The sequence below is a fragment of the Scaptodrosophila lebanonensis genome, unplaced genomic scaffold, assembly GCF_003285725.1.
Source record: "Scaptodrosophila lebanonensis strain 11010-0011.00,11010-0021.00 unplaced genomic scaffold, SlebRS2 tig00000053-arrow-pilon, whole genome shotgun sequence".
In the NCBI taxonomy this organism is placed as follows: Eukaryota; Metazoa; Arthropoda; class Insecta; order Diptera; family Drosophilidae; genus Scaptodrosophila; species Scaptodrosophila lebanonensis.
Genome location: NW_022060548.1, coordinates 7,322,506 through 7,394,594, shown reverse-complemented (window position 1 = coordinate 7,394,594; position 72,089 = coordinate 7,322,506). Strand labels below are relative to the sequence as shown.

Here is a 72,089-nt window from a genome sequence, read left to right as displayed (position 1 = left end):
AATTGAAAGGCAACCTCGACAACACAATGCTCTTATTATCGCTCGCCATTGCCGTTGTCAAGGTTGTTGGATGAGCATGCATTGCTGGAAGCGAAAGCAAAAGCAGAGCATAGAAATGCTCTTTCATTATGACTGCCAAGTGCTTTTGTAGTGCCACACGAAGTGTTCTTGTCTGACTGGAGTGCACTCTGCTCGTCATGCGCCGCGTTGTCGCCGGAGCCATCTCTCTGGCTGACGCCATTGCCTGCAGGCAAAGTCACCGTCAGCCATTTTTCGAAATGCTAGCCCGAAGACGATCCGGCGACACTGACGGTGACATCGGTGTTCTCCTCTTTACAAACAAAGCGCAATTAAAATGCCATTTTTATGCAAATTTCGTGCATAAGTGAACTTTTAATTAATTCAACGCGAAAATTAATGAGAGCTTTGCAACTCATAACTCTGAAGTTTGCTTCTTAAAAACCTTAAACTTGTACCTTTGACTTCCCATCATGTTTTTAGTCAAAGCAAGCAACATTACATTTTACTACATTTTTAATGTTTGTAGTTTGTTCGCATCTTAGTTGACACCTTTTACTTAGGTGACTCAATTGTGCAAATAGTTGCATATATTAAATGAAGAAATTATAAGATGAGAATATTTTCTTGCACGAATTATGAGTTGCTAACAGAATTTGATCTACAGGAAGTGTTCAGCTAATGCCTTTATGATAAAGACTAAAAAATAGACCAGATATGGGGCTTGGTTGTAGAAAAGGGACATTTGTAAGCAATAAATAGAATACCTAAAAACCATACTTTTGCCTTCAAAATTTGATGTGAGACATTTTTGCTGGCTAAGTGCCACGAAAAACTCTTAAAAACTTCAATCCTGAAGAAAAGTTTAGTTAAGTTTAATGCTAGTTAATTCTAAAATATAAGGCAACTTATTTTGGGTTTTCTGGCGACAGCCTTTCCTTGCTGTCGCCAATTGTTAGTATATGGAAATAAGAAACGTATAGTTATTAACTATTAATGCCAAGAGCTACGATGCAGGAGGTTCAACCAGGACTCAACCATCTAGCCTATCTAGAAGATGTAACCGATATAATGGTAGTTTAAACATCAACATGCTTACAATCAAGTAAAATCTTCTATAAAAAATCATTACATTACTATTTTGTGGTTACGATAAATATTTTTTTATGTTTCTTATCTACACAATATTTACAATTTTAAAATCTGTAAAGTCTTTGCTTTAACGTGTACACAAAATATCCTTGAACTTTAATTATAAAAGCAATTTTTTTTGCACCCAACACCCCATCCATATGTAAAAAGAACATTAACTGCGCATTTTATACAATAACTTCCGAATAGTAAATATAAGCCACAAAAGTGCTAACATGTTTTGGGCCTGAGACCCATACGGGTATGAATTCGCAGCCACAACACAATTGTGTAAGCAGCTCTTGAGAATAGTGTGCGAAATCTAAACGAAGGCTCATTCAGGGCAATTCTATGGCACTTCTTTCCATTTGATTCAATTCAATTGAGAACTGCCTGTGAACTGTGAAATGAGCCAAGCAAGCAGCCAGCTAGTCAGCCAGCCAGCCAGTCAGCAACCAACCAGTGAGTGCCCTTTTGAGCTGGCATATTGTGTCAAGGGTTGGGTCTGGGGCTCCTGCTGAATACGGTCATGAATTGCGGGCATAATAAGCTCTATTTCCGCTTTTCTACACTAAATTGCCGACACACTCGTACACACAAACACTTAGACAGTAAAATGCCGCAGGTGCAAATAAAACGTTGAACGTTGGGCCTTGTGTGTGTGTGTGTGCGTGTGTTCGTTGGCGGGTGTGCAAATTTTCTTAAAAGAAATTGAAAAACATTTACCACAAAAATACGTGCGAATGTAAAATTCTAAATGCGAGAAATTGAGTGAATGGCGCAAAACGAAAAACGCCAGCGAAAAGTGCAAACGAAAAAGGCGAGCGACATGAGCTGAGTTGCGGAAAAAAACTAACGCACAAAAAGCATCAGTCGAGCAGCCACAAAAGGTGGAAAAACGCTGCTGGCTAAGCACCTAAGTGGCAAGCATATGTCTTGCAACAAAATAGACAGACATGCTTCTGCACAAACACACAAACACACACACACACACACACACATCCAGTCAGCCAACAATAACGCTTAGATTTTTTCGTTGCTTGGCTGCCATGCGAGCTGCGATCTGCGACCTGCGACGTGCGATGTGCTCCCTGCGGTCCTACCGCTAATGTGTTGCAATAGAAGACGCCGACTATGTTGACGCCAAACGCTCCACCCACGGCAGTTTTCATTTTAGTTTTGTTTCCTTTCCAAATTTACTTTTTAGCTAAATTTAAGCGCAAAAACGTTCGTTTCCGGTGCAAGAACGGCACAATATGGACATCAGCAGTTCCCCTTCTCCTCCTTTTCTTGTCCTGGCCATTTGCAGCTGTCAGCGTTCTATGCACCCTACAGCAGCTGCTCCAGTTGTTCTGAGCACTTACCTGTCGCCAAATAGCGGAATGGAAGCAAGTTTCGGCCAACATGGCGTATGCGCAATGTTAAAACGTATGCTCAATATTACCCATACGTCACGGTGCCCAAAATATTTTCTGAGGTCTGTCTAGCTAGAGAAGAATTTAAATATTTAAATGTTCACCTTCAATGCGTTTACTTTAATAATTAGTGATAAAACGGTCGGTTTATACATTTGGATTTTATACTTATTAATTTGTAAGATTTGTTAATGAAATCTATATAGTTTTTAAATTTGCATAAAATTACATTAACATTTTCTTTTAGGTTTGTTTATTTTTTACCTATATTGTTATAATTGAGAAGATGATCAATTAAAAAAATGAACAACAAAATATAATTTATGCCATGGGCAGGTCTTAAAGTGTATAGTTTTTCAACATTAATTAATATACTTTAATAACTGCTATTAAATGCAGCCTTTCAAAGCAATACATTCTTTTATTCCATTTACATTTTACGTACTCTAAAAAAATTTGTCTTTTTACTGATATTTGATTTAAATCTTTTGCTGTAAGTCAATCATAAAATGGTTTGCTTATACAATGTTTAGTGATTTATTTTAAATTTACTAAAAGTTTGCTTGCTTGGCAGTATTGAAACAAAATGCAATACCAATCATTCTAATATATTATATTATTTTACAAATGAGTTAGAAAAAGTTTAACCTTTCGCCACCCATTATACATCATAAGAATGTGAAACTATGGTGTCTTCTGAACGCAGGTATCTAATATAGAGTGCATGAGGTGATCATAAAAACTGAATCGCTGCACATTATTCTTTGCACCATCAATGATGTTTTCCGTGCAACGCCATCCACCACCCACCGACGTTGAATGCCGCCGTTAGTGGCTCAAAACCCATTTATTACCTCGTCCCGTCTACGACTAAGTAAGTCATCATCATCGTTGTATTTACAGTTGTTCTTGCACCGCCAGCGCTTGCCACTCTTACCGTTTTTTATTACGTGCCATGCTGCTGCTGCCACTGCCATTGCCACTGCTGCTGTCGCTGTCGCTTCGATGTTGGGGGCACGTAGTGCAGTGAAAATCTGCTGCACGTTGTGCGCAAAAAATTGAAAATAAGCTCAGGTCCGAAAAGGTTGCGCAACCTGAAGCGCTGATTCCTGTCGGATTCTTTTAGTGAGCGCCAACAAAATAAACAATGAGTTGGTAGGCAAGGAGAGTCTCGGACGCAGGACGAGGCTGTGTTGAGTTGTTGAGCTCCTGAGTTGTTTACAAGCGGACTCAAAACTTTTGAAGTTAATTGTTTTAAGAGCGCAACACGTACAGAAACAAAACGCAATAAAGTCGGCGGCAGCTGATGGACGTTGTAATTAAAGAAATTCTCCAACATTGGCCTCATATGTGCGTTGTGTATGTGAGTGTGTGTGTGTGTGTGTGTAAATGTGTAGATTTATTCAATTAGTGCTGTTGACATTTAGCGCCTTAAATTATGCAAAGCAAATAACTTATTAAAGTAATCTCATGTTGCCAGCATGCCGATGTCGAGCCTTCTAGCAGCAACAAGAAAACGGCAGTCAGACAAACAAGCATGTGGGCGAGAAGCCCTCTACACACAAACAGAGACACACACACACAAACACGTATATATATATAACCGTATATAGCACTAGACTGCGACATACGTGGCGCATAGACAATCACATAAACACGCATTTGGCTCATGAGAGGGGCAAATTAAATTACAGCTAAATAGCTTTTATGTTTCTGGCTGCGACTGCGACTGCGACTGTGACTATGACGGAGACGGAGACTCCGGCCGAGTCCATGACCGTGACCAAGGCGAATGGCCCAGATGGAGATGTCGAACTCAAATAAAACTGTGTAATATGCTGCCTCAGTATGGGCCATTGCATGGCGCATATTAATAAGTGGCTTAGTGCGCGAGGATGGGAGAAAATCCACGACACGGCTACAAAAATGAAGATATACTGTATACTCGTATTTGTATAGTAGAGAGTGGAGACGGAAGTGCCGCAAGCTCAATATCGGACCAAATATTACATGAAATATAGAATTTTGAGCTGAAATGAAGAGGAATTTATTCTCATGGCCTTGAGGAAAAATTGTGTTTGCTTTAAATGGAAATTAAATGCCTTAATAAACGCCAAAATTATTTCATATTTTAAGCTGCAATAATATAGGACTTAAACACTTTTCTATTTCAATGAAAGGCATTTTAGTTGTATGGGATTTTTAAATTTCATTTTAGAATGATGAAAGCTAGAATGGTTTTCAAGCTGCTGCAGCTCCCAAAAGGTCCCAACTGCCAGAACAAATGAATTTATATTTTTGTGCAAATCATAAACAATTTGATTAAAATTGTTTTTATTTTTTTTTTTTTTGAAATAATCAAACTCGTGTAGATTAAAGTAATACTTTTCAGTATTATTTAAAAAATAATTTGTATTTTTAACGATTATTTTGATTAGCTTTATTTATTCCTATTTTGTTTAAAACTAAACAATGTACGAGTATACACTCTGAATTTAATTTACCCCTGATCGGTTACTTTTTATAACCTTAATAAACTGATGCGGAGTTTTCTAGATTAGATATTTGAGTTTCGGAAACAGAAATAAGTCTCAGGAAGGCAACTCTGGAAAAAACGGTTGCTGATCTATAACTTTTATTTCATGTTTAGCAAAAAACTAAGTCGCATACTAGCGGGAATGTGATATGGACTATTATGGTTGAAAATCCATCTTAACTTTAACCAAAATGTGTTGAATCGATTTAGAAAATATTCATCACATTTCATTTCATTTGGATAGACGACTGGTATGAAGAAAGTTTTCTACGACCTCATATATCTAATCAGATGGTATACGAGGAATGTAGATTTTCAAAAAATTAATTTGCTGATCAACTTAGTCACAGAGTTTTCCTTTAAGTAGTTTTCATGAGTATTTGATTATGTTTAGATAATTACTATGAATTAAAGCTTCAATGAAAGCTATGATTGCGACTGCTGCTTAATTTGTTGTTCCTATTGTGCTGTTTTAAAAATATAGTTGAAAAAAATACCAATACTGTTAAGTACATTTGTGCTGAAATGAATTTTTTTTATCCAGTATGACTTTAAGGCAAAGTATTTTATTTCTGCAGCCATTTAATGTGAATATCAATTTAGGATGGGAAAGAGCATCCTCGTATTAAGTTGCTGCCATTAAAGGACTAGTGTTTAACTATTTACACTTAGCTGACCTTTTCCAAATCTGGCATGAAGCCTAAATGGAATGCCACAAAATGCACGAACTATTTCGACAAAAATAACCTCAGATTAGGGCCGAGGAGTAATTGTAAGTAAGCCAACAAAAAGCAACATACAACAAACTCGTATATCTAACGCACTGCTCAGTACGGCAACGAGTCTACTTATACACACAGACTGCTATGCCCAGACGTGCAGACATACATAGATACAAACACGCGTACAATTTATGCGAAAAACAGATGTATTTGGCTTTATTTATTTTCTGCCTTTTGCTCGCGCCGTCTGTCTGCCGCTCAGCCTGCCTCTCCCAGACTCAGACTCAGGCTCAGTCTCAGACCCAGCCCATTGTCTTTGTGGCTCTGCAAATAATCTCAAAGGAGCCCGCTCGCACACACACACACACACACACACATGTACATAAACGGACACTCAGCAAGATACAAATATATAGCTTCTGTGGTGGAGGGACAAAAGCAGAAATCATACTCGTATCATACAAAACATAAACATACACGCAAGTCATGAAAACAAATCCCTTTGCATATTTTCGGAAAATGAGAAAATGCAAAAGTTTTGCTGCGGCACCGCAACAAACAATGCCTTGTTGGGTACTGGCAGAGGCAGAGGCAGACGCAGAGGGGCTGCTGGAGGTGATGGTGCGGGTGGAGGTGGAGGTGTAGGTGGTGGAGAACCGTATAGAAAAGCGGCAAATTAAAACAAACCTCAGGTTGCCCGTATTTGGAAATGAGCAAAGGCGCAGCAAGCAGTCACTCGACTGCAAAACAAATCCAAATCCAAATGCGAATACGAAACTCCAACAGAGAAATAATAACAACAACAACGGCAATAGGCAAGGCCACAATTTGAGAGATTTCGGGGGGAACTTTTGCGTTTTTCTGCTGGCTGGCTGGCTGGCTGGCAAGCAGGATACGTTTGGGCCAAATAAAATTGAAGTAGCTTGATGAAATTCTGTGCAACGCAGCAACGCCAGCGAGATTGCGAAGTTCGTTGTTCGTTGTTCGTTACCCCTCAAGTTCTGAGTGCAAAGTATGTGTTTACTTGCGTACATGTGTGTGTGTGTGTGTGTTGCAATGGTGTGGGTAAAAGCGTTAATGTGCGCTCATGTTTACGCACGAGAATTAACTTATTTGTCAGGTACTTGTTAAGTTAATAGGGGCTCATTTAACGCGATGAAGTGAAAATTACTGTCACACCGTATTTGTCCCCAATTTTTTTTAGCGCGCTCTCCACCGGGGAATTTTACGCGACGAGGCAGCTTATTTCGCTCGATTAATTTCGCAAATAAATTAGGCAGTGGAACTATTTGTTGTCCGAACACAAACGAGATTGAACACATTTTCCGCATCACCATGTCAATTGAAAACTAATTTGGGAATTATATTGAAATGGTCTTAAAAACTCGAATTAGTAATTAAGTTCTTCAAACGTGAAGAGCATGAGAAATGTCAACACAAAGAGAGATAAAGATAGAGAGAAAGAGAGAGTAAAATTCTCATCCCATAACTTTGTTTTTTTTTCTTTATATCATTACATAATTAGTCACATAATTAGACTGTTTTAATTTATGTACGATTTATTCTTGGAATCAAATTTGAGATAATTTTAAAGTTTTTTATCCTATTTTATACAAAAAATGATTCCTCGATGTTGGTTTTTTATATTATTCCTACCACACCATGTTCCTTCTTCGTGTTCGGATTACCAAAACGTGAATATCTTGCACCATTAGAACATTACCTCTATAAGAATAAATTTCACCGTTTTTTTTTTTTTTTAGCTCAATAATTCTTTCTTAGGTGCTTAAATGTGTTATTTATTTGCTTGTCCCCATTTGCGGGTGAAAATGTTCTAAGCCCGTTTTTAGTGTTGACTTGGCGTGAAAAACTTATATCCGATAGAATTAAAATTTTCAAACCCAAAGATACGTTCGTACTTGAGTAACTGAAAATTATATTTTTTGCTAGACCCAAAATTAATTAATTAATATTTTACTATGCTTACCAAACAAAACCTCAGTCTACTGTGCTTGAACATATTATTTGCCTTCTATAATTACTACAAAAATACTCAAATTTATGAAAATCTCTTGATTTTCAAGCTCAGCTCACAATGCCATTTCGAATACATATAATTCAATTCAATTGAATTCGATAAATCACTCTGAGGTAATTCGCATTCAATGACATTTGAGCTTAATAATTTAAAGTGCTATCGTAGCCGACTATAATTGAGGAAACCAGGAATCTGGAAAACCAGCAATAATTGCTTCAAATGCTTAATTTATCTTGAATGCAATGCAATAACAATTCGTTTAGTATGCTACGCAAAACTATATAACAAGCAACAAAAACAACAACAACAGCAGCAGCAAGGATGCTAAGTCCGATAACGACGACGACGGCGATGATGATGATGAGAGCAAATAAAACATTAGGGATATAGTATGAGAAATGCAAAGAAATGGTAAATAAATTTGAACGCACCAATGCATTCAATAAAATAAATTGAGATTCCTGACCAACAGGCAATGGATCACGAGTCTGCTGTTACTTGTTTTTGTTTTTGTTATTGTTATTGCTATTGCTATTGTTGTAGATGTGGGTGCGAGAGTTGCAATATCGATGAGGCCGGATACGACAGGTGGGTCGATGCTTCAACGAAGCGTGAAAATTTTTAGAGAAATTGTTGCATAAATAAATGCACACAGAGAAGTGTGGAAATAACCGTAATAAAAAATCACATACACAGAATTGTATATATTCAAATACTATATTTGTGTCATTGGTTGCAGTTTTCAAAAAATACAGTTTACCAAATATTTATGTATGGGTATGGGGTGTGTGGGTTTTTCTTTTCAAAACCTGTACAACTGTAACCCAATTTCCTTCGCTTGATTACTAACATGGAGGGCTTTTTAAAATTTGATACGATAGCCACAGAACACCACATAAATAACAACGGCAACATTTTTCAATAAACCGTAGTTGTTTATTTCGCAAACGCCTGACAAAAGGACAAAGCGACACATTTGTAAAATCAAAATACGAGAGAAATATGTGTAGCTATTGGGTGAAAAGTTCATAAATTGTATGCGTGCGTGCCACAAAGTTTTCAGCCCTTGCACAACAATTCTTGCCCCAAAATTCAGCATCCAGCAGCAGCAACACGCACACTCAACAAATGTCACTCCGAGTGGGGCGTCAGGGCGCACTGACTGTGAAATATGTACATTGGATGGATTATGTGTGAGTTCAAGATGGAGATGATGCCACAAAATGAAATTTGAAATTTCAGCAGCAGCAGCAGCGGCAACAACAACAACAACAACAACAAAAACCAACACAATTGACAACGGCCACATCGACAAATGTAATTGACATTTCTTTAAGCGTTCACATGTTCATCTTCAAATCCAAAACCAGAGACAGAAACAGAACTTTTGGATATGCGGACATGGACACGAGCACATGCCATTTTGTAACATACTGTGTACATTTCTTTGAACGAGTATATGTGTGTGTGTGTGTGCGAGTCCTTGTACGTGTCTGTGTCGGAAGTGTTGGTCTCTAATGGCCAGTATCAGTATCATGGTGCAAACATCACTGATGGCTGTAGCTCTATTTGCTCAGAACACACAGACCCATTTCCCAAGCACCCGAGGGCTCAGGGACACACGCCACTCTCCAGCCACTTGATAACTTGCAATAAATTGTATGTAGTAGCTATAATTATTATTGCAACACAATAAAAGCCCAGACACGCCCACACAACAATTTCAATTTCGTTTCTAGTCTAACTTGCACATAAGTGGCTTTGCTTGAAGGGAATGAACAATTTTATGAAATTATCAGACTTGCATTATTTCTTAAACGAATTAATTAGTATGTCAAGCTAAGTAAAAGGCAATATCACATACCGTAGGAGATCTAAGAATTCCTTATGTGAAATAAGAAATAACTAAATTTGGTGAAAAATACATTGTGTAGTCTACAACCAGGAAAATAACCTTGCCTTAAGCCTAACTTATAATAGTCTAACTGTAAGAAGACTTAAAAGAATACACATTCTCGATCCGGATAGATACTTTTTGATTATATAGATTAGGCTGACATAGAAAATAAGTAAAATATAATAGTTGATTTACTGGAAACTCTCTATTCCTGTTAATTTGGAATAAAGCTACCTAAACTTACTTATTGTCTTAAAATAAATAAATTGTAAAAAAAGTACGGGAGTCCATACATTTAGTAACATTTTATGGTCAGACAAATCGAAGTGCTTCCTTCATTTCCAGACTACTTCTGACTGTATCATCAAACTCTATTTTTTTTATCGGAAGAGCTCATTAGTCGCCTCAAAGCCAACAGATAAATGCAACTCAGTTGTGGCTCTGTTTTTAGCAGATGTTGCATTTTTCATTTTTTGTTTAGCCACACATGCGTGTGTTTTCCCATCCATCTATTTCAATTGCCAGCGCTGTTTCTGAATATCGCTTAAAGGCGCATATATGTATATAGATTGCCATTTAATACATTTTTGTTTGGGTCGCACATGTACCCAATAAAATTGCAAAATAAAGTGGCCCTCTAATCCTAACGGACTAATCCCAAGAAGCCTTGGCCAATTTTAAAAGAGCAGCAAACCATCTTTTTATTTATACGAGGCATATAAAAAAGAAATCGAAAAAGTTTTTTAGGCCTCATATTAAAACTTGTAAAGTTGTTTAATTCGGGAATATGCTCTTACCTACCTACCTATGCAAGGATATGTCTGTAAGTGTGTAGTTCTCGACTCGAGCAAACAAAAGAAACGGCTACAAACTAAATTAAATCCAAACTGTACACAAAATGCAATAAAATAAATTGCAACAATATCCGTTTTAGAGAAACAACATACGTTGAGTGTGGAGGGCTAAGTGGGGTGGAGGGGAGTGGAGAGAAGACTGCCAACAACAACAACAAAAGTGGAAATAAACGATGTTGCTAACCTTTTTGCTTTGTACTCAGCCTTAAGACATCGCGCCAGTCAGACAGACCGAAATAGCGCATAAAATAAATTTGTTTCTTGTTCAGCCGCGAAGTTAGCGTTATCCCTGAACTTGGCAACGCCGGAAGTTCTCCTCCTGGAGGACACTGCACTTGATGCTGCCGTCGCTGCCGTGGCAAGTTAAAGGTGACAGGAGCAGCTGAAGCAGACCCCGAAATATGGCGCAGGAGCGGTGGGAAAAAATAACAAAGAGCTGCGCGCTAACTTGGAAAAAGGGCACCAAAAAAATCAAATATATATGTATGTACGTCTACTACTATATGGCGAAACAATAGTGCAGAGAAATAAGTTGAGAGCGAGTGAAAAACTTAAGTGCCCGTTAAATTTCCCAACGGACTAATGATAAAAGTTACGCGCCTCGCGTTGCGCCAAAAGGGCGTTGCAACAGCAAAGGCTTACCGACGAGGGGCAGCAAGGGGGCGGCAGCTGCCCGCTGGCCAACGGATTTGTTTGCTTGGCATCGCCTTTTAACCCTATCCCTCAGTTCAACTTCTTTTTTTTTCTTTGTTCATTTTGGCTTGTGGCCTCAGCAGCGGTAAATACATTGCGGCAGCATTCGAGTTAATTTAACACCAGAAAGATATGAGGGGGGCTCAGGATCGTGGGAATGTGGCAAAGGAAGCGAAAGAAAAACGGATGGAAGGCATAAATGGTGTTGAAGCGAGGAGGAGCGCAGTAATTACTTGATTAGCATTTAACTTTCCCCATTAGTTGCAATTACTTTATAAAAATTGTTAATTTTATGCCTTGAGATTTTACATTTCTTAACTGCTCGCCGGCCCGGCCTGTGGTTTTCGACATAAATGCTGCGTAAATAATTTACTTTGAATTCCTTTAGCGCCTTTTTAAAATGAAATTAAGTCTCGTAAATTGTCTTTTGTGATTTAAACATATTTTTGTTATTAGTTTCATTTCTACAACTAATTATTATAGCCGACCAACGGGTTAAACTTGCATATATAGTAAAAGAAAAACCCATTTAATTTGAATTCACAATTTATTTGGATAATAATACTGTTTTAATTTGAAAACTAGGATGTAGGGCAGAACTAACAAAAACAAATTCGACATAATAGTTTTCCTAAGGCAGGATGAACAATGTAAACTATACGATCGCCCGAGCCTTGTGCAGGGTAGAGATGAAAAGCTGAACCACTTCATCCTGTAGAAAGGTATGCAGACTTACAAACGGCTTACTCACAGGCCATTAATTGGCAGCCTTTCATGCAAAAAAGCAGAGCATTGTGAGCAGCAGATGTGAGATTGAGGAAATATATGCCATACGAAACGATCGAAACCCTTTTTATTTATTTTTTTTTTTTTTGATAAAACTTTAATTTTACTGTTATTATTTACCACAACTTAAATTAAACTTATAGAAATATACGAATACAGCTTAAACTAGGAGTTAAGTCTTATTTAATTATTTATTAAAAAATTTGATAATCGAAACTATAGAACTGCTTCCTTGCCACTGCCCTGGACTTACAACTAAAAGGACCTCAACGTGCAAAGGTTTCCCACTTCCGAACATGGTGGCAAAAAGTACAGCATAATTCTGCCGGAAAATTCTCAGGGAAAATGTGAAACCTGGTGGGGGAAAATATGATGTCCCGTTCAGCAACCTATATTATTACCTGACTCAGAGCCGAGTGTAGTCGAAGATCAGTTTAATGCCATCAAGAAAGAAGAGTAATATATTAAGAAGAACCAGCTTGTTCTAATGCTGGCTGATTTAAAAGCAAAGGGATCCTTGGGCCTAATAGGAATTGCTTCTGGATCGACGCAAATGTTGTCCATTGCTCTCTGTGCAGCCATATTCAAGCACATAGTGTTCTATTGTAGTGTAGCGTACAAAAGTTGAGTCCATAAAGGTCCTTAAAGTCCTTGAACCAGCACTTTCAATTAGAAATATAAACTAATATTGTGATAGCCTGCAACAAAGAGGCGGCCACTTCTCATCTGCCAGTTGAAACAGGCGAAAATATTCAATGGCAGCCATAAATAGCCATATACGAGTATGTATAGTATGTATGTGTGTATGTATATACAAGCGCCATTGAAGTTTTGAAAAAGTGCTTGTGATTTTTGTGTTGGGCGGGCCATTTTACATTTGTACTTCAGTTGTTTGTGATGTCGCTGTTGCTGTTTGTTTTCATGTCGCAGCTTACAAAAGTTCCCATACATTGTTTGCGTACAGGTTGTGTTTGTGTGTTTGTGTTGTGCATAATTTATCACTTGCTTTAAAAACAATCATTGTCAAGTGTCAAAAGTGGTGCATGCAAGGACCTTTCATGGCAATGTCCAGGCAGGCAGGCAGGCGGACAGGCAGGCAGGTTTCTGGGCCGCGCCTCGACACCCGTCAATGCAAATATAATAAAAGCGTATAAAATATGCAGAAAATATACCTTTTTATTTACACGCGTGCAGTTCTATAGTAAATAGTTATATACATATGTATATATCGGACTGCGTTCCCTTTTAATTTTCCGAACGACCACAAAGTGTTGGCAGGCTGGCCAACGACTGACGACTGATAGACCAACTGATAGACTGACAGACGGACTGACGGACAGAGTGACATCGGTGTGTTAATTTGAATAATTTATTAAAGCAGTCGCCACCACAATGTTGTTGTCGGGTGCCGTCATCGGGCGTTGACAGTCGCTGGAAGTCCTTGGAATAAAAAAAGAGTGCATTTGGGATTACGGCCGCCCCCACAGACACAGCCATGTGCAATTAAGCACGAAAAATCCAATCAAACTGAAAATAAATTGCGTAATGGTTGCAACATGCAACATGCACCATGCACCATGCAACTGTTCGGCGTTGCCATACGTCCCAAAATTGCAGCAACAGCACAAAAAATCGCTAAGCGGGCGGTTTGCTCTTTTTAAACCATTTTCATTGGCACTTTTTTTTTCCCCCGTTTTACGGCTGTTGGGCAAAATTGTTTGCATTTCGGCGCTGCTGATGCATGCGAATTGAAAAATATTTGCAATTTAGCAAAATGCGCCTGAAGGGCTCCTCAGCATGACTTCCGCGTCACTCCATCAAGGCTGTTGGGGCTGGCAACCAATGTGTGCGTTTTAAATGCCGCCAATTAAGTTCTGCCCCCCTTTGTTGCATTGATTTTCGCTGTTGTTTAGATTTAATTTTTTCTTCTATTTTACTGACTGGTCAACAGCGTTGCTATTCAAACCTTTTCATATCGATGGTCATAGAAATGTGCGAGGGAAGATCCAAAAATTGTTAGTTTTAATTAAACGATTATTAATATTTTTATGATTATTTTTATTAGTTTTCGTATAATAATATTGTTTTTCTTATTATTATTATGAGGAAAGCGAAGACGGCAAAATTGTCATCTGCATTGGTAAATAAATATTTCCGTTCCGCAAACCTACAAAAAATGTATAATTATTATTACTATTTATTTAAATTATTGTGACTTGGAATTAATTGTTGCTCTACATGTTTTATTATTGTTATTTTTTATGTGCGAATTTGTTGGAAATATTGAAAAGTATCAAAACTGCATTAAAATAAGTATTTCTAAAAAATTATGGTATTGGTATTTATTTTTGCATAGTTGAGCCGAAATATGAACTATAACCCAGAGAGGAAGCCAAGTAAAAAACGAAGCCCTTTAAATTCTAAATACACACCAGCTGGGTTGATGCGTTAACTATTTATTTTTATTTATTAAAATTAGTTGCTATACATATATTTTAATATAAGAACTAATTGTATATTACATAAATATTCAAATTTTATTTTTGAAATAATTTATATTTAATTTAAAGTATCACATCAGTATTTCCTTTCCTTTTTCCTAAACTTGTTGAACTTCCGTCCTTTTATAAAAGTAAAATTGTTGATTTTGTGATAACTAGTTTTGTGAAAATCGTATAAATTGATATTTATCATGAAATTATGAGAATTTTTAGCTTTTGAGCTTGTAAAACGAGGTATTGCAAATGATTTTACAAACAATAAACTGACAATGAAAAGCACCTTACACTCTTGGGCGGTCACAGTTTAAATTGTTGATGCAAACGAATATCAGTAACGTTTTATATTACCGCTTAGTGGATTGGATAATGACATATATCTATTTTTAAAATTATTTTGTGGCAAATAGTTACGGCAAGGAGTTTAATGGAGATATGGAGCCTGGAAGGATGCAATCTCGATTTCACTTCAAAATCTCCTGCTGTTTTCATCCAGCGATTGATTTATAACACAAAAAAATAGGCAGCGCCGTTTTTCGTTTCTTACTTTCCATCCTACGCTTAAATGTCAATAATACGTGAAATTGAACTGCCAATTCAATTTCTACGACTATAGTTGCAAGTATGAATATATATACATATGTATGTGTGTACTCGTAGTTGGCGCTACTTCGGAGGTGCATGGCGTTTATGTCAGTTTGCGGCTTTATACAAGTATATGTATGTGTGTCGTGTGTGTTTGTGTAAGTGTTGGAATGATTTCCCCACAAGCATTTGCGTTTGTACGGATGATTTCCTGCAACCTTTTATACCCTGCACTCAAAGCGTGAAAGTGTAAGATGAAATGCGTGAGGTGTATGTTGCAGAAATTAGGAATGGATAAATATTTATATATCCTGTGGTATATCTAAATCTAATCTTTCCTAGTTGCTTAGCTTCATAACTTTGAAGTTAGTGATGTTGTCTGTGAGGACAATGACGAAAGCTTCTATCGGCCTGTTTGTCCATCTACCGTTAAAAATTTATGGATGTTGTAATTAAAAAGCATTAAGCCATTAACAATTAATTTATTATTCACTCGTTTTATTTATTGTTAAGATATATAAGATATTCATATATAAAAGTGGTTTTCAACTCTTGATATGAATTTAACATGTAAAATACAGTTATAGAAGGTTCTATTTCTTTTTGAATTGCATGGTCATGGAGCAAACACCAAGGGATTTAAACATTTCGATCAGGGACTGTAATCATATAAATTTTGTCCTTAATCCTAATGTCACAGACAAGACTGTAATCATATAAATTTTGTCCTTAATCCTAATGTCACAGACAAAATTTCAGCTTGAATTTTACTTTTTTGATCAAAAATAATGATTATTGGTTAATTTTTAAAGTAAAAACTCAAAATTAATTATTAAATTGTGAGCGAATGAATAAAAATGAAAATATATAAATCATGGTGAACATGCATAGAAAATCCTTAAAAAAGGATATCTGTAAACTCATCGCTTTCTCAAAATTTCTATAGGTGAATAATTTTTGTCGTTAAAAAAAAAACAAAATAATCATTATTTGCGGTCCCTGATTTTGATTTATTTAATGTACTGTAGAAGTAAGTATATTGCAGAGCTATTAAAGAAATTGGTATGGTCTGACTAGCTAACTAGCTAGAGGATTTTATAAATTTAAAACTAAGTAACAAATGTTTCCTCGAGTTATTGCAGTCGTTCTAGCACCCGTTGAAAATCCAATCACCTCTCATATCAACATCAGGGAACTTATTCGCATGTATTAAATACATTTAAAGCATACATTTCAATATACAAATACACATGTATATATTTTCCTCATTCTACGTTCTGAATTAAATTTTTTTAATTATGCGTAATTCATGGACGTTGGATTGGAAAGCAATTGACCAAACGACTGAGATTCTAATTTTAAAGCGTAGCTAAATATAAGCTTTCGAATAATTATAATTCCAAGCCAATAATGGCTTTTACTCATGATTTAATGGTCATGACAATAAAAATGTATATACATATATATATTTTTTTAGATTTAATGTAATAGTTTTAGGCTTGAAGTCATAAACAGTATATTCTAGTCGGTGTCAATCAATTGTGTATAAAGCTGAGCACTTTTTTGCGTTTATTGAGAATTCTTCCTGTTCATATGAAAAACTATTTGCAAAAGTCTCAAGTGTGTTGGGATTTAAACGACGCGACGGCTGCAAATTGTACGCAGATTGCATTATGTGTTCTTCTTCTTCTACTTCGACTTCGATTCCCGATGCCGGTGTGTGCAATTGCTTGGCAGGACGTTAGTGTGCGTGTATTTGTGTGTGTATGTGTGTGTGTGTACCCACGTTGCAATTGTGAATTGCTTTACATTCTTTCCTTTATTGAATCGAAAAATTGAAAGATTTATTCCTTAGTTCTTTACGATTACATTTTTTCAAGCTAATGTGTTTCGAATGAATGGCAACGAGGTGGCAGTCTATCCTTGCAAAGGACGTTAAATGGCAACGACCGCATGAGGGGTACTCTTCGCAGCTATTGACAGACGCATTGACAGAATGGCAAGTAATCCGCATTGTGTAAATATTAAGTTGTAAGTGCAGTTGACAATGATTGGGGCGATGTATTCGCTTAACTGAGATGCAAAAATAGCTACAGGGGAGCCATTGATATTGATTTCCTGATAGTTGTTTTCAGAAGAGTGATTGAGATACGAAATTAAGCATGAATAGGTGAATAGAGTCAGAATACGTTTCTTCAACTAGGTGTTTAGATAAATTATATTTCTGTTCCATCGGGATACACCCATACTCGTACTTTGATATGAATTATTCAAAACGAATTGAGTTGAAATCTTTAATATACAATATTGGATGATATATTTTCTCGATATGTATATTCGAAAATATAAATGGAAAATTGAGATAGCTGTTTGCGTTTGACTGGACTTTTCTCAGTACATGTTGTTGGACAATTTAATTCTCTAGTGGGTGAAAAGGTTGATCAAAACTTAACAAATGTAGAAGGAAAAGGGTGAACATCGTGGCATAAGTTCTACTGTTGCCAGCATTTTAAAGTGAATCAATTAAGCACATTCGCAACCTGTTGACTCTTCTTGTCGGTTAAAGGTCAGTGCTAAGCTGGCAAGGCTATGAAACGGACACAAGCTTTCTGTTTAATTTTATTTTTTCCAAATCTTCGTTTAGTTTTCATCCTCAATGGGCAGTTGTAGGGCTTCTTTGCGAACGACCCAGTAGAAGAGGTGTAACTAAATAAATGAATGTGAAGCACTTGTCAGTTAAGCGTCTGATGTCAAATAGTTCGGTTGGCTTGCGGGAAGAGTTCTGACACATCCACATCTGGGTATTGAGGCAAACCAATTAAGGAGCTTTTTGTGATACAAGTTAACTTTAATTTATGCTAACCATATAAACAATTGCCTCGTGTTTTATAGATGACGCCTTAACGTGAAATTTAAACGAATGTGTTAATTGTAACCGTTTAAAACAAATATTAAATAACGAAAAATGTATCAAGGCACTGAAAAGATTTTGTAACAAGCGCCACACTGGCGCCAGTGAAAATAAAATCAATTGAAAATATCGATGGTTAAGTGAGAAGCACATGTAGAGAATGACGACGTGTTCGTTCAAATTTCACATGTGTTCTATTTCATTGTATTATTCTAACTTTGTGCTTTCTTTTTGAAATTGCCAACCACACTTTTGCTTTTTAAGCCGATGACCGGGATCAAGGCCGTCGCTAATAGCATTTCCTCACTTATTTTTTCTAGAAAACGGCAGCAGACATTGCATTCGCAAGATTAACTTTTGTAAAAACTACAAATTCTATATGATTAGTACGAACTTAGTTATTTCAATATGGCAAATATTGACCCCAACACTGCCATCTTGCCAACGGCAGAGCATGCCGCCGTTGCTGCAACAACAGCAACATTAGTGACTCTTCCAGCTCCAGTTGCAGTCATAGAGACACCGTTAGCTCCAGTGAATGCCACACCACCTGCTACAGTAATAGCAGTTGCCGTTCCACCTTCAGCTGCAGTCATCGAGACACCTACAGTTTCTGTAGCACCCACTCCATCTGCAACTCCAGCTGTAAACCCCTGTCCAGCTCCAGCTACAGTTGTTCCAGAAGTTCCACATCCACCTGTTGCTGTCGCAGCTACAGTGGAGCCAACTCCAGCTCCAGTCGCCCCAGAAATTCCAGTCGTCGCAGAAGTTTCCACTCCACCTACTGCTGTTGCAGCAACAGAACAGCCCACTCCAAAGTCAGTTGCAGATGTCGCCGAAATTCCAGCTTTACCTGTTGCAGTCGCATCAGCCATGGAACCCACTCTAGCTCCAGTCGTCGCAGAAATTCCACCTCCATCTGTTGCTGTTGAAGCAACCGTAGAACCAACACCAGCATCAGTTCCAGACATCGCTGAAATTCCACCTCCATATGTTGCTGTCGTAACAATCATACAACCCATAGCTCCTCCAGTTGCTGTTGCAGCAACCACAGAACCCACACCGCCTCCTGTGGTCACCGAAGTTCCGTCTCCTCCAGTTGCACTAGCGACAACATCAGAGCCTACTGCAGCACCGGCTCCACCCGTTGCAGAAGTTCCAGCTCCGCCTGTTGCACTCGCGGTAACATCAGAGCCTACTGCAGCACTGGCTCCACCTACAAGTATTGCAGAAGTGCCAGCTCCATCTGTTGCTGTTGCATCTACCGTAGAGCAAGCTCCAGCTCCAGTTTCAGTCATCCCAGCAATTCCAGTCGTCGCAGAAGTTCCGGTTACGCCTGTGGCTGTTACAAAAACCACAGAGCCCACACCACCTCCCATAGCGGTCGTCACCGAAGTTCCAGCTCCTTCTGTTGCAGTCGCGGCAACTTCAGAGCCTACTGCAGCACCGGCTCCACCCGCTCCAGAAGTTCCAGCTCCGCCTGTTGCTGTTGCAGCAACCACAGAACCTACACCGCCTCCCGTGGCGGTCGTCGCCGAGGTTCTAGCTCCTCCTGTTGCTGTCGCAGCAACCTCAGAGCCTACTGCAGCACCGGCTCCAGCCGCTGCAGAAGTTCCAGCTCCGCCTGTTGCTGTTGCAGCAACCACAGAACCCACACCGCCTCCCGTGGTGGTCGCCGCCGAGGTTCCAGCTCCTCCTGTTGCAGTCGCAGCAGCCGTAGATCCTAACGCAGCCCCAGCTCAAGCCGCTGCAGAAGTTCCAGCTCCGCCTGTTGCTGTTGCAGCAACCACAGAACCCACACCGCCTCCCGTGGCGGTCGTCACCAAAGTTCCAGCTCCTGTTGCACTCGCGGCAACCTCAGAGCCTACTGCAGCACCGGTTGCACCCGCTGCAGAAGTCCCAGCTTCGCCTGTTGCTGTTGCAGCAACCACAGAACCTACACCGCCTCCCGTGGCGGTCGTCGCCGAGGTTCTAGCTCCTCCTGTTGCTGTCGCAGCAACCTCAGAGCCTACTGCAGCACCGGTTGCACCCGCTGCAGAAGTCCCAGCTTCGCCTGTTGCTGTTGCAGCAACCACAGAACCCACACCGCCTCCCGTGGTGGTCGCCGCCGAGGTTCCAGCTCCTGTTGCACTCGCGGCAACCTCAGAGCCTACTGCATCACCAGCTCCAGTTATTGAAGAAGTGCCAGCCTCGCCTGTTGCATCTACCGTAGAGCAAGCTCCAGCTCCAGTTTCAGTCATTCCAGTAATTTCAGCCGCTGCAGAAGTTCCAGCTCCGCCTGTTGCTGTTGCAGCAACTACAGAACCTACACCGACTCCCGTGGCGGTCGTTGCCGAAGTTCCAGCTCCTCCTGTTGCACTCGCGGCAACCTCAGAGCCTACTGCAGCACCGGTTGCACCCGCTGCAGAAGTTCCAGCTCCGCCTGTTGCTGTTGCAGCAACTACAGAACCTACACCGACTCCCGTGGCGGTCGTTGCCGAGGTTCCAGCTCCTCCTGTTGCACTCGCGGGAACCTCAGAGCCTACTGCAGCACCGGTTGCACCCGCTGCAGAAGTCCCAGCTTCGCCTGTTGCTGTTGCAGCAACCACAGAACCTACACCGCCTCCCGTGGCGGTCGTCGCCGAGGTTCTAGCTCCTCCTGTTGCTGTCGCAGCAACCTCAGAGCCTACTGCAGCACCGGCTCCAGCCGCTGCAGAAGTTCCAGCTCCGCCTGTTGCTGTTGCAGCAACCACAGAACCTACACCGCCTCCCGTGGCGGTCGTCGCCGAGGTTCTAGCTCCTCCTGTTGCTGTCGCAGCAACCTCAGAGCCTACTGCAGCACCGGTTGCACCCGCTGCAGAAGTCCCAGCTTCGCCTGTTGCTGTTGCAGCAACCACAGAACCCACACCGCCTCCCGTGGTGGTCGCCGCCGAGGTTCCAGCTCCTGTTGCACTCGCGGCAACCTCAGAGCCTACTGCATCACCAGCTCCAGTTATTGAAGAAGTGCCAGCCTCGCCTGTTGCATCTACCGTAGAGCAAGCTCCAGCTCCAGTTTCAGTCATTCCAGTAATTTCAGCCGCTGCAGAAGTTCCAGCTCCGCCTGTTGCTGTTGCAGCAACTACAGAACCTACACCGACTCCCGTGGCGGTCGTCGCCGAGGTTCCAGCTCCTCCTGTTGCACTTGCGGCAACCTCAGAGCCTACTGCAGCACCGGTTGCACCCGCTGCAGAAGTCCCAGCTTCGCCTGTTGCTGTTGCAGCAATCACAGAACCTACACCGCCTCCCGTGGCGGTCGTCGCCGAGGCTCCAGCTCCAGCCGCTGCAGAAGTTTCAGCTCCTCCTGTTGCTGTTGCAGCAGCCACAGAACCCACACCGCCTCCCGTGGCGGTCGTCACCGAAGTTCCAGCTCCTGTTGCACTCGCGGCAGCCTCAGAGCCTACTGCATCACCAGCTCCAGTTATTGCAGAAGTGCCAGCCTCGCCTGTTGCATCTACCGTAGAGCAAGCTCCAGCTCCAGTTTCAGTCATTCCAGTAATTTCAGCCGCTGCAGAAGTCCCAGCTTCGCCTGTTGCTGTTGCAGCAATCACAGAACCTACACCGCCTCCCGTGGCGGTCGTCGCCGAGGCTCCAGCTCCTCCTGTTGCAGTCGCAGCAGCCGTAGATCCTAATGCAGCCCCAGCTCCAGTCGTTGCAGAAGTTCCAGCTCCGCCTCTTGCTGTTGAAGCAACCACAGAACCCACACCGCCTCCCGTGGCGGTCGTCGCCGAGGTTCCAGCTCCTCCTGTTGCAATCGCGGCAACCTCAGAGCCTACTGCAGCACCGGCTCAAGCCGCTGCAGAAGTTCCAGTTCCGCCTGTTGCTGTTGCAGCAACCACAGAACCCACACCGCCCCCCGTGGCGGTCGTCGCCGAGGTTCCAGCTCCATCCGCTGCAGAAGTTCCAGCTCCGCCTGTTGCTTTTGCAGCAACCACAGAACCCACACCGCCCCCCGTGGCGGTCGTCGCCGAAGTTCCAGCTCCTGTTGCACTCGCGGCAACCTCAGAGCCTACTGCATCACCGGCTCCAGTTATTGCAGAAGTGCCAGCCTCGCCTGTTGCATCTACCGTAGAGCAAGCTCCAGCTCCAGTTTCAGTCGTCCCAGTAATTCCAGTCGTCGCAGAAGTTCCAGCTCCGCCTGTTGCTATTGCAGCAACCACAGAAGCTACACCGCCTCCCGTGGCGGTCGTCGCCGAGGTTCCAGCTCCAGCCGCTGCAGAAGTTCCAGCTCCGCCTGTTGCTGTTGCAGCAACCTCAGAACCTACACCGCCTCCCGTGTCGGTCGTCGCCGAGGCTCCAGCTCCAGCCGCTGCAGAAGTTCCAGCTCCGCCTGTTGCTGTTGCAGCAACCACAGAACCTACACCGCCTGCCGTGGCGGTCGTCACCGAAGTTTCAGCTCCTGTTGCACTCGCGGCAACCTCAGAGCCTACTGCAGCACCGGCTCCAGCCGCTGCAGAAGTTCCAGCTCCGCCTGTTGCTATTGCAGCAACCACAGAACCCACACCGCCTCCCGTGGCGGTCGTCACCGAAGCCGCTGCAGAAGTTCCAGCTCCGCCTGTTGCTATTGCAGCAACCACAGAACCCACACCGCCTCCCGTGGCGGTCGTAGCCGAGGTTCCAGCTCCAGCCGCTGCAGAAGTTCCAGCTCCGCCTGTTGCTGTTGCAGCAACCTCAGAACCTACACCGCCTCCCGTGTCGGTCGTCGCCGAGGTTCCAGCTCCAGCCGCTGCAGAAGTTCCAGCTCCGCCTGTTGCTATTGCAGCAACCACAGAACCCACACCGCCTCCCGTGGCGGTCGTAGCCGAGGTTCCAGCTCCAGCCGCTGCAGAAGTTCCAGCTCCGCCTGTTGCTGTTGCAGCAACCTCAGAACCTACACCGCCTCCCGTGGCGGTCGTCGCCGAGGTTCCAGCTCCAGCCGCTGCAGAAGTTCCAGCTCCGCCTGCTGCTGTTGCAGCAACCACAGAACCTACACCGCCTCCCGTGGCGGTCGTCGCCGAGGTTCCAGCTCGTCCTGTTGCAGTCGCAGCAGCCGTAGATCCTAATACAGCCCCAGCTCCAGTCGTTGCAGAAGTTCCAGCTCCGCCTGTTGCTGTTGCAGCAACCACAGAAGCTACACCGCCTCCTGTGGCGGTCATCGCCGAGGTTCCAGCTCCTCCTGTTGCAGTCGCAGCAGCCGTAGATCCTAATACAGCCCCAGCTCCAGTCGTTGCAGAAGTTCCAGCTCCGCCTGTTGCTGTTTCAGCAACCACAGAAGCTACACCGCCTCCTGTGGCGGTCGTCGCCGAGGTTCCAGCTCCTCCTGTTGCAGTCGCAGCAGCCGTAGATCCTAATGCAGCCCCAGCTCCAGTCGTCGCAGAAGTTCCAGCTCCGCCTGTTGCTGTTGCAGCAACCACAGAACCTACACCGCCTGCCGTGGCGGTCTTCACCGAAGTTCCAGCTCCTGTTGCACTCGCGGCAACCTCAGAGCCTACTGCAGCAACGGCTCCAGTTATTGCAGAAGTGCCAGCTCCGCCTGTTGCTGTTGCAGCAACCACAGAACCTACACCGCCTGCTGTGGCGGTCGTCACCGAAGTTCCAGCTCCTGTTGCACTCGCAGCAACCTCAGAGCCTACTGCAGCAACGGCTCCAGTTATTGCAGAAGTGCCAGCCCCGCCTGTTGCTGTTGCAACTACCGTAGACCGGACTCCAGCTCCAGTTTCAGTCGTCGCAGAAATTCCAGTCGTCGCGGAAGTTCCAGCTCCATCTGCAGCTCTAGCACCAGCCGCTGCAGAAGTGCCAGCTGCTGTTGCTGCTGTTGCCGTATTGCTTGAGCCCACTGCAGCTGCAGCTTTATTAGAAACAACTCCAGGAGCAGCAGTTCCTGATGCGACTGTTGTAGTGAAAGATGCAACTTCAGCCGCTGCTGTAGGTCCGGCAGCTTCTGCAGAGCCAGAAGCAGTTGGAGTACTTAATCTTGTGAATTCATTGGGAAATGAATATGTTTCTCACTCCTTAGCTAAAGAAGATTGGCAAACCAACGATGCTTCTTTGTTAGCTATTGCAGCTACTTTGGATGCTATTGGGCGGCGATTACAAGACCAGAAGGCTAGAAACCAACAAACTATTGATCGTCTTTACGAAATCGAGAAATTGTTGGGATCATAACAAGCGTGAACGACAAATAATTACTCGTATGTCAGCCCATTATTGTGAATCCATGTTCTAGAATTACATAAATGAAAAAGTTGGAAGCTAAATGTTGCGAGTACTTTAATGAAATTGGTTTAAGTTTCCCCCAACTCACCACTTGGAACAAACATAGGTTTGTTGTGATCAAAATAAAATAATTCGAAAACAGATAGCTGAGGAGAGAGGACTTATTCTACGCCGACGATTTTTCGCTGACGACGCAGTGGAGTGCGGAAATTAATTATTGTTCAGATTGTCTTGGCACATTGTCATCTGCACCGCAGTCGCAAACATAGGAACAGCGTCTGTTCAGTTTCCGCTTACCACACTTGGCAAACGCAGTTCTAACCGCAATACATTGCAACAATAAAAGGGGGCGTTACGACTACCTGAACATTGTCGGGCGGCCACAACGTCTCCAACGAAGTGAGTACACTTTTATTTATGATAAGCTCCCCGCAACTTTTGCACAATTCAGAAATTCACGCTAATTGCTAATTGCCAGTGAATAATTTTAATTAGGCACTTGCTGACAGACGGACTTGCCTTGTCAGCAAATTAGCAGCTGAATATTGTGGTTTATGAAGTGCTTATGGCAGGACACCTGAACACGTTGTTTATTTGTACTATATAAAATATGAGTGTTTGAATACCAACAGCCTCTTAGCAGATTAAGTATATTTAAAGCAATATTTTGTTTACAACATGCAGCACGAGAAAGCTGCTCAAGTGTTTACTTACATACTCTAAATAAATAGGTGCGTGTATGTATTCGCCCCTGCTCTAATGAGCGTAGAGAAAGCACTTTGAGTGTGTTTATTTAACAACAACTTAAACACAATGCTCGACAAGCTTTTCACTTATTTGGAATACCCAAGTGGACCCTTTCAGGCCAAAGCAACCCTTCCAGCCTTACCAACAGACACACACAGCACCACACACACACAATTTTCTTCACTTTCGCCCAAAGCCACTGAGACCAATAAAATTTTTAAGCACTAACAAACTGACAATTGCTGCATTTTATTACCACACACTAAACGTTTCCCTAAGTTAAATACGAAAGTCGAAACACCTACGGCGCTTATTCGCCATCATTGTTCTGACTCGTCCTATCTGCTCCTGTTTAAAAAAGTGAAACACCAACGCTTCGGGGGATGAAAGGGTTACGGGTTACGGGTTAGGGATGTTAAGTTAGCAGTCAATGTCCGGTTGAAGTTTTTGGCCCAATCCTAATAACATGTTCGATAGTTCAATCTAAATCTATAGACAGACCGCATTCAAAAATAACAACAACAGCAAAAATGCTAAAAACAGATTCCCATTTGGCCATTTTTGCTGGAAATAATAAAAACCTCACACACACACACACATCCAGCCACATATGCGCAATGCTCCATAAATGTTGAGCAAAAGAGTAAAAGTTGTCATGCCAACATTGTTGTTGTTGTTTTCTTTTCTGTCGGCCGTTTGGGGAATGCGAAACAAAAAATTATATTTGTCGGTATGCACGTTAGACATTTGGCACTTTCCGCATCCCGTTGGCCAAAAACCTCGACAGAAGTACACAGATAAGTGTGCGTAGAAACACACGGACACGGACAGACAGACAGGCAGACCCGTGTCTGGGATTGTGAAAAAGGAAGCCGTACAATCTAACCGCATCAATGATATCCAGCCAGAATGTGAAGCTTACATTAAAATCCAGTCATGAGTGAAAATGTGTAATTGTTGCCTAGAGGATTTTCACTGTCCTATGGAAGCTTACCCGTTTCCGTCACGCCCCATGTACTGTGCTCATGTTTTTGCATGCATCAGTTATGGGGTGTAGTTTTATGCAAATTACATTTAATAAGTGGCACAAGTACATTTGAAATGATTAACTTATATTCTATGGTGCGTAAAATAATGAATAATGAAAAAACAATACATTTCCTTTTTAAAAGAAAAATAAACACATAAGCTATTTACTTGTAAATAAGAATATTAAAAAGTATTAATTTATAAATAGAAACTAAACTTAAAACGGGGCTGTTGTTTTATATTGACCATTTAGCTCATTTCTGAGGGATCTGAGCTGCTCGAAATATTGCATTGCTCCCAATCGGGAAAGTTTCAGCTCAGTTGGTATACAAGATAATTATTTTCCAGGTAATGAACATTGTTTGTGAAATCCAAAACGTTTGAAGAATTTGTGAAAGCTCTGCGGAATTGGTAAATAATAAAAACAATTTGTTTCTAAATGAAGACTATTTTCAGTTGTGGAATCCAACTGAAAAAATGCACTCCCATTAGGTCTTTGAATCGCTTGCAGAAATGTGTGTTTTTCTTGTTCTATTTTCTTACTCTCTTAATAACATTGCTTTACATCAGGATGCTAATTCGATTGCATATATCCTTGCCTACTCGTTTATTTTTTTATTGAAATGAAAATGTACTAATTTAGTCATTTAAACTTTTAAAATGGTCTGTACAATTAAAAGGATCTCAAAAAGTATTAAGAGTTAAGTGTTATACTTTTCAACTCTCCAATTGAAGCTACCTTTACATAACTACAATTTGTTTACTTCAGTAGCTCTTGAAACTAATAAGTGAATCGTGAATAAGTGAAAGTAATTTCCAGTTGTTGCTATGCAATGTGTTATGGTCACATCTCCTTTAAATTCGTTTTTCAAAATTAAAGAGAAATCTAGATTACTTGCCTTTATATCCGTTGCTCTTAAAAGTCACATCAAAGCCATTGAAACGCATGGACTGAAAACGAAGTTATGTTCGCTGCGATCATAGTCTGCCAATTAATAGGCATGACAGCGAATTAAAGCTGTCTGTGTGATGTATGTCAGCCTGCGGGGTCATGCCACAAGCAGAAGCAACGTAAGTGGATCCAACATTCAGTTGTCACCCTGCACTCGGATCTCCTGCATTTACCATGCACCCTAACCGATGACGAATCAATCAGCTTGCATGCATTGGTGACAAGTGCAGAGTCCGAGTTCTAGTCTGACCGAGCTCTATTGCTGTCCCCGACTCGTATTCGTACTCGTTCTTGTTACTGATGTCACATTGCACTTGCGGCTAATGCGGTCTGTTGTTAATGATGACGTTGTTGCTGTTGTTGTTGTTGTCGCTGTGCCCGGATGAGAATCGCACTAGGTACAGAATTTCTTGTCCACATGTAAGCCGTACTGGAAGAATGCAAGGGTGGCCAGCTGGGCTGTAATTACACTCGGCGAAATGAATTTTCAACTCTAATTCGATGAAATAATTCTATATTTCACATTTTAAAGTATATTTTCTACTCAAATTTACTTGAAGTGGTCGAGTGCGTTAGTCTGAAGATAGTATTTCTATTTTATAGTGAACTGTGTTCTTGATTATTTCTCTGAGTGTGGCTGGGCATGCACATAGTTTCAGTGTCAGCATCAAATAAATTTTGAATTATGTATGTAATTGCGCTTATCTCTTAGTGAAATTTTCGCCAGGGCAACATTTGTCGCATATGCTTCACGGGGTGGGCAGAGGGCTGGACTCGGCAACCCCATGCATTCGGTTGCATCTGGCATTTGGAATGTTTTTGATGCTGTTGTTGATGTCATTGCGAATGGGAGGGAATTTATGTTGCCATGGCCACTGTCATTGCCAATTGTTAACCGCAAAATGGCAAATACTATGCTCGAACCCCCCCACCCTCAGTGTGTGCCTTCTCGCTCGACAAACAAATGGGTGCGGTAATGAATTTGCACAAACTTTGATTAAGCACCGCCTTTGGCAATTATTAACTCACAGACACGCGGCGCCCAATGCGCTGATTTAGCAAATTGTTTCAGGTTCCTTTTTTTGTCCTTTTAACCTATGCAGTTGTCGCCCTGTCGCCACCGGTGCATGCGATGGTCCACCTTTGTTTTACCGATGAGCTAACTTCAATTAATTGACGTGAATTGTTTGCCCTGTGTCACGAGGATGCGGCTACAGTTCCTGCACTTCCTGACACTGCTGCCGCTGTCCTTGTCAGCTGTCTGCTTTGGGGCGCTGGTCGAACTTAATTAAGTGTATAAAGAGGGAAATCCTTAGGTGGGTGGTGTTAATGAAACTCTTTCGCTTTCCTTTTGCTTAATCACTTGCTCATTTTTTGCTCATTGCCCTGCAACAGAATTTCTGTTTCGACTTTAATTTGATTATCTTTGTAATCACAACTGCGTTCGCCCATTCCAATCACATTAAATCTGTTGACCTACTTAAGTCAGCTCCTCTCCTTTTTAACAGATTGCCTTTTTTTTTTTAATTTTTTAAAAGAAACTTAAATTTGTTTCCTTCTTGTGATTAATGACTCGGAAATGGAATGGCGTATGTAACATAAAAATTAATTAAAAGTTCTCTTACCCTTCGACGCATTGAATTTTAATTAAAATTATTACTCACAATATTATGAACAATTTATTTTGAATATAACAAGTACATATGGAATAGTATATAGTTAGGTATAAGCTTAGTTGGAAAATAATTTGTAATTAAAAGTTATAAAAAATTTAAAGAAAATTAATAAATGACATTGCTTAGCCGATCTTGGTAATATTGCTGGTGAATCTCTCTAGAGTTTAAAAATCCTTTTCGTTAATCTTCCACCCATTAAATATTTATTCTCCTCATAATTACTGTTCTATTCTTATTTTAGAGTCATTAACTATTTCATCTACCTCTGAGATGTTCAATCTCATCTAATCTAATCTAAATGGGTGTAAATTGTGGCTTTTGAAATTACACGTCTTTTCGTACCAAGGTTTTTATTTTTTAAATTGTTTAAAAAACTAAAAAATATATAAATCTGTGAAGTTTATACATGCTGGTGAGTAAAAATTCATCAGTGAGGGTGAAATGGTAACTATCTTGTTCCCGGGCTTTGAGTTCTTATTAAAGATTAAAGTTGTGCTTCAATTAAAAGTTCATTATGAAATAAAAACAAGTGGAGAAGCTAATGTCCGGTGTCTCGCCTTAGAAATACCCTGTATGTATGCAGAATAATTATAGAAACTAGAAAAAATAAAATTTGTAAAAAACATCGGCACTTGTATTTGGAGCTAATAATTGCCCCCTGAAATTAGAATATTATACCTGGGATCGACAGATTATTTTGTAAAGGTTATGACTTCGTAACGGCATCGCTGCTCAAACCAAAAATTAGAAATACAAGTGGCGTATGCTTAATATTAATTAACATGTACAAAAATCTCTACAAACACAAATCAATGTTGCCAGCAACGAGCCGTTTCCCAACGGTATACATATTGCGGAAAAAAATGATAAGCATAGACCTTAACCCTCTGAGTAAGTGTCAAACTTTTAGCCCTGGCAGTCGTTTTACAATTCATTTTATGCACAGTGGGCACTTAAAATGTTTTTCTGCAATACAAAGTTTTCCCTTGCCTTGCTTGGCTTTTTAATTATAAAATGCATTCAAAAATTTATAATAAAAACAAACAAGACACGACCTTTTAATTTGGCTATGCGTGTGCATTGAAGCATGTGTTCAATTCTTTTACTGTATGAAATGCATTTACGACTGTGTGCGTTAATAACTGCATGTGTCTACCGCACTCACACACACACAAACCAATTGTTTTGCCCTCACTATGGGTGTGTGTGCCATTTGCTTCGACTTCCTGTGCAGGCAGGCAGGCAGGATCAAGCCACTGTCAGTGACAGCACTCGTAAGTAATTTCGCGCATATGTTACGCCACTGCAGAGGACGCGTTGACAAATACATACAACAACTGCATTTGCACGCACGCACACACAGTTAAACAGACACAGAGACGGAGACAGCTAGAGCGGCGGACAGACAGACAGACAGACAACATGAAGATGCGCTCGACATCGAGTCGTGAGTTCGGCATATTCATGGCTGCTGCACACGACAAATTGAATTTTATGCAAAAACTTCCACTTTCCCGCTTCTAATGCATTGTCTCTCACTCTCTTTGCCACTCTCTCCCACACTCCCCACCCCCTGCCGATGCATTACCTCTCTCTGTTTGTACATTTTCGACGTCTATGGCATGTTCGTCTGCATAATAATTTGGCCTCTGTTTTTGTCCTTTTTTGGTTTTATTTTCTTTTTTTCATTTTTGCTTTTTTTGGTTGCCGCAAAGGCGCAAAAAATATAAAAGACTCGCAAAGCGAGTGCCAGGATATTATGCTTATCCTTGTGTTTGCACTTACCGACGCATTGTTTTTGTCGTTGTTGTAGTTCTTGGTGCGACTGCTGTTGCCGCTACTGTGTCCTAGTTTTCCCATTGCGTTTGCTGTTCCCTACTGCTGCTGCTCCTTTTTATTATTTTTTTTTTTTTGGGTTGTCGAGCGAGCGCCTTTTGTGTGTGCTGTGCTGCTGCTATTGTTTTTGTTGCTGTAAATGCGGCCCAATTTGCCGCCTTTTGCTTTAGTAGCGCTAATGAGAAATTATGTTATCGCACTGTTAAGCAGTGTTGAATGTGCGTGCGCTGCTCAGCTTTGTATGTGCGTGTATTTGTGCTTGTGTTTTTACATTTTGCGTAAATTGCCGAGCATTCAGGGGATTAATTGCCGGCATGGCGATGATGTTGATGGTAATGCTGCTAATGATGATAGAAATGATGGGCGTGCCGTGTCACATTGAGAAACCTTCCTTATTAGATGTGTCTGTTGATAGGGAAAGTAAGGTTAAGTAGCACATTACAGTTTCCATTCGAATGTCAAATGCAGTTTAATTGCTTTTTGTTGCATTGCATTAGAAAATGGTCTTTTTACATTGAAATTAGTTGCATATTTTTCTGTTGTGCCAATCAACAGATGTTAACAAGTTGCGTTAAATAACATGTGTGTAACATTTTCCTCTCTCTCTCTCTCTCTTTCTCTGTCTCTAACTCTGCTGAAGTTGGTTCTCTCACGTTTTCCTGTTAGCACCACTGTTATTGTTCTGTTAGACAACAGCACAGCATCCTTAACAGATGCGAGTACGAAAGCCACCAACAGCAACAGTCGACCTGACGAACGGCTGCTGATTGCGTATACGCCACCGAGCCGCGATGACGAAACATTTGGCATTCAATGTAAGCGTGCCAATGGCTTAGTTTCATTTTAGCCGGTGTCATGCGTGGTCCGTTATGCGCATGCTGTAATCGTCGGAGGTGAAGTCGAACTTGAAATTGCTACCAAAAGTGAACAGATGATGAATTAATGCTTATGAACTCGAGTGTTTTGTTTGTGCAACAAATAAAAGAAGTAATATCGAATGTGAAGTGTGACGATTAATTAGCAGCTACAAAATTTACAAATGGATTAACTTTTGAAATGAATTAAACTTAAAATATAATTGAGGAAATGAAATATATTCTCACAACATTTATATAAATTGGTTTGTAATACGGAATAATAAAAAATTTAAAAAGCAATTAATACATTTCAATATAAATAAATAAAACTGCAACTCAATGCACATTTTAAGAATAATTAAGTTTATAAAATTGAAACTGTTCAACTCGTTAAAAGGGCTATCAGTAACGGGCATTTATTCTTCTGATTGGCTCGAGTGCTCTTTTGAAATAAAACCTAAATATTTACCAATTAGAGTTGATTGACTGCCAATTACATTCGTTTATTATTGAACTCAAACTTCATACGCTTTAGAGTCAAGTGCTGGCTCGTGATACTCGCTTTTTCTATTCGAAGCCCTCTGCCTAAACTTCCGGATTATGAAACTGATTGACATTAATGGAGGGATGTTGCCATGAACTCTTAAGCTTCTTAAATAATATTAAAGGCAGTCTCTTTATGACAAGTCTAGTGGCATTTAACAAAAAAGCTAAAATCACTGAAGTTACGAAATAGTAAATGATATTATTTTGTCAATAAATATAAATCAAATAAATGAATTTACTGTGCAAGCTAGAATTTGAAATAAACGCACCAACGATATTTGATGAAGATAGAACTAAACAAAGCGTATTAAATAAATAAATAACAAGTACGCACAATAAAACAAAAATTGGAGCACACAAAAATTTCTTTCCGGACTGTCGAGCGACAACAAATTCGTCTTCATTCTCATGTTTATCTGTTCTATTCCTCTTTGCTGTCGCATCGAGCATCAAGAGCTTCAACTTGCGACATTTGCTGCCGAGTTGTTGGGCGGGGGCGGAGTGCGTCCAGAATCATGGCGAAAGAAAAGGGCTCAGAAATGGAATTGTGTTAAATCATTTACACTTCCGTTGCCGCCTCTTATGCCTACTGCTATATGTTTTTTGTTTGTGCAATCAATTTAATATTATTTACGTTATCCTTGCTAACTCCCCGCTCCCAAATACTTACACACAGACAATTCTCGTTCGTCCAGAACATTACATTTGTTTAACATTTTCGTTAACGCTTCATTGACTCTCTCGTTCCTATTATTTATAAGCGCTCGTCTGCCATTCACATTTATTGCCTGTCTGTATGTCTGTCTGTTTGTCTCACTGTATGTCTGTCTATCTGTCTGTGCCTAGCTCTTTCTTGCTTTCTTCTATCAGAGTGTCTTCTGTCTTGAAGCGCAGCGGCAACTGCGACAACAACATTTAAATCATTATTTGCTATACAATTCTATCTGAGATAGAGCACAGCACAGAACAGCACAGATGGCCACACAATGCCAGATATGTAAGAGAGGTTGATGAGAGGGGGGCTGGCAAAGCACAGCTGCCCGAGTCGTCGCCATCGATGCCGCCGCCACGTTGTTGTTGCTGTCGTCTCACGAATCCTTTCAATTCGTGAGCGCGTGTCGTGCATTTGTAAGTTGGGCTCTTTTGTGTGTGCGTGCCGTGTCTGCCCGTCTATCTGGCTAGGTGTGTGTCCGTCCGCGTGTGCGTGTGTGTGTTGGTGTTGGTTTGGGTGTGGGTGTATTTTTGTGTGTGGGCCATATGTACTTCTTTTACGCCTGACTAAACACCCGCATAAATAAATTTCGTTAATGCCAAATGGCCTCGAGCGTAAAAGAAAGATGAGGTAAAACACACAGCAAAGAGGAAACAACGGCAGCTACATAAATGGAATAACAAAACACACTCACACTCGCACACACACACGCACACGCATGCATGCACTCAGAGCAACTAATGCTACTGGCCACATAACTTAAACCTAACCTCACATAACATATCAAAACTGGATTTTGCACAAAATGCTGCCATAAAATACTAAAACAGGCTAAGGAAAGGAAGGCCATAGTATGGGAAAAATGTGCGGAATGGCCACATGTTGTCCTCCCCAACCTATAAGAATGTGTGTGTACTCGTATGTATTTAAGTGTGATTCCTGTATCCTTGCTAGCAGAGCTAAAGTGCAATTTTGAAATATGTTAACGTTGCTATTTTGCGACGAGAAATACCCAATTGCAATACAACAACAACAACAAGAACAACAACAGTGTTTAAAGACGATAGCCGCTAGGCAAACTCTGCTTGCGATTATAACGGCAAGAAGCAGCTAAAAAAAAAACAATAACAACGTCGCTGCATTCGCGTTTCGCATTGTAAGCTGAAGAGGCAAACGACCTGTCGACCTCAGACTAGGCTAGCTGGCAACAACAGCAACAACAACAACACTAAGAACACGCAACACGCCGCAACAGCAGTCGCTGCCGCTGCCGCAGCCGATGTGACCCATTTAGGCGGCATTGCTGGCAGCCAACCAGAACCAGAACCAAAACGAGAGCCCGGCCCAAGCCGCGATTAAGACCACGGCGCGGCCAAGCAGACGACCACGATAGGGGCAGCAGGAGGAGAAGGAGAATTATCAATTTGCTTAGCAATTTAATGGAGTTTACCAACATGCGCTCGCAGCCGAGCATGATCATCGTCCTGCCGCTGGTCCTGCTCGTCTTCATGCCCGGTAAGATGAAAAGCAATATGAAATCATATTCCACATAACATTCCATATTTTCCTGCAACACATAATTTGATTTGCGAGGCTTCAAAGTTGCTTTTTCTGGGACATTTCTAATGCATTGATGCTGTGCATATTTTATGAGAAAGTTGTTTAAATCGCCTTAGCAAGGAAAAAAGTTACATAAATCATATTTTGGCAGTTCGCTAAGTAGTATTTGCCGTAATAACTAAGCACCTGTGAAAGTAACATCTTTTTATTTAATTTTTATAACTAATGATTAGTGATTACAATTTAAAGAAATGAGTGCAGTTTATTTTTGAAATATTCAAAACCATTTTTGCTGCATTCCTGTTAAGACTCGCTTATTAGTTAAATGAAAATGTTTATTTATTATACACATAAGACATGTTGTACTTAATTGAAGTAAATACTTGCTCCTGTTAATTGTTTATGTGTAATGTAAATCAATACACATTACCAGGCAAGCGACCGCTTGATGTAGCAGCTAACTAGGAGATGATGATATGTTTTGTTCTCAATAGAGTGAGATACGAAATTTCTATAAATGAAGAGGTTGACGATTCGATATGGTCCATCTGCTGTAAAAAGTTCTTCCGGGTGTTTCCCCCATATAAAATAATTAGATTCCTTATAGAAGCCATACACTTGTTTTGAAGATGGTTAAAAGTTAATAAATCATAATTGTTCAAAAATGTTGAATTGTTTTTTCCCCTTTATTATACTTATGTGACCATAAATGAAATGGTTTTCAAAGAAACTATTTAAGTTCGGCTTACAAAACAATTCCTTTTCCATTCAGTTGTGTTCCTTTTTGCCATTGCAATACAGTTCTTACAACTTTCCAATTTCTGGACGTATTTATTATCGCTTGTAACTCATTTCGGAAGAAGTGCCAATCTCTAGAAATGTATTTATTCAGAAAAGTTAATTAAAATAACTTTCTTAACAAAGATGGTTGCAGTCAAACGAAATGCATCGACGACCCAATTGTGTCCTTGTTTTAACGAATAAGTATTAAAATGTGCTTTCGAAATTAATGCAGATTAGTTGCAAAAAGGAGAGCCGGAAACATAGTTTTTATTGGACCAAACGACTCCTTTAGTCAATTAAAAACATTTTGAAACAAGTATTTTCTTTCACCTTCTAAAGTAAACAAAAGTTCTCTGCAAACTATTATCGAGCTAATTCTCTGACTTTGGAAACTACGAGTATACGAGTTCATGCAAAGAAATTATAAAAGTTCTACCAAACCTGGTCCAAGCAACTTTTCAAATGCAAAGAGCAAGAGGACTAATTAAGAACAAAAGCGCAATTAACAATGCAACTTGTACAAACAAATGTATAAACATGGCCGAAAGAGACTCTCAACATTCTCGTCAACGAAACTGAGCCTGAGTATTCGATCAAATGCTTTGGCTCCAGCCAGAAGAAAAGTTCGACTAACTGAACAACTGTTACAATATGTTTTCCAATTTACGTTGGGCAAGGTTGTCGTTGTGTGGGTGTGGCAGGAGGTGAACCTTAAATTGTGTTTAAATAAAAAAAAGGAGAATATTTGAAACTTTGACTTGCAACAACGTTGTGGCCTTTTTTGCGACTATTGGCCATGAAAGTGGTAAACAACTAGGGTGAGCGCTTTAGCGGCTTCAGTGCTGGGCCAACAATGGCGCCGGCCAATTTAGAGGCGACAACAACAACAACTACAACAGCAAAGAAAGAAACGGCAACAGCAACAATAGGCAGCCGACAGGAAGCTCTCGTCGAGCCAACAGCAATGGCGAAAAAATAGCGTCGAGCAATCAAAACAACAAAACACTGTGGAATACAGTGGCTGATGCTATTGTTGCTGTTGTTGTTGTTGTTGCTGTTGCGTTCTGTTGTGTTGTTGGTCTCCGCTCAAGTTGAAAACTTTTACTTTTGTTTAATCAAATTCTGCATCAAGTCGAGCACCATTGAATTTCTGTAACAAACTGACTTGGCCTTAGTCCCCCAGCATGGGCTTGGACAAGGCCGCTGGGGCAGTTGAGTCGGTTATTCATTCGCTCAGTCACTTGGCCACCATTGTTGTTTTGTTGGCTTCTAGCCTGGCTTGCTTGCGGTTGAGATAAGTTCGTTTGTCCTTCCCTGCTGCTCATTGCCCTTTTCCCACGAGATGTCGCTGGTTAGCCGCCAAACTTGCACGCTTGACTTAAACGCTTAGCAACAATTATTACACAAGTTACGGCCCGTCCATCATGACTGGCTTCGCCTACTCCCTCACGTCCCCCTCATCATAGTTAGCGCGCAACGCGCATCGCCGCCTCATCAACAGCGTCGTTATCAACACCATCTTGCCACCGCCCCCCCCACCAGCAACGGTGGCAGCAATTTGACGAGTGTCCAGCGCTGTCGTGTTGAGTAGAGATTACATGCCCAGGGGTGAGCCAATTTTCATCATCAACAACATGCCCATCATAATTACGAAAAGTGCCGAATTGTTGTTAGCAAGACGGACAAAATGATAACGAGTCGACATCAGTCAAGCCTACTGGAACACCTACACCTACAGAAATTCTAAATAACATTTGTTAGCACAACAAAACAAATTGGAAATAATTGTCCACACTTAATATTTGCACTTTTAAGTTAATCAAGAGAGCTTTAGATTACGCGTAGACTGTCAAAAAAGTGCAGCAAACCTAACGCATGCTGGACTTTAGTCAAAAGTTGTTTTAGAAAACTGGAGTATACCTAAATACTTGTAAGACTAAGCTCCTAGTTTAAGCTGTATTTGTATTTTTCTATAAGTTTCATTTAAGTTGTTGCAAATAATAACAGCAAAATTAAAGTTTTATGAATTTAAAAAAAAAAAGGAGTCTACCTATCAATTGCTTTTATTTTAGAGCTTTACTTATTACTTTTTTTATTTTCAAATTGCAATTTTTATTTTGAAAAGATATTTTCTCATTTCCTAATTATTTTATTAATATACAAGTATAATAATAATAAAAAAACAGCTAGACATATTTAAAGCATTTCATAATTTTATAAATTTTTAAATTTTTTATATTTTTATTTTTGTCTGATAAATTCGATTATATTTTGATTTTTATTAAATGATATGTGACCGAACGACGACATATCAGAATATTCATTTGATATGATTACGAGATTGTTACATATTCATTTTTGTTCAAGTCGTTTTTTCAACCGCCGCAGAGCTTAGCTGATTAAAGAATTCAGTTATAGATCCGATCAAGCAGAAAATAGATATGGGTTTCAGAAAAAACAGAGAGTAAGAAAGTTGACTTTTTTATGTGAAGGGACTGATTGATTTGTGAATATAGAACTGGGAATGCAATTTTAAGCCGACATTTTTAAGATACGATAAATTGGAAAATATAAACAACAAAAACATTTAAAAACTATGAACGTTAGCTTGAATAATGGAAAATATTCTTATACTATATATACACCTAATTCTGTTTTAACACGGATCTTAAAAAAGTCGTTTACAAATATGCAAAATGAATCGTCCTAAGGGGAATAAAGTCGTGTAAACATAAATAAAATTTTTCATTTCAAAACTGTGTAAAAACAGAATTATGTGTATATACTTGTAGTGAAACCTCTCTTGGCCGGACACTTACTGTCGACCAACTTTTGTCCGGCCAAGGAGAGTGTCCGGTTAAGAGGATACAAAGTAATTTTTTTTTAGTTTTTGCTTATTTTAATTGTTTTTCTTTTTAAGCGATTAAAATAAATTGACTTTATTCAATATAAAAAATTCGTTAGGATTTATGTAAATATTTATCTATAACAATCAATTATAAAAATTAAGACGGGTGTCCGTTAAGGGAGTTATCACTGTATATTGAAATGAGTAACGAGGAATAGGATGGGATTATGGCACCGCAATGAGTAAGAACCAATCAGTTGCATCAATGAAGATGTGTGCCCTGAAATTGCCTCTTCCTTCCATGCCGAAAACTTTCTCACAAGTCATTTACTCAGATCTATGGTCTGCCTATTAGGAGGTGTTCGGGTACCCCAAAGGGACATTAAAGCTCTTTAGTCACAAAAATCTTCTACTCTAAACAGTAAATTAAGAGCAGTTATGAAGAAATTGTGAATCTAATTAGTTATCAAGCGTAAGGTCTTAGCTACTATAGCTTAAATCAAAAGCTACTTGCAAATTTTCAATCGTAAGTGGAATAAACAATAATAATAAATTATTTATCGAACAAATAATACTTTTCTGTTATTTTTTTTAACTGTGTGAACTAAACCTTCTTAGTTATATATATCTAAGTATAAGCCTGGACTGAAAAGGTGTGAAATTTCTTTGAGTGTAGGAGGAAAACGTTAAACTGGCGTTTTATTAGGGCACTTCCCACTTCAATTCCCGACAGGCTTACTTGGTTAATTTTAGTGAGCAGCTCTTGAGGAAGGCGTTATTCTTAAAATGCTTGACTCATACAGCTTATGCCCACACACTCTCACTCCCACTAACACCATCATCCCCACCCCCACCCCCACCCCCACCACCTTCCGCCATCTCCCACAAACCCCACGAACATCCACACTTAGTTACGTTAATAAAATGCTCGTAGTAATTTCAATGAAATCTTGCATGATGAGACTCTTATTGCGGCACAGTTGGGAATGAGGGGCAATGAGCGCCGCGTTGTCTGTCTTGGCGAGTGTCATCCGCCCCTGCCAGCCATCGCTCAGACTCGGGACTCATTACGCAAGATGTGCCCACCAATAGGCCGTACCGTGGGCTCCTTCCAGGCCTGCTCAGGCAGCAACTGCTGTTGCCATTTCGCCCGATGTGTTTTTTACTTTGCGCACAATTTGTTTTTTACATGTCTGAGCCAAGTTTTTATAAATGTCTGTGTGCGAGTGTGCGTTTGTGTGTGTTTTACAACTTTTTAGTTTATTTTCCTTACTTTTCTGTTTTGGCGCGCGCAGATTAAGCAAATTTTTGTTGCCGACTTTAAGGCTTCGTCCGCTTGCCTCGCCTGGAACGATATTTTTCATAATATTTCGCTTTATTATTTTATTTTTTTTTACTCGCGCGCCACTCTCCAGTAATTCAGTTGTTTTATTGCAGTTTTTTACGCTGTTTTGATTTGTTCCTCCATCGTTTCGCTGTCTGTCTGCAACGCCCATCGCCATTACGGCGCACCCCCAACATTCCGCTTGTTAATTTTGTTTTTATACTCTTTCAACTTGGCGACTTTGGTGACTGTCGGCATCTGTTGGTCGTTATTTGTTTACGGGTAATGAGTTGGAGCAGGCAGAGGAGTCGCTCTTGCCACTACAATGGATAAAACGAATGTAAAATGTTGAAAAAAAAGACTTGTAATTTATGTTACGATTTCATGTATACATAAATAGTTGGTTTTTAGGCCAGAAAAGCTGTGAAAAGGATTGATAGCAGTAGCTGAAGCAATTACTATTCGATCCTTGAAACTTGTATGCTACTTAGTATTTTTGTGGGATCGATTACTGGCCACTTTCTTCATTTTATCATAAAAAGTTTATGAAATTTAGACTGCAGAAATTTTCCTCTTTAAATGTATAGTTGACCACTTCCAGTTTTAAAACATTCCATCAATAATATATATTATTTTAAAACTATGTCAATAAAGTAATTTATTTTAAGACTATGTATTTCAATCAAATAATTTTATGAAAATAATTTTCTCATTTTTTTAAAATTATATTTGCACCAGACGAGGTTTTATAAAAACTGACAGCTGACCATACTAAAGTTTTAAATATTGCATTATTTATCAATTTAAGAAGCTGTGCCGTAAACAGTATACTACTTTTCAAAATTCATAAGTACAACTCCTAGTTCTATTCAATTTTATTGGATTTATTATGAAATAGTTCTGGAAAGCAACGGATTTTTTATTTTATTGAAATTGTTCATTAATTTGCCTTTTAAAGTAGTAGTCAGTCATGTAGCAAAAGCATCAGAGTAACATTTAAAAAGAACCTTCAGATTTAAGATGCTGAAAATGGCATCGCAAATGGCAAATTCTTTTTTTCTCTGTCTTTTGCTGCTTCTTTGCCACTGTGCGTTACACAATTTTTGCAACTTTATTATATACGTACATAATCATGTTGTTGTTGACGCATTTGTTGTTGTTGCTGCAGTGCATCATTAGTGCAGGCAATTAAAAACTTTTTATATGCAATCGCTTTATCTTTATTGCGCGTACGCGAAGCATAAACATAAGTATAAAGGCCGATTGCTTCTGCCACGCCCGACTCAGCTCTGCTCAGTTGAGCTCAGCTCGGCTCGTAAAAGCCGCCCCTGCACTTGAATATCATTTGCATTTTATGGTGAAAGGAGTCGTTGGCTTTGACCGGTCGCTCTTGATTAGGCAGCGGTTCACTTCATTGCGGCTCAATATGTTTTCAAACACCCACATTATCTGAGAGAACGAGCCACTGGTGCGTTCGATCGAGCAACATTAATAAGCAAAAGTTTGTGCTTCTCTGCTCGAAGCACGCCATATATTACTCATACGCAGTGTGGCGGCAAAGTTCGTGACTAAGTTTCGACCTTGATGAGCTTGATTAGTCTTTAGATTTCGAAATTGCCAGAGTTTCTTCTGCTGTTGTGCACTTTTCTGAGCATTCTTCAGTTCAATCTGGCAAACTTTCGTGTGCACACTTCAGTGGAAATCAAAAATTGCACTTCATTTTAATGAAATTGATTAAATGGCAGAAAATGCCACGCGTGCATGTGGTTGGTAGCGGAAGCGGCTGTTATCTGCAGAGCTCCACAATTTCTGCAGCCCCCTCTCCACTCCACAGCCCTCATTTTCAGTTTTCTTTTGCAAAAGTTTGGGCGAAATTTATGGCGCCAATTTGGCAAATTTACGCGCGCCTGCAATGCCAGCCAAGTTGAGGAAGTAGGTTGGCTAACTAGTGTCATAGGTGCATAAATTATTGCCAATTTCTTATATTTTATTGCTATTTTTATCTTTATGGTGTGTATTTATTAAGCATTGAGTAACGACCCATATGTGTATCCACACATCGACACGAATAAAATGATTTTTGAGGGCTTTTTATTTGCTATATAATATTATTTGTTCCTTATAAATTTAAAATGTTCAATTTATAGTGCAATTTTTAGCTTAAAATTGAGAAGAATTAAACGACAGATTTAGTTAAGGAATCTGCGACTGATAGATATTATAAGATCACTCTCACTATACTATATGTATATAGGATTGAAGATATTGAAAGGACACAAAGTAGGGTTTCGTAGTGAAATAAATATATCTGTTCCCCTATTTTTTGTGTTTTCTTTGTTAGTTTGTTGCATTCTTATTTTAAACAAGATAGAACGCTACAGTCGAGCAAGCCCGACAGTAAAATAGCCTGTACTCTCCACAAAAAGGAAAAATTAAAAAAAAAAAAAAATTAAAAAAAAATTAAATTATTAAAAAAAATGAATGAATTAATTAATTAAAATAATTAATTTAATTAAATTAGAATACATGTTTATGTTCAGTTTAAACAGCATATATTTACATCACGTACCTATGCGTGTTCATATGCGTGTATGTATGTAGCACAAAGTTGAACAAAAGCAGCAACAACAACAACAGCTGCGGGCAGCGCTGCCGACAGAGCTGCAGGCAGCGCATGAGCAGCGATTTTACTTATGGCTATAACTTTCTTCAGAATTGACCTATCATGATGAAATTTGGCACACAGACACATTAGTACTAACTGGATGTACCTACCAAAATTGATTTTTAAATTCCGAGAATTACGGAAGTTATAAGAAAAAATACGAATTGCGGGGGAGTGGGGGGGTGTATCAGAAAAAATAAACAAACTCGTTCTGCCTAGGGCTTATAGGAACCTTGATACCAATTTTGGTTATCCTAGCTCTTGTACTTACTGAGATCCTTGCGCTCATACAGACAGACGGACAGACGGTCAGACGGACAGACGGACATGGCTATATCGACTCGTCTTCTCATCCTGATCAAGAATATATATACTTTGTGGGGTCTGCCACGCCTCCTTCTGTGTGTTACATACATGCGCACAAAACTAGTATAGCCTTTCACCCTTTGGGTACAGGCTATAAAAAGGGGACTGTTTCTTTAATATTCTCATACATTCGTTTATTTAATATACAATAAATTAAATATTAGTTGACAAATAATACGGGTAAAGTAACACAAATAAATAATGGAATCCTAAAACTTTTTGAAGCTGTAAATTTGCTCTCCATCTTTCCACTTGTCTTTCAATTTATTAAAAGTCTTTTCAAGTAGGAATTTAGTTGAGTTTATTTTCAGAAAATGCATAATTTCCAAAACATGTATCAATAAATTCATTCAAAACTTGAATGTTTTGCTCTAAGTTGTAAATTGCTTTATAGTTATAAGCAATTTATAATAGTGAGTTATTTATTTGTTGTTATTATATTTGCATATTTTGTTTCATTCCTTCGCCTTCGTTCAAAGACTTAAGTAACAATAGGTTAAAAATCTAATGCAGGCTTAGATTTCAATGAAGTTATTTTTAAAATCTGAATCGCTTCACTTAGTAATTAATATACATACCAAAAGTACATTGTTTTTAAAGTCAAATTAGCATCAAGTAGCATCAAATTATAATCAATTAACATTTTTAATATAATATCAAATATTTAAGATTCGAATAGCATATTACTTTATTTAACCCAAAAACGTGAGCTTTGCTTTTGAACTTTTTCATATAACTCACATTTAAATAGTTTTATTGAATATTTCCTCCGCAGCTAGTCAGAGCTCAGCTTTAATATGTTGCGAAGCATTAATGAAAAATGTAGAATATTTGCACTCCAGTTATTTAAGCACCAACTTTATAGCTCCCTTGACAATAATGCGAATCGGGCAATAATTCTAATTAGTTAGGCATAACTTGCAGCCCTCCCAGCTTCAGTTTAAAAGGTATAATGGGTGCCAACGAAAAGTTGCGCCACTCCCTACAATAGTAGAGAATTTCACACACACACACACACACACACACATACTTCAACTTTCGTCTGGAACTTCCTGACTTGCTGGCTGAACTTTTGACGAACAAAACATGAAAAAAGTTGAATTTCAAGTTGGCCTTTCATGTTGCATTTGAAAAGCATTGTCCCCCTGCCACTCCTTTCGCAGCCACCCCTCACCCAAACGCGCATCCCATTTGAATCAATACCGATACCCACTTCCATTGACTTCTCGTCGTCCTTGAGGGTAATTAGCTAATTAATTTCAAAGTTGTTGTTAGGCACAAAGCAAGTGCCTATTAGACAGGGCAGGGCCAGAGGCTGGGGCAGGGGCAGGGGCAGGGCAAAAGGCAGGAAGGCGATCATTCTCATCAAATGCAAATGCAGATTAATTTATTGAACAGTCGGGGGGGGGGGGGGGGGGGGGGGGGGTGTATGTGTATTTGCATTGTGCAAAAAGCGATTAAAATTGCTGGCCGTAAATCGTTTTAATTGTTGCTGCTGCGGCAGAAGATAAATGGGATCAACGTATTTGAAATATGTAAGCCGCTTTCAACGAAACGCAATAACTGAAAGACAAGTTAAGGATTTTGGGTTAGAATGGAGGGACACACACACACACACATACATACATATGTACGTAGTATTGTGTATACAGAAGACAAAACACCAAGTCATTAATTTGCACTGACAACAATTTTGTCTTCTTGTTTGCTATTCTGCTTCTAGGTTCCAAATACACGAGTGCCGTCAGCGAAGCGTCGACAGCAACGACTTTAGGGACAGCAACAGCAACAACAACAGTAACAACAACAACGGCAAGCGACCAAATACCAACAACATCAATTGACAATGTGGGGGGAGCGGGAGAGGCGGCGGAATTGGCGGCAGTCAAATCGTCAATATTAAAGAGCAACACAACAAATGACAAAACATTTCTAAGGACTCAATCAAAGAGAGCAGCAACAGCAACAGCAACAGCAACAACAACATCAGGAACAGCAGCATCGTTGACAGGGGCAGCAAAATCGCTCGCATTAATTTCGGCGTCAACGCAAATTACAAAAGCAAATTCGCCAGCGCATACAAATGGTGGCGACTATGCGGCAGCAACGCATACAAATGTGAGCTTCAGTTCGGCAGAGGCAACAGCAACAACAAAAGCGACGTCATTTAGCAAAAGGAAGGCAGCGGAGGCGGAAGAGGCGTTGGCATTGGCGTTGGTGGCGCCTCAAGCAACGGATGAGAAAGCGTTGACAAAAGAGCCAACGGTTGCAATCTTCCAAACGCTTGCAGCATTAACAGCAGCCGCCACTCACAGCGATGATAAAAATACTCCCAGCAGCCACCGCAACAATAATAGTAACAATACCAATGACAACAACAATGCCATCATTAATAACATTAGCAACAATGGCAACAGCATTGGTGGTCAGTGGTCAGGAAAAGGAACAGCAACAACAGCAGCGCCAATGCCAGTGCCAGTGCCAGTGCCCCTGTCAGTTGTCACTGCAGCCCTGGAAGCAAATCTTATTATGAGCAATAGAAATGTGGAGGAGCATGAATTGAAATTGGAAGAGCAGAGCTACAGAATAACGCAGGACAACGTTAACGCATTGCCATTGTCCTCAGCCTCATCATCATCCTCCACAGAAGCTTCATCCGCAAAGTCCCTAACAACAACAGCCGCATCAGCAGCAGCAGCACCAACGACCACAACAACAACATCAGCAGCGCCAACAACAACGACCACATTGCGCACCACACGCCGGACCCCACCAACAACAACACTGAAGCCGCCACCAACAATAGATGATTATCAGACAATAATTAGCCAGGCAGGCACCCATGCCTATTTACCTTGCAATGTAAGTGAACTTCCACACACACACACACATTCGAACACGCACACAGTCGAACACACACACACACATACATAATTCTTGTCAATTCAAAGGAACAAACTCACTTACACATGTATGCTCATAACAGAGGTGTACGTGAATGGCGTCCAAATGCTCTCAAGTCATATTTCAAGCTTTTGAGAAGCATCGTTTGAATCAATAAACTCGACTAACTTCTCCATATGATTCGCACTTATTTCAAATGAATATTTCAACTCATTTATATAAAAGGCTTAGTTCGTGTTTTGAAACGGAAATTGCATGACTTTATTATTTAATGATGAGGAATGATCTGTTGATTTGTTTCTATCCTTTCTGATTTATGTATTTATATTTCATCTGATTAAAGCGACAATTGACATATTGTCTTGTTGTAATATATTATTATTACTTTCAGACAATAGAATAAATCAATAAAAAATAAATAATAAATATATCAATAATATTTTAAGCACGTGAAAAACTCTTGGTTCTTTTGAACAAATTAAACAATAATTATTTAACATAGAAGAGTTGCAAATCAGAATTGAAAAATTGAAATTGAGATTAATAAACTCCTTCATTAACTTAACAAAATGTGTTCAGCAAACTTTTTTATCAGATTTAGTTAAGTTATCTTCTGGCCAAGAGCGAATATAGAATCGGAAAAGTTTTCTAACAAAGGTCTTTACATTTATTTTTGTTTATTATAAAAAGTAAAAGTTAAAGTCAAATTTATTTAAAAATCAGCATAGGTCCAGGATATGAGATGATGGGAATTCTTTATTTGCAAATCTTTTATTTGCATAATAATAATAAATCAGTATCATAAAACGATAAGTCGAATGCTATAAATTATTGCAACCGATATTTAGAGCAGATGAGTTTAAGAATGGTCATGGTATTTAAAATTTGGTTATATACTTCTATATATAAGTATTACTTTATTTTATCTAACTTTAAAATCAGGAACAGAGGTACAACTTTTTGGTTATTTACTTTTATAAATATTACTTTATTTTATCTAACTTTTAAATCAGAAACAGAGGTATAACTTTTTGCACATGTCGTTGCTAATTAAAGTCAAAGTAAATAATAGCCGATATATGTCGTTTAATATAAAACTTATAGCTACAGATTCAAGTTATTGCGAGAGTAAACTAACGAATCATATTCATTCGAAATCATGTTTATCTAACAATACATGCAGCGCTCTAATACGTGAATGTGACCTAATTCTCCCTAATTAACTTACATACCCGTATATTGCGTGCCAAATGAACCCGTAACTATGAGTACATATTTATATAAATGTATGTACGTAAGTGCTTTCCATCTACGATATATAAGCATGTGGTGATATAAGTAATTTGATTTGAAGGAGGGAATAGCTGGGGAATTCTAAAACAACACTCTTCCCCTCTCGGATTTAATTTCTTAAAAAGTATATTGTGTAATTCGATTTCTTCCTAGTTCCCTTCCCTACATTTCATTTTTATATTGCTGCTTTCGGATAATTCTAAAAAATGATTAATGCTTATCTAAATGGAGCCTAACCTTTTCCTTCGCGGTAATTGTAATTGAAGGCGCACGCTTAAGAAAAATTGTTATTGATTTAGCTGAAATTCAATCAATTCGCTCTCAGCTCTGTTTATTTTTGTGGGGAGCGTAAACAAAGGCAGCAGCAACAACCGAACCCCCTACTGTACAAATATTTACAAAACATTTTTTGCTAATCATTTATAATAAGCAACTGATTATGTAGTCAGTCCCATTCTTCCTCCCGTCCTCCTTTTGCAAAATCTCAATCTTCTCAATATGAAGGAAGTCCGTACGCATATACTCGTATACTCGTAGTATGTATCTGTGGAGTTGAGGATGGGCCCTCGATTGGTGTGGAAGGGGACTTCCGTTAGGGGCGGCCAAGTTTTCAACGCGCTATGCGTTGTGTTTCTTACACTTTGAACTAATTTACTGTTGGCGCTGTCGGAACTTAAAGAAAACAAACCGGAAATTGCTGCTGCCGCATACCACTTCAGCAACGCTTCAGTCGATGAAGCAGTCGAGGCGAGCTACAGCCGCCAGCAAAGTCATTTTTCGGGCTGCTCACTTGCTGACCCAAATAGTCGTACTAGCCTGCTCTATTTCTATCCACTATCCACAACCCATACATAGCTACTATATGTGTATATTCGCACAAGTGCATATACTTGTATCGGGCGTGGCAACGGGCAATTGATGCGGATGTCTTTCCTTTGGTGTATGTGTGCATGGGCGTCCTAAAGAGGGGGCGATACACTCCCCAGAATTCAAATAGAACAAATGCACGAATACTCTTAGTGTGCTTGAAATCCTTTACAATTATTATTTGTCTTATCTTTATTGATTAATCATTTCTGAATACTGCCAGAACGAAGATTATTAAATATTTGGAGTATTATGAGCCATACAGAGGAAAATAGCAATAGAATTCATTAAATCATAATCATTATTGCAATTTCAATATATAAAATTGAGCGACCATTTGAAATCATCATTGGAAAGATCTATAGTATCTTCAGTTATTTTCAAGAGTTTTTATGTTTTAATATGGATTTTGTTCGCGATTTTTTCTGTGATAGAAATAAATAAGCTAACAGTTTCACTAAGAAATGAGAATTATTTAAACAGGCCAAGTGAAACTTTTTTAATTTATAGCCATCTACACAATATATTCAACAGTCCTGGTCTATGAAAAATATGTTGTCTCTGCTTGCTTTTGATTTTACTGTTTCTTTGTGGATGATTGGGATTTCAAGATATAAATGTAGGATATGTACGATTTTTAGTAAAACTATCTGTCCTACATATGTTCTATATGTGTCCATTTCGCTAAAACTGCCCAAGAAATTTGTCGGTCATAAGTTTAATTGCCATTGTGTTGAATTTATTCGATTGTTTTTAGGACGTGACAAGTTAAGTTATCAAATTTGATCCCTCTTCTAAGTGAAATCCTGACTAAGCCCTTGCTTCTGTGTGTGTTTGTGTATTACTGATGGCGTTGCTGACTTCCCATAGCGACCATCCGCTAATAACTAAGTTACAACCATTGCTGTCCTGCAGTCCTCGGGCTGCTGCATCATGGCAAATTATAATTGGCGCATTCGCTGATGTTGCGAGCGGCTTTGTTTAGACAGGAAATTGCTGGAAAGTATGTTTTCCCGCATCCCACCCTATCTTAGCATCTATCTCCGCACCTGTCTCCGCTCTGACTGCCACAAGCCAAAGGAATAAATATTTTGCGCTTACATGTACTTCATGACTGCTGCAGATTCTCAAGCGCCGGCAGATACTTTCATGTTTATTCAAATGAACTCGACTGAAAACCAACAACATCAGCAACAGCGGTATATATCTATAACTGTTGCTGCGCAGAAACGGCTAAGAGCCGAGATACATTACACAAAGCTTCGGTAGCTGCTGGTTAATTAAAAGAATCAAGCATTGAGAAAGGGTTTATTTACTGTAAGAGTTTCGCAATTTTTTTTATTTATGGTTTTTTGCACTTTCTGTTGCAAACTTAAATGCAAAGAAAATTATTAGAATTTCTTAAGTAACCCGCTATGAGCAGCTAACAAAGTGATTAGAAACTTGAAAGCTTGTTGGATCAAGAGAAATAAATTGGTCGAAATGCAGGTGAAAACGGAGTAGTCTACAAATTAAACAAGAGAACAATCCTCCTAGTACTCTTCTATTCCTACAACATTAGCTGATTAGAGGCTCTCAGTTTCTAAATAACTAACAATGTTTAAGAAACTATGGGCTGTTTGATTATAGTTACTCAGTTAAGTAATTCCTTTGAAAGGCAGAGCCATGAAATGTTTTATTAAAGCTTCAAACAAATCTTCCAACCTATCGATCTAATATATATATTGTGCTTAGATGAGAAATACCCAAACTTAAACTATGTCAAGCCTTAATTATGTTAAGGTGGCCAACAAAAGTGGGCCAAAATGCAAATTAAAGTCTGCAAACTAAACGAAGTGTATTGAGGCAACACAATTTTCGGCTCGACTCGGCCCTGCAAAGGTATCAAAGGCGAGTGGAACTAAACTTTTTCATTTCAATTCAGAATAAAGAGTGCAGTTTTTGCCTAAACTAATGCCAACTAACTTAGTGAAGTAACGCCTTCTCTGCTTGGGCGGAGAGTTTCATTTAAAAGTGAACGCAACCAGAGCCAAACGCTTTAAAACTCAATGCAAGTGGGTGAAGTTTATGGACGAGAGGATTTTTTGTTGGCTCGCCGTAAGCGGTTCGAATCCCGATTGAACCCTCTTTGCATTTTCACTTCACCTTCCGTTGGCCAAACACTTAACTACAAGATATTTATCTGGTAATTTCAATGCAAAATTTATATACTCGAGGCAGAATACAAAACACTTTTGCCGACAGCGTTGCTGGCGTTTGCCTTTTTCGTTCCTGCCATATCATATCATAACTTTGCATAATCTGCAAATCTGCTTAAAGCTAATCAATTAATAATAAATTCACAAAGGGAGAAAATATCGGTGCAGGGCCAGCCACCGTTTCTCCATTCTAAATGCGAGTGTATGCGCTTTTTTTTGTATACGCTTTTTTGTTGTTGTTGTTGTGTCTTGTCAAGGAGGCTTCGTTTCCTTTTTTATGCTCTGCAAAGTCAGCAAAAAGTTTTCAGTAGATATGAAAAAAAAAATGAATACAAAATCGACAACGACAAAAGAAAAGTTAAGACTGAACCCAAGTTAAATGCGTGGGCCACTTTGAGGTGTATTCTTGTGTGAAAAGAAATCGACAAAATAAAACAAATTATTTACAAACAACTTTAGACAAAATTCCCAATATTATGAGCAAACTTTCCATGTGTGTATGTGCGGTTGTTTGTGGTTGTGTGTGTGTGTGTGTGTGTGTGTGTGTGTGTGTGTGATGAAAAACATTCCTGACAAGAGCAAAAGGAACACATAAAATGAAACGAGTAGCAGTTGAGTTGACAGCCAGCAGGACTTTCGCGAGTCTAAGATTTTGGTCGCGACACTTAAGGAAGTGCCAGACACTCGAAAGTTTGTTCGAGTAGTTTTCGAATTGTAACGACTTCTGTGTAGATTGTTCCTATACTCGTTGGCCATTTTATTGCCAACACTCCCACTTCTCGGCACTCCCCGTTCCGCTTCGGCATGCAGCAGCCTTCAACTTAGCTTTAATGTTTTGAAAATATTTGCCAAAAGTCCACATAATCCGGCTAAAAACTAATTAACAATATTTAAATTACGCCCAGACAGGCATCTTGATAAATTTCGAAAGCAAACTGCGGCCATTACTTTTTGGCAAATTAACCGCAATCTACACAAGCAGGATAATGCCAGGACCATAACCAAGAAATTTAAATTAGCTAATGCCATCCAACGTTGACGTCAAAAGGACGTGGCCCGACCTGTGCCAACGCCAAACCGCACGAATATTTGTCACCTACATACCTAACAAATGGGACAGTCATGACCCACGGACGGACGGGCAACCTGGCCAGCTGGCGAGTTGGCGTGTTGGCGAGCAGGCTAGTAGACTGCCAGGCCCAAGAATAAAGTGTGTAGTAAATGCTGCCAAGGACTGGCTGCCACTGCCGGACGAGACCGGAGACCGGAGACTTACTTACACTTGCCACGTACTCCAAGTACGGCGGCTTGCCTCAATGGCTTGCCAGCTTGTTGGCCGACAGCCTGGCCGGGCTGACTAGATAAGCATCTTCACTTAATACTGAGTATAATGTCGATGTTCAGCCTGATAATAATGTCCTTTATGCTTGTGCGACACTCACGTTGCCGTCGCTCTAGCTACATTTAATAAATTCCCCCTTGCACAATGGCACAAATTACGACTGAATATTGAACTTTTTTCCAAATTTAAAGGATATACAGCGACCAATTTATTAAAGAAATTCCTCGACCTATTAAATAAAGATGTGCGGCCGCTATAAGATTACAAAGCTGCTGAGTCAATTCAATTAATTCAGTTGGAATTCAATATTGTTAACGATAATATGCTTACGATTCAGTACCGAATTCAATAAGGGGAAAGGTATTTAAGGTGAAAAATAAGAATTTAATTCGAAAATGCATTGATGGTTACAGCTTTTGAATCAAAAATAACAAACAAAAGAGCTTTACTAGGCCACTGAAAATATTTTATTAAAAATACTATCAAAAGCTGTTTAATGAACGAGTTTCCTGCACAGTACAGTTGAACTAAAAGGAAAATTGGCAATCCGGCTATAAAGAAAAAATATAATAAAATTTGTTGGCTGAATTCGCTTCACAGGACTAGTTATTATGTTATGTTTTATTATTTTCTTGCTTGCCAGCGTCTTCTTTCCACCATCGAGCAATATTTATGTAGTGGTGTTAAATGTAGAGTGATGGACCAATTAACAAAACGGTTGAGCAAAATTGTGAAATTCTAGATGAATGAAAGCTCCAAGCGATTGAAATAATTGAGTGTAGATTTCATTTAGTTAGAAAGTGATAAAAAGTCTCGCAATAAACTAAAGTGTCCATTTTCAAAAATTGAGCATGAATAGTTAAAATAAACTTTTAAGGGGAAACCATAATAAAATATTTGGGTGGCTCCTTTTTAGGTTCTCTGCAAATTTTTGAGCACACATTCATAGAAAAATAAAAGCATGGGAATTTCTCTAATTAAAACACTTCTTTTTGCTTAAAGTTTTGGAAATTGAATTACCTTCTTAGCTGTCCTGTTTTTCCCGCCAATTCGATAATCGGCAATGACTCCCAAGCAATGAACACCTATGGAGTGTGTAAAATATTTTATTCTGTTTATTCACTGTTTATTTTGTATAACAAGTTTCGAGAAGCTACATGAATTTTATCAGCAAGTTCTTTCGGCCCATTAGTGTTTAGCATATTTCCTTATTTATATCGCTTGCATATTTTTGCGTGGCATTCTGGTTTGCTGCCATCGTTTACCTCGATGCCGACTTCTGCATAAAACGTGGTTGGCAAGACTCGATGTTATAAAAATCTTATCGCCATATTAAAAATGGCGCAAGCGGCACGAGAAAAAAGGAAGCGTTGAGAGTCATGTCCTTGAGTTTTTTCTTCATTTGCCTTCTTCTAATCCGCCATTATTTCTTTTTTGCCACTGGCTTGGCGGCGCGGACAATGGGACGCATAGGTAGCTTGCTTTAAGTAAATTTCGCTTTGAAGATTTCTCTCGGCGGATTTGTGTGAAATTTCAGAGACAGGAAGTGCAGGTCGCGCACGTAATGAAGCGCAGGCGGTGGGCCACCCGTTAAGTGTGGGCCGTTGGGGGCTTTGGGGCGTGCGCGCTCATTTGTACCCAGAATATTAAAATAGTTTTGGCAGCACGTACAACAATGCCAATGACAGACAACAGCAACAAGAACAGCGTCAACAATCACGACAGCGAAAGCCAGGAAGGGCAACAGTAAGGCAGCCAACAACTATGCTGTCTGTTCGAGCGAGCCCAAATGGCCAGCACTTGTAAGTGAGTGTGCGTGTGTGTGTGGTATGGGTAGGTGGGGGAGTACGTGTTTCATGGTGACTATGTTTCCATGGTGACTATTACAGGCAACCACAATGAAAACAACAAGCACATAAAACACAAATGATTATAGTATCTAATCATGACGTCGCCGTCTCCTTCTCCTTCGTCTTCAGCGCCGGCAACTGCGAGTTGATGACAACAACAGTTCAAAGGCTGTTACTGCCATTTGGCGATGCCGGCAGCGCCATTCACAGCCACCAAGCCGAAAATTTGTACGTATGTGCGTGCACTGAGCAAAATATTTGCAATTACTATACAAGTATAATTGATTGTGAGTTGGATCTCATGATTTCCAACTGGTGTGCCTTTTTCAATTTACAGATTCTTTTTACCCCTGGAAGTCAATCGTTAAATGCAGACTAAAGACAATCGTTTGCAACTAGCTGAAGCTGCCATATTGGTAGCAGAATACTGGTTTACAATTTATTAAATTGTATATAAAATTATTAAATTGTATTTTAAAAATATAAAAATAAAAAAAGACAATTGAAATTTTTAAGAGCATACTTTTGAGCGCGCCCCCTTTCAGGTGTTCTGCCAAACCGTGAGAAAATGAAACAGAACCAAACAACATTTTAAGCATATTAAGTTCTCCATAAGAAACTGAGAACGAAGTAAGTAAGTGCTTCTTTTCATTAGGCGAGATACCTCCTCGTTTATTGATCAGAAAATTAGAACTAATTAACAATTGTTACAATTTTTCGGCTGAGGAATGAGCTATTGGACAATAATTGTTTCAAAATGTTGATCTGTTGATGTACGTGTAGGTATATATGTATGTATTTATTAACGTATATAATGCCAGTTTAAAATTTAAATCTTAAAACTAACAAAAGAGATTATGTTAGCAATGGCTTCTAGGGCCTTCAGCTAACTTTATATGTACATTATACAGTATTAATGAAAAAAGTAGAAATACATGTGTATGAGGATTGGGCTTAGATTTTGTGGTAAATTTTTAATATGAGTTTAGAGTTATGTATTAATGGGTTGGGTTTGTAAATATAAGTATTTATATTTCTATATATATTTACAAAGTTTCAATTTCAAAGCGTCTATTTATGTGACTAATATTTAATAATAATGATACATATTTTACGCTTGATAGAATTGAAATATTCTTTGCGAAAAATTAATTTGCTGCAACTATTTTGATGTTCACAAAATAAATAAGAACTTCAATTTCTACCTTTCATATTTGCATAGTTTTATAAAACTATTTCAACTACTGTCTAAAAAATACACCTGCAACTGGTCAAGTCGTCATTGTCCCTTATTTAATTATTTTCCCCAATTCTAATGCCAATGTTTGCAAAGGATTTTGCTGGCAACGTTTATTTTCCATCAATAAACAAAGTTGCAAATTGAAATGTAAAATACCAAATTGATTTGAAATAGCTTCAACTGTTTCATTTGCCTCAACTATTTCAGAATAAATACAAACATTAGTTACAATTTCCAACTAAAAATAAATACAAAACACTGCTTCGACTACTGTCCAAAGAATACACCTTCATCTGAACAAGCCTGCAACGGAAAGTGTCAGAAATTGTCAGCTAAAGGAAAACTAACGCCCAGCTGCACATTTTGTTGCGGGGAAAGAGAGAGAATCACAATTTGTGGCAAGTGTAATTACAGGCAGCCGAACATCATTTACCATGCCTAACAAGTGGTCCACTGGGTGGCATAAATATACATACAATACCCGTACATTCGTATACCTTAACTGAACGGAACTCAACTGAACTCGACCCGCAACCCGTCGCCTGACAGACGCTCCGACAGGCACTCTCCTTGTTCAGTCTCCAGCTCGAGCTGTGGTAGGCGCGTTTCGGGCACAGGACGAGAAAAGCCATTTAATGTGTATTATTTTGTTTTTGTTACGGAGGCAGCTTTATAAAATTGCTTCTAAATTATTATTGTCATTATTGACAGAAATGAATTGTCATTTTGTTCTACTTATTATTTACCGTCTTGTTGTTTCATTGTGCTGCCATTCTTGTTGTTGCTCTTTCCATTATTATTATTGTTGTGGCTGTTACTCTTGTGTTTATTGTTGGCGCAAAACTTTGCCCTCTTCAGTCCGCAGTGTAAACATGGGAAAAGTTAGGCACATTCCGCTGACGTCATGCTGTAAATGCTAGACATCATTATCGTCATAATCTGCCTCTCATTGCTGCCATTTGATTTCGGAATTTACTTTTGACTGATTGTTTTTGCTAATTTGAAACTAATTCTTGCTGTCATCGTCCCTTCTATATTTTCTTTGTCTTATCAGGTCAAGCAGCTGGTGAAGAAGCCAATATCTTGGCTGCGCATGCGAGACGGCCATATCCTTACCGTGGACCAGACCACCTTCATTGCCGACCAGCGCTTTCAGTCTGTCTTCTCACCAAATCCGGAGCGCTGGTCGCTGCAGATCAAGTATGTGCAGCTGAAGGACGAGGGTACCTATGAGTGTCAGGTATCTACCGAGCCCAAGGCCAGCGCCATTGTCCACCTGCGTATTGTGGGTGAGTAAACGAAATTCTGGCCACACACCGAAATCAATTTGTCAGCCACATAATCGACAGTAAAGTTGCTTAAAATGATTGATAGGCTGGATGTTAATTCATAGAAATGCCTTCGTAAATTGATGTCTTGCCTGGAATGGGGCTCACATTTTATTTGGTTATTAAAAGCATGCTTGCTTCTGAGAATAGATTAAAGTGTATGGTTAGAGTGTCAGAAGTTATTGATGTCTTTCGAATCACATTAAATTTTAAAGTACTTTTTAAAGGTGGTACTAGATTTACAAAATTATCTGTCAGCTCGCAAATTTAGGCAAATTTGAATTTAAAAATCAATTAAGAACACAATTGAAAATGTACGATTCATAGACCCTATCTGCTATAATGGGCTATAGTTTTTATGGGTCATACCGACGACCTCCTTTGATTCTCACGCACATGTTGCAGCAGTTTAAAGTTTTTTGCCAATTTCCTGTTATTAATGCCCACATCCGGCACATGCCGTTGACCCATTTTCCTGAAAAACCGCTACACGCGAGCGCGGTTCGACAACGGAGCCCCACTCCTGGCTAGGTCCCAGCCCACATCACCCATAAATCAGAAGAGATGCCAATAAATCAGTGGCAATGCACCACCCGATTACTCAGATTACTCGTAACACTGTGACTTACTCTTTCATTTGTATGTGTGTGTGTGTGTGTGTGTGTGTGTGTGTGTTCCGTTCTTCCGCAGAACCTAAAACTGAATTAATTGGGGAGTCAACGCGTCACGTGAAGGCCGGAAGTGAAGTGAAATTGCGCTGCATAATTAGCCAGGCCTTGGAACCACCACTTTTCATTAATTGGTTTTACAATCAGAAGCAAATCTATTTGCATAATCGTCGCGGCTGGCGCACGGAAATTGAACGCATCGATCTGCCGACGGAAGCGCCTGCAACCGAAGCAGCGGCGACGCTCGATGCTGCATCCTTAAATGGTATAGCGGCCATTACGCGTTCATATATATTAGATGCGATATCGGTGAATGATGGAACAGTCCTGGCCGGATACATGCTGGCAACGTCATCATCGACAACAACAACAACTGCAGCAGCAGCTGCTGCTGCTACGCTGACATCAGCAGCGACCCTGACGACAACGACGGCGCTCGATGGAGTTACGATGCCGGAGGATGCAGCCTCGACAGCAACAGCTACAACAACAACAACAACAACTGTAGATGCCGCATCACCAACATCTGCGACAAGTGCGTCGTCGTCTTCAACAGCAGCAATCACTGCAACAACAACAACTACTACTACAACAACAACTACCACTACGACGCAGCCCACCACATCGACAACAACAATGCTGCCAAGCAGCAGTTTCATTAAACAGATAACGGTAAGTGGTTTAAGAAGCTCACACAAACACACATATGTGTGTGTGTGTGTGTGGTTGTGCGTGTGTGCTAGTGATGTGCGCGTGAGCAACGCATACATTCGTGAATTGTATTTTCAGTCACACGCACAGATTTAACATTTCACGTTTACGCTTAATTTCCTCAAATTATGGAAGATTTGAAGTTCTAATTAGAGGGAAGGCATTAAGGATTTTTAAACTCAAGCACTTATCAATCAATGTATTTCATTTAATATCAATCCTAGCCTATTATTCGATAAAATTCGGAAGGAGGCTTAATATAACTAACTGATCACGTAATTAAATTTATTAATAAATTTTCAAAATGAAATAAAAATAATAGAATTAAAGCAACTATTATTGTCACAAGCTTTGTGCATCATAATTCAGTTCTTTCGGTTTCTCCGCAGTTTTTTTTTTTTAATAAAAGAGAACTATGAAGTGATTTATTTATTATAAAACCTTTATTTTAATAAATTACTGGACGCAAAAGTACAGCAGAAGCTATTGCTTGAGTTGAAAAAAATATACTCGTATGTAGCAACAGTGCATATATTAATTAATTATTATTATTAATTTTTTAATTTGTTCAGCATATCTATTAAATTCTTATTATTTTATAATTATATGTAAATTTTTTAACAACCATAGTTTTATATATTAGGCAGCTGGTTCATTTTATTGATATTGTATATTAGTTTGTTTTTGTTATATATTTTTCCCCTTTTATAAAATTAAATGTAGCGTTAATTAATTATGTTTTAATTCACCTATTTAGTTGCTATCTGTTTCATTCTAACGGTACAATATATGTTTTATTTTGTACTTCTTAGTTGAATATGCAATTTTATAAACTACACCATTAAGCTTAAATTTAGTTAACATCTAGCAGACCCTTAAAAGCACTAATTCGATTTGAATATCTATAGAGTTTTCAAAATAAAAAAGTTAAATGGGTGGAGAAATTGTTGTTATTTGAATATTAGATAAATGCTTGTTGATTCTTTTAGGTTGCTGTTTTTAATTGCGACTTTGCCGATTTTAAAGTACTTTCCCTCCTTCACATAATGCCCGTGTTGGTATGTGAGGTAGCTAGAGGTTCACTTTTTTAAATTTCTAAAATTCTTTAGATTTGTGAATGTTTAAAATCTTCAATTTCGCCTTCCATTTATCAGCCTTTCACGGTCACGCACGCACTCACGCACAGCAATTAAGTCTACGTGCATTCTCATTATATGCTTTTCCATTGCGAAAATTGCCATTTTTATTTAATACTCGTATATGTATGTGACATCCAACAACGTAGCTGTCAGCGCCATCAGGTTATAATTTTTGATATTATTTCTTTGTGACGAGTACGTGATTTCACCCCTTAAGTGATATTTATTATGCGTCTAGAGTTAAGAGTTGTTGACTTCAAATTAATGCAATAATGTTACAATCCTTTCAGACGGCCTCACTCATCATACCAGCTGTGGTTAAACAGGATTCGGGCAATTACACGTGCAGCCCCTCCAATAGCGCCCCTCGCACCATCGTCCTTCATGTGCTGAACGGTAAGCGAAATTACTCTCCCCCCTCCCTCCCTCTCTTGCCCACTTACCACATCTGCCAGGCTTTTGGCTGCAGCTGGCCATGGCCAAATGTTTTTGCATTCCACGCCAATTGAATTAAGTTTTCATTTAGCTTAATTGAATTTTATTTCGTTTGCAGTTGCGAGCAATGCGCAGTTGGTGTTGCCTTTTTAACATTTTCTTTTTATTTTCATTTTATTGGGTGCGACGCACAGTGGGCAATATTTAAAGATTTCTGGTCTTCAAGCATACGTGCATGTTGATATACGTGAATAGTTTGTAGATCATTTTAAAAATAAATTAACACCTTTTCTAAGTCCTGAACAATATGTAAATCTGTATCTATATATTGTTGTATGCCCACACTTACTTTTACATCTTTGCTCATCGTACCAAAAGAAAAAAGGATAAACAGCAGCCTCTTAGTCGATTAACATTTCACATAGCTATATAGTTTCAGCAGAGCTCAAATACTGATATTGAAAAATTGTCTTATGTTTATTTGCGTTTTGTTTGGTTTTGTTATTGAATTGAATTTTTGAATTGACAAAGAACATATAAATTATTTTCTTAATTCGAGTTCATTCTATCTTGTCTTGTTTATAAATTGTTACATACACCAACAGACTCCTCTCCTCTCTCATATATTAGGATTCAGTTTGTTGGTTATATTTGTATGTGACTTGGTCATACCTTTCTAAAAAGCTTGTACTTTAAAAAGGTCATACCATATATATACTCCAAAAGTCTGAATTTAACAATCATTCTTCTTAAACATTAGAGTTTATTTTGCGCGGGTTTGGTTTATTTGACTCCTTTTATTTGAATAAAGAATGGCAAACATTTAAAAAAATTCATTTACAAAAAGACTGTGAAATAATGAGAAAAACTTTAGAAGATTGAATCAAGACTGATATTAGAAATAAAAGATATGTAACTCAGTAAGGTGGAAATGAAGACACTTTTGCATTTATGTAGCTTGCTATTCCTCATAATTTTCATAATTTGTCATATAAATACGTAAAAAGGCAATTTTCTGGTACACGAATCTTGAACACATGTATTGTTAATTTTTTTTAACATACATAGCAATGGCTCTTAAGAAATCTGTTTGACTATTAACTTTTGATAGCCTTAATTTGTTTAAAAACAATTTGTCAATTACTGCAGACTGACTGAAAAAAGGAAATAGGAAAACAACGAAAACAATTTTCATTTGTTGAATACCACTTTTCCGCCAGTGTGCGCCACTTTCTGCTTATTTTGTTTACACAATTTTCTACAATTGCCAGCGATGAAGGGGTTCAGTTTTATTGTTATCTCCAAATGGCCACAATGGCGTTATTTGCTGAACGCCAACGGTGATGTCGACGGCGATGGCGATGGCGTCGGCGATGGCGATGGTGACGACGTTGACGGAAATGACGGCGACCTATAAATGTCGTCTCATAATGTTTGTCCCTGTCTGTTTGCCTGCCCAGCTGGCTGGTCGCCGCTTATGCTTCTACACTCAGAAACACACATGTGCTTTGTTTTCCTTAAATAAAGTAAATCTATAAAAAAAAAGGCTTTTCTTAAATAAAGAAAATCATAATAGTCATATTATTTGAGGTGATTCATAAAATATTTGTGAAATATTTCAATATTTCTCTTAACAAATAATTTGCTGTTGAATGTTTGCCTTTATTACAAATTTCTACAAATTGCTTTTCCTTAAATAAAAATGCCGGCATTAATTGTACACCCAAAAGGATTTTAAAATATTCCGTGCAAAAGGGAAACAAAATTATTTAATGTGTGGAATATGGATTTTCAGTACCTTGTTCGTAGACCGGTAAATCCTATACAAAACTACAAATAAGGAAATTCTATATACAAATTTCCATAAGTTATACGATTGTTTATTAATGAATAAAACAATGTAAATATACAAAAAAAATACAGATCTGATAAATCAAAAGTCTCTTCTCATGGCGGGATTTAAGCCCAGAAACAAGGTAGAATTTATTTCAAATTCGTTTAAAAAGCGAAACAACAACAAAAACATTTTATGAAATCGGTTGAAAATATTTTTAAAAATGTTTATAAACTTACAATTATTTTCTCAAAGGTAAATTCATGCCTCTTTCTAGACAGAAGCTTTTCCTTAACTTTGGTTATTCGCCTTTAATTGTGTTTGAAGTGAGATTTCGGGATTTTTTTCAAAGTGCATATACTTGTATGTACATATGTATGTAGGTGTGTTTGTAGCTAGGTAGCTCTGTTCAATCCTTGCCGCAGTTTCCGTAACTGTTTGTATTTAAATCGGTTGGCTTTCACTTGTGTCGCTCTTGTCGCGGTTGTTGTTGCTGTTGTTGTTGTTGTTGCTGTTGTGCGTGTGTGTCAACTTTGACATGTGTTCTGTCGTTTGCAGTTTGAAGCATGCTCCTTAAATGCGCTTCAGCAGCTGACAATCTCCACTAAGAGTTTGTCAGGAGTGAGTGGGGAGGGAGGGCGTCTGCGTGGGTCTGTTGAAAAACACAAAAACAATGTTACTAGAGGTGGCCAAGGATCGCTAGCACGAATAAAGAGCATTACAATTGAAGAAGAGTCTAGAATTTGTTAAAAATACGAGTTTATATTAAACACAAGTAATGAAATACATAGTTAATTCACAAATAATATTGCGACTAAAGGTTTAGTAACTAGGCCTCGCTCTGCTAAATACAATTTAAATGCGTAATAGAACCAAAAATATTTTAAATTGAAAAATACCCTTAAAATTATTCTTTAACACATATCTGCGCACAATATTTAAAAATATTTCATTCGCAAAAGACACGGATAAAGCTTAAAATCTTGTGGGAAAAAGTGTTCATAATTTTTTGAAATGGTTCATAATTAGGTTCTTCAAAAATGCATAGTTCACAAACAGCCTAAGCTTCTTATTTTGCAAAACAAATCCGTAATTATTTAAGCCACAAATGAGGGAAGTAATAACTTGTTATCAAAAGATTTTTTACTTTTGCGTTAAATCGTACTACTGCCAAAGCTTAATACTATGTCATATTTTAATAATACAATACCATCAATGCTCCTTTCAATAGCTATATCTTTGATGTATAATAAAAATATTAATCTTAACATTCTGTTATTGATTATAACTAAAACCAATTTTCTTTTGATATACGTGTAAACCACAAATTTAAATTTAGACCGTGCTGACAGAAGTTCGTGCGCGCGAGTGTTTTCATGGAAAAAATCCATCCCATTTCCATCTCTAATTCAAACTGAATTGTTGTGAATGATGACACACGGCATGCAGAGAGGCGGACAGCGCGACGAACGAACAAACGAACAAACGAACGAACGGACGAACAGACGAAGGAACGGCGGAGCGACAGTTTGGAGACAGCTACACGTTTTGGGCTTGTCGTTTACACGTTGTTAAGCGCGCGCCAACTGTCAGGTTTATTGTGAATGGGTGGCTGTGAATGCGCCAAAAGTACGAGTAACGTCCATAAAAAGCGGCATAACAATTGTGACATCGTCGTGGTGTGGGTTGAAGCGTCCAAATTGGTTGGGAGGACTTAATGGTGGGCAGTGAGGTGATAGGAATTAAAGCCGAAGCTGTTTATCGAGCACTTACTCGCAAATTTACGACCATGCCAAAGTTTTAAGTGCCGTCTCGTCAAGCGATCAGATTAAAGCAGGCCTGCTCTAAAAATATGTATAACATAAAGTCAATTACTTGCTTAATTTGCATAAAAAATAAATGTAACAAACATTTTATTATTTCAAATACATAAACAAGGGTTATCTTTTATGATCTGTAAGACATTTTATGACAATTTTTTTCAAAGCCAATAATTGTGGTTTTACAATTCTTTTGTGTATAAATTTTATGTACAATGAACTCGTCGCACATTAAAAAAGTTTGCACGAAAAATCTGTGAGGCGTTCAAAATTTTATGATAAATTAGTTTCACATTTGACTTTCAGTTAGCTAGTACTAGCATTTGGAGAAGATGACTCAGGCTGGACTATTTTTTATGAATATTAGATTGAAATTGAATGTATCTATTATCCAATTTATACATAGATACATAAAAATGTACAGAACGGAAAGAGTGGCTGCTAAAAGAATTTATTTTATATTTATTTTATATTATTATGATTACTATTGGCATTTGATTTCATTCATTAGATTTGGCATTTTTATCGATTTTTGTGGCTTGATATACATATAAGCTTCAATTTAGTCGGAAAGTGCATATTTGTGGAAAAATTTAACATATCAAGATTAACGATTTTTTTTTAGAATATCGAACGCTTCTATCATTACTTCTGTCTTTAATTTTCTTAAAACGCTTTCAGCTTGTTTTCTTTTTTGTTAAGCTTTAACTTTATAGGCAATAGAAAATGACGATTTTTTGTGTAAATATTTCAAATTCAATTTCAATACAACAGATATGTATGAGGTGTGGAATATTAATTTTATAGAAACTAAGTGCTTGTTTGAAATAGCGAAAAAAAAAAACGGGAGAAAAATGACCAACAAAAAATGCCAATAAAATGCGTTGAAAACGCGGCAACTATTTAAGCACTGGAATAAAATAGCAATTGCAAAAATATTTTAAACGCTCGTTAAATTAGACTAACGGATAAATAAAATAACAATAGCAGTTATGACATGCTTTTTCAAAAGCTACCAAAAAAAAGTGTGTGGATCCCAGTGGGTGTTTGTGTTTCTGTTGATGTTTCCCCTTTTGGCCACATCACAAAAATTGAAAAACAACACATTTTTTACACGAAATTTAAAACACTGACCAACCATTTATTCTACATACAAGTACATATACATAAGAATGTTGTAAGTAGAAAAAGCGCAACGAAATGCAAATATTGCATAAAATTTATGTATTTTTAATATTCGACTAATTGGCGCAGTTAAAACGCGACTCAGAGCCCATTTTTTGTGGCTCTTATGGCAAATGAGTGGAAAAAATGTTAAAGCCGGAATAATGAAAAATCAGCGAGAGGGAGTCCTACTGAGGGTGGAGTGGGGCCACAAAATAAATGGATGGGCCACTCTGTCTACATACAGTGGCGGTGAAAAAAATAGCACCGTAGTAAGTGAAAAGTTTATTGGGAGACGTGAAACGAGTATGAAATTGAAAAGGGTCTGCCAGCAGGAAGCATACAAGTATGAGCAGAAAGGGTTCTAAGTACTTAGAGAAAAAAGGCCTGCCTAGTCGCCAGATTTGAAATCAATAAATAATTCTAGGGGCTGACTTGAAAAAACATGTTATTCTTCAAAGATCGAAGGAGTTTCGGACTGTAGTTAAGGAGTAGTACGGCTGAATCGCCAAAGAAAGCTAAGACAGCGAGTCAGAAAATTGAGATATATTTTCAATTAATTTTTTTGGTTTTATAAAAATATTTGTTTTAAAAAGTTTAATGTTCAAATTTGAGGGATATTTGACTTCTTTTTGCTTGTATACTTACTAAGTATTACTAAGTATCTTAAAATCAGTCCATAACATTTAGAAATTGTTTTTTTTTCCTTTTTTTTAATACGTTAAGAAGTTGCCTGGATTTCTGAATGGAAGATTTAATCTTCAGATTCTTAAAAAAGCGTTATATTTCTCTCTGCAGCTGTATATACCTCTAGGTAGATATATGTATGTCCGCTGTTGCAAAATTTCATAAGCAATTTAATTGCATTATTTAATAAGCGGCTCGCAGAGCGATCAGAATATCCTCTTTTATATTAAATTTAATATTATTCTGCAGCGAAAGGTTAATAAACTTGATGGCACATGGGGCGGCAATTGTTGTAGGCATTACATTGGAATTAATGGCCAGCCAATAACAAGAAGTCCGACCTTATTTGCGTCAATTGCAATCAATAGTGGTGTTGTTGTTGTTGTTGGTTTTATTATTGCGGCTGTCAATTTAAAGTGCGGCTGTTGATGGTTCCTGCAAATTATGGCAAACGCCCAATAACAATAATAACGATAACAACAACTACAGCAGCATTGACAAATGATTATTAATAACTTAATGATATTATCATTACATTATTTATTTATTTTTATTTAATTTTTTTTCGGTATTTTTCCGCTCATTTTCTTTGATTTATTGAATTTATAAGGTCGCATAACCAGAAACCGCTTTATGGCGTAATTAATTTGCATAAGAGGCGGGAGTGGAGGGAGGCAGGAATTCCCACATACCCTGCTTCTGCACATGCACTGCTGCAATTAAATTTAAACACACACACACATACACAAGTATATGTTGTATCCGAACACCTGCGGTTGGTCAGCCCCCTAGTTATTTAATTCACCTGCCCGCTGAATATTTAACTAAGCGGCGGCATGTCAAACGCAACTTAAACGCAAAATAACTTTAATTATTTTAAATAAATTATTTTTGCCACACATTTGTTGGCAGGCTGGCAAAAAAATGCATTTCACCGCATTTTGTTTTAGCCAACATATCGCATTTCACAATTTGTCGCTCTACACACAATCGGGGGTCAGGCATATCGCTTCATTATGATTGATACACAAAAGAAGCGAAGGATGTGGGGGACTTTCATATTTTTTCACCGCATCTCACACAAAATGTGAAAATACATATTTAATTTAATTCAAATATAACGAGCAAAATTCACAAGCCGCGCCAGCTTGTCTTTTCTATACCCTGCCCTTTAACCAAAAACTGATTTTGGGGAAAATTTAAATCAGAAAATGATGTGAAACTATAAAATTGTAAACAATAAAATAGTGCTACTAAGATGGTTTTTATAGCAGCAACAGATATAACTACGTTTATATATTGAAGAATATCCTTGCACCAACGAGTATAGGGAAGAAGCAACTGCAAAGAAATATTTGAAATAGATGAAATTTTTGTAATTTTAAAAACTTTTAAATCTGAAACTTTTCGCTTAACATATTTCTACCTGAATATATAATGGTAACATAAAATAAAAGCTTTTCTTATATAAATTCACAATTACAACTGTGTAGGGTGTTCAGAAGTCTGCACAGCATATGTGTTCTATATCCAACATATACCAAACAATAATGAGTGAAACTATAAAATTGTAATGAATAAAATAGTGCTACTAAGAGAGATCTTTACATCAATGGTTTCTATGGCAGCTATGTCTGGCGTTAATATATTGAAGTATATTCTTGCACCTTCGCGTATAGGGTAGGATAAACTGCAAAGATATATTTTAAATAAGTGCCCTTTTTTTAAGGGAGTTATTGGTGTTGTGACAAATTTAAAAACTTTCAAAATTAATAGTTTTCATCCACCACATTTCTACCTGATATAGGCTTTTCTTATATTAAATCACAATTACAGCTGTGTAGGGTGTTCAGAAGTCTGCACAGCTCATGTGTTCTATATCCATCATATACCAAACACTAATGAGTTTCGGTTGTAGCCAACGGGGGGAAAAAAACTATGGAAAAATGTTGCCATCGCACTTAATTTGTTGGTTATTTGTTTGAGTTCATTTTGGCAGTATTTACATGCTGTAAGCACACAAATACAAATACAAACACATACATAAGCAATATAGCAAATATATGTAGATGCATGTGTGTGTGTGTGTGTGTGTGATTGTGTTTGGTTTGTGAGCATTTCACACGCTCTGTTTATAAATCCACACCTTTATTTGCTTTGCTGCTGCTGTTAGAAATATTTAATTACAATATGCGCTTTATTTGCCCAATTGCTATCCAATACCGACACACACACACACACACGCACACGAAGATACTCGGAAATGTGTAATAATTTAGCAATTTATACTCAAAATTAAATGTGGCAGAATGTACAACGGGTTGGTTGTGTGGTTGGGCTTAGGTTTTCTGCGAAACTGTAATTGGCATTTGGTTTTGCAAATATGCGCTTAAATTTTTTTTTTGTATTTTGTTGGCAAACAAGCATTATAACTGGCCAATTTTGTCATTAATTTTTGAGAGGGAACTAATTGATTTTGTCAACCATGTGGGTGCCATTTCCACGCTTACATTTACAAGCTAATGATAATACATTTTGTTTGTTCTGCCATTCGCTTGTTCTCTCTCAAAATTTAGGTGAATATTCCGCATCGGCCATAAAATCCGCGGGTGTCAGCTGGAAAGTGCTAATTGGCAGTCGTGGCCATTCACAGTGGCGCAGTGTTACAACAATTTTGGCACTGCTGTGGATTATTAAATTTGCGCTCGCAAGAAATCTAACCCATTGCCTTCGCAATCGCAATAGCAACAACAAAGTCAACAAACCACCAGCGCAGCCGCAGGAGTCAACAGCAACAACAACAACAATGGCTGCGGCGAAGCCGCGGGCGTTGGCAAAGCGATTTTCATGCACAGGCGCCACTAAATCGGCAACAGGATGCCGAAGCGTCAGAAGCAGCAACATCAGCAGCACCACAGGGTCACAGACGAGGAACCACACCCACACCCACACCCATACCCTCATCTACACCCATGCCCACAGGCTGGGCCGAACCGCCGGCAGCTGCGGCCACGTCAACAGCTCAATTAGTGGCACCAAAGTGGCTGAGGATAAAACTTGAGTGCCCACCTCTCCGATCATCCCTAGAGAGTGGCGTCCAAGCGGGTGTTGTGGCCAAAAATGGAATTTTTATGTGAGCGATTCTGTTTAGATTATGATTAGATTTTTACTCGATAAAAATATAAAAAAAAAAACCGAATGAAAGACATTCTCAATGCGATGCATATTAGTACGAGTACATACATACATACATATAAAGAACAGAAACAAATCCAAAACCAAAACATAAATACTTACTAACAACTATAATACGTTAAAGAAAACCAATAGTCAAAAGAAATATGCGTGCGCGTTAATATAATTAATATTTAAAATGTTTAAGGTAAGCAGGCTATGAGTACTTAGGGTTTCGATTTCAAAACATTTCCACACTTTTCAGTTGCTTTGAATAATTCACAGCACAATTTTTATTTATTTTGGCGATATATACAAAATGGAAAATGAACGAAAGGCTGAAGTCCTTACAATTGAGTTTATAAACAAAATAAATAAATTATAAAATTAAGAAAACTATGAGGCTACTTAGGGTTCTGATTTCAAAGTTGTTTTGCTTCCTCTGTTGCTTAAATAATTAATTATTGTATTTAAAAGCTGAAGACTCCACGATAACCCACTTGTGCTTGATGGTATAACTTTTTGAAAAAGGGAAGTGTTTTGTGTTCTTCATATGATTTTATAATTATTTTTAAGCGGTTTTAGCACCATAATACATTTTATGAATTTAATTTATATGATAGACGCCATTGTGTTTGTTTATTTTTGGAGTTGATTGTGCTAATATTTTAAACAACATTGGTCATAAAACGATTATAAATCGTGGAATTTGTTTAACTGTCAATATAAGTATGTTAATCGAAAAACTATCAAGTGAAGGAGGGTCGTGAGAAATATAGACCTCTAGTATTTAGATCTTCCCATCTTTCAAAATCAAAAACATTCTTAAATATTAATTTTAAAAAACCTGCAAATCATGTTTTGGATTTCATTTCAATTGACTATTCTTTACCTCTTAAGAAACACCACTTAAAGAATTACTTAAAATTTGAAATATTTAACAACACTTCAAAGATGAAACTTTTGCTGTTTCATCAAAAAATTGTCACTAAAATTTGTTTATGAGAAATTTAATGAGAAACGCAAAAGTAAAGAGTTCTCTCCTTGTTGCTCCACACATTTCAAATAATTAATACTTAACTTTTATCCACAGTCAAGTATTTGATCAAGTTTCCATGACATTTCAGCAACCATTATTAATTATTATCAGCACCACCCTATTTTCCCACAACTTCAGAATTGTTTTTTATGGATAAATATAGCTATTATGTCCACAAACATATTTATTTTTACATAATTGAAAACTGTATATATCGCCAGCTCAGAGGGGAGTTTCTCCATCATCTGTTTTTGAATTGTAAATATTTGTTTAACTCATTTCGGCATAATTAAATGAATGTTTTTATGTATGTAAAGAAAAAACCAAACATTTAGAAAAAACAAACTCTATTCCAATAAATAAAGTGAATTATATAGCAATATCTAAAGTACTGAATCATCTGTATTGTACTCGAAGAAATGAAATGAAGTGAAATGAAAAGAGTTGTGTAAATATGTTTCAAGTGTAAGTTTACTGCGTTCCTTGAGTGAGTCAAGGCACGGATATGGTGGGGCCGGCAGCTCGCAATAAAAAAGATAGGTAAATAAATATTTATTGTACTCGAGATCATTGAGCAGGTGAGTGAGAGGAAAACATTAGGTAGTGTTTGAAAGGCTTACGGCAATTTTAAGCATAATACATAAATAATTGTCAAATACGTGTATTCGCATTCTCAAATAAAGAACAACTTCATAAATAAACAGCATTAAGCATATATTTGAAAAGAAAGCCGATGAATGAGGTGAACAACAACTAAACGAAATCAAATGTAATGTTTGCAATAATTCTTAAGCTCTTAGCATAAGTAAATACGAGTACATTAAATACAATTTCTTCAGTGGGAAAAATATATGCAACAAAATATATTAAAAAAACTACAAGCCAAGTAAGTCTTTTATTAACGAAAAATACAAAAACTAAGTTGTACAGTGAATCATAACTTGAAGGAGTAAGAGGGTAAGAATTGATGCAATGATGTCTGGCGCATAGATCTTCTTTCCACGTAAAGGAAACTGCTCCCCGCCGCCTTCTAGTACCTCCAGTTAGGATCATACCTGTGCGAGTGATTGTGAAGTTGCCAGGCGAAGCTGAGAGCATCTACTACGTTGTCTGTTATCTGGAGCCGCCCAGGACAGGCCCCAGTCGACCGCTCCTATTTTTCATCGACATTGGGGACATTCCAGTACCAGGAAATCAGGCACTCCAATTGACAAAACGCAGCCTGTTTATTTCGCATACAATATGCTTTTTTTATTTTAGCTCGGCGCGATTATAAGGTAGCTGACGGCTTTCAAGAACGCTGCCATCTGCTTAAGAACTTGGCTCGCAGCGGGAACATTTGAGTGTATCTGTCAAAGTGCAGAAACGTTTGCTCTAATCTACGCTGAGGTAAGGTGCCTGCAGCTTGGCTTAACGGCGAAGCTCTGCAAATGGATTACAAAGCCAAGTATCTGAATGTCATTCGGAAGAAGCGGCTAACACTTAAGTCCCACAACCAAGCCACGGTCTCCAACTGTAGGCAAAAGAGGGACAAACTGCTCTCCATCAGATCAACCCCCCTCCCCCCTGCGCTATAAGGGGACACTCTACGCCTTACTAAAACACCACACCAACCCGAAGATAAGGACTCCAGATTTGGGGAATTGCTGCTGCTTCTAGCCACAAACAGGCTCACACATTTCAGAATAAAGCTTGCTACCTAAATGGTATGTAGGATACTGTAAAAAAACTAAGCACCGCCAGATACATATGCAATAAATTTGCATACAAGTTTATGTTGTTTTTCAAGTAAATTTTTTGAAAAGTAAGTCTCAAAGAATCTTGTTGCAGCAGAAAACTATATTTTTTAATTTTATTTAGTTTCCTACGCTTATTATTAACTTACTTTCTTATTATTAATTTTATTTTTAACATTAAACATTTTTGTTAATCTTTATAATTATTATATATATATTTTTGCCCACTAAACTAACTGCGTGGTTAATATTAAGTTTTAGGTATTTTGTTATAATTAAACAATGCCCGAGGATCGGTGTAGGTTGGTGTTAATATTTTGTGTGCTTCCATACATTTCAGTAGTCAGGGAAGAAGTGATACAAAAACTAAAGCAAGGGCTGCAAAGGCACAAATTGTGTATCGATTACTAAATTATCGACAAGGTAACGTTAATTTAGATAATGCTTTCTACGTGTGCTTGAATCTTAACTCTGAAGTGCGTTTATATGTCAGGAATGAATTCATAATTGTGTTTGTTGAAGAAGAAACACAATTCTGAGAAATCTGTTTTTGGAGTTTTTTGGATTTATTTTCAACAATAAACCGTATGAAATACTTAAATATAGAATGTAATACTGCTTGATATTTAATTTATTTATTAGGATACAATTGCTCACCTGTCTCACAAATGGATTTAATGGAATACTGTCTGATATATAATGAATTCCGAAATACACTCCAGCAAAAATCTCCACCATCTGCAGAGTGTGTGAGCTTGAAGAATATAAAACATTTCGTTTGACACAATAATAGACTGACTGCACAGAGAAACAAAAAGCTGTTCGAGTTTATTAATTTCGTGTATGGGGGAAAAGTTTCAAATTATCCAGAGGCGAAGGAATGCAGCTGGCATTGCTAAATGCGCACAAGTGAGATGGGGAAATTAAATATACTTAAATGTTTCAGCAAACTACATATATGCATGAGGTCATGCGAACTAAACCCCAACACTAGTTCAAATATACAGACAAAAAGACAGACAGACAGACGGGCAGATGGAAATACATGCATATGTGTGTGTATGTAGAGAATCCGTTACCATACAAGTATATGCATCCCCAATGTTGTCTGCAGCAAGATAGATGAGACGAAAATTGCCAGGATATGTGTGAGTGTGTGTGAGTGAGTGTGTGTGTGTGTGTGTGTGTGTGTGTGTGTGTGTGTGTGTGTGGGATTTAGTGAATGTTGTTGGGCTTGCCTTCGACGTGGGTTCGTCATTCTAGCTAAAATATTCAAAGAGTGCTCGTGAATTGTGCACAAGTTTGTTAAATATTCATTCATTTGTCGACCACAAGTGTTGGGTGCCAAACTCGAAACGCAAAAAGTTAAAAATGTTCGTGTACTCGTCATATAAAGCTAACCGACTGGGGTTCATCTCCCCCCTCCCCCTCCCCCACCACCAACCAGCTCTTTGCCAGCCTGCTGATGATGATGGAAGGCAAAAGCAATATCTGTTTGTTTCGCTCACTGCATGCCAAAATGGCAGAGAACGCTTTTTTTTGTTTTTTTTTTTGTTTTTTTTGTTTTGGCTTTAACAACAATTTGTGAAATGTGTGTGAATTTAAATTTGAATTTCAGTTTGTTAACAACAAGTCACAATAATTTTGTGGGGACTGTGGCTCGAGCGCCACAGCCATGCCCGGTTGCTACGCAATTGGCCAGAGTTTCAAATAACTGCCAAACACACAAAAGCATTCACGCACACAATACTATATTTTAGATGTATTGCTGGAATTCTCTTTTGTTTATTGCTTTGGAAGTGATTTGGTTTGAATAAATGAATTAAAAAGTGCAGATTTTCGTGTGCGAAATTATTTATATGGGAACAAGCAAACGAAATAATAATATTTAAATAATTTAATTGCTTCTGAAGTACTTCAACAGCAATATTGTACGCTTATTATGGAGATATTCTGCAATCATTTCTATTTTCGTATAAATTTCATTTTTAATTAAGAAGAGAAATATAAATATTATTTTAAATATTGTAAATCGCAAATAATATTCACCAAATCTGTTAAAATAACACTTTTATTGTACTTGTGAACGCTTTTTACTTTCCTCCTTAAAATAGTTAGTTGCTCATTCATTTTATATTTTTTAATATATTGAGAAATTGAGAAGTATAAATATTATTTTATATTCGCAGCGTTTCAAATAATGTTCGCCAAATCTGTTAAAGTAGCCCTTTTATTGTAGTTGTGAACGCTTTTTACTTTCCTTCTTAAAATATTTAGTTGCTCATTCATTTATGGACAAATGGCGATGAAATTAGAGCACATATCGCAAAAATAATATTTATTTGAAGAACTAGCTATATTTTTAAATCTTTTGTTTTGGAATTCCCTTAAAACTCATATTTTATTTCTTTTTAATTTATTGAGAAATGGTTTCTTTCGATATTTTCAAAATCTGTATTCTCTGG

The 72,089-nt window shown here is 38.5% G+C and overlaps 2 protein-coding genes across 2 annotated transcripts; both read left to right on the top strand.

Annotated features, from left to right (window-relative positions):
- Nucleotides 1-18,582: 18,582 nt before the first annotated feature.
- Nucleotides 18,583-24,317, top strand: LOC115623905 (mucin-2-like; the record flags this gene model as incomplete). Its single annotated transcript, XM_030518461.1, has 2 exons — nucleotides 18,583-22,416; nucleotides 22,525-24,317. Coding segments are annotated over 2 exons (5,553 nt in total), but the record flags the coding sequence as incomplete, so codon positions are not given.
- A 9,754-nt stretch (nucleotides 24,318-34,071) lies between these two features.
- LOC115623904 (mucin-5AC) lies at nucleotides 34,072-66,882 on the top strand. The gene is made up of 6 exons (XM_030518460.1): nucleotides 34,072-34,164; nucleotides 43,919-45,057; nucleotides 54,944-55,178; nucleotides 55,908-56,557; nucleotides 58,026-58,131; nucleotides 66,252-66,882. The coding sequence occupies exons 1-6, from the start codon at nucleotides 34,089-34,091 to the stop codon at nucleotides 66,734-66,736; spliced, it is 2,691 nt and encodes an 896-aa protein (XP_030374320.1). The 5' UTR covers nucleotides 34,072-34,088; the 3' UTR covers nucleotides 66,737-66,882.
- The last annotated feature ends 5,207 nt before the right edge of the window (nucleotides 66,883-72,089 follow it).

What these genes read in the sequence shown, in the direction of transcription:
- LOC115623904 (XM_030518460.1), top strand. Translation starts at nt 34,089, where the DNA reads ATGGAGTTTACCAACATGCGCTCGCAGCCGAGCATGATCATCGTCCTG. An exon ending in TGTCCACCTGCGTATTGTGG is followed by an intron (nt 55,179 to 55,907) that starts GTGAGTAAACGA and finishes GTTCTTCCGCAG; the next exon opens with AACCTAAAACTGAATTAATT. An exon ending in CGTCCTTCATGTGCTGAACG is followed by an intron (nt 58,132 to 66,251) that starts GTAAGCGAAATT and finishes CTCAAAATTTAG; the next exon opens with GTGAATATTCCGCATCGGCC.